The 71,432-nt window shown below is 43.3% G+C and overlaps 5 protein-coding genes, 1 non-coding gene and 1 pseudogene across 9 annotated transcripts in view; 5 read left to right on the top strand and 2 right to left on the bottom strand.

Moving 5' to 3' along the window:
* The window catches only part of LOC111981202 (galactosylceramide sulfotransferase), a 5,207-nt gene extending 4,996 nt beyond the window's left edge, over window positions 1-211 (bottom strand). Inside the window, 1 exon segment of the mRNA XM_070433741.1 lies at window positions 1-211. This exon segment is cut by the window's left edge and continues 4,287 nt beyond it. The gene's annotated coding sequence lies outside the window, so the exon portion shown is untranslated.
* A 15,863-nt stretch (window positions 212-16,074) lies between these two features.
* smarca4a (SWI/SNF related BAF chromatin remodeling complex subunit ATPase 4a) lies at window positions 16,075-34,686 on the top strand. Of its 4 annotated transcripts, none has more exons than XM_024013083.3 (31): window positions 16,075-16,273; window positions 19,519-19,776; window positions 19,958-20,093; window positions 20,824-21,249; window positions 21,495-21,593; window positions 21,876-22,432; window positions 22,981-23,154; window positions 23,270-23,452; window positions 23,614-23,661; window positions 24,018-24,148; window positions 24,379-24,433; window positions 24,909-25,172; window positions 25,311-25,474; window positions 25,717-25,783; window positions 25,927-26,037; window positions 26,169-26,411; window positions 26,501-26,614; window positions 26,797-26,904; window positions 27,033-27,119; window positions 27,240-27,286; window positions 27,404-27,570; window positions 27,845-28,008; window positions 28,197-28,463; window positions 28,881-28,958; window positions 29,179-29,397; window positions 29,522-29,793; window positions 29,951-30,056; window positions 32,648-32,749; window positions 33,003-33,141; window positions 33,624-33,760; window positions 34,006-34,686. In XM_024013083.3, exons 2-31 carry the CDS (start codon window positions 19,561-19,563, stop codon window positions 34,036-34,038), a joined length of 4,914 nt encoding a protein of 1,637 aa, XP_023868851.1. In that variant the 5' UTR covers window positions 16,075-16,273; window positions 19,519-19,560; the 3' UTR covers window positions 34,039-34,686. The 4 variants fall into 4 exon arrangements, with proteins under 4 accessions (XP_023868851.1, XP_023868848.1, XP_023868849.1 ...); XM_024013080.3 differs by having other exon boundaries at window positions 29,948-30,056; XM_024013081.3 differs by having other exon boundaries at window positions 23,611-23,661.
* Window positions 34,687-40,061: 5,375 nt separating this feature from the next.
* Window positions 40,062-50,846, top strand: ldlra (low density lipoprotein receptor a). Its single transcript, XM_070433714.1, has 20 exons — window positions 40,062-40,151; window positions 40,252-40,312; window positions 45,148-45,273; window positions 45,398-45,520; window positions 45,698-46,075; window positions 46,211-46,333; window positions 46,442-46,564; window positions 46,749-46,868; window positions 47,236-47,361; window positions 47,488-47,659; window positions 47,810-48,037; window positions 48,151-48,269; window positions 48,388-48,527; window positions 48,663-48,804; window positions 49,084-49,227; window positions 49,342-49,406; window positions 49,524-49,590; window positions 49,731-49,805; window positions 49,931-50,094; window positions 50,244-50,846. The coding sequence occupies exons 2-20, from the start codon at window positions 40,255-40,257 to the stop codon at window positions 50,274-50,276; spliced, it is 2,526 nt and encodes an 841-aa protein (XP_070289815.1). The 5' UTR covers window positions 40,062-40,151; window positions 40,252-40,254; the 3' UTR covers window positions 50,277-50,846.
* Window positions 50,847-56,577: 5,731 nt separating this feature from the next.
* Window positions 56,578-61,941, top strand: kri1 (KRI1 homolog). Its single transcript, XM_024011535.2, has 19 exons — window positions 56,578-56,799; window positions 57,144-57,220; window positions 57,386-57,491; window positions 57,608-57,713; window positions 57,803-57,863; window positions 57,955-58,004; window positions 58,144-58,234; window positions 58,336-58,413; window positions 58,505-58,611; window positions 58,744-58,876; window positions 58,972-59,067; window positions 59,176-59,346; window positions 59,439-59,514; window positions 59,609-59,727; window positions 59,888-60,041; window positions 60,167-60,297; window positions 60,786-60,850; window positions 60,960-61,055; window positions 61,147-61,941. Exons 1-19 carry the CDS (start codon window positions 56,715-56,717, stop codon window positions 61,631-61,633), a joined length of 2,289 nt encoding a protein of 762 aa, XP_023867303.1. The 5' UTR covers window positions 56,578-56,714; the 3' UTR covers window positions 61,634-61,941.
* On the top strand, window positions 60,509-60,606 carry LOC111982209 (Z30 small nucleolar RNA). The gene has a single exon (XR_002879720.1). It is a non-coding gene; the product is annotated as a Z30 small nucleolar RNA (small nucleolar RNA).
* A 580-nt stretch (window positions 61,942-62,521) lies between the features above and the next one.
* Window positions 62,522-64,604, top strand: spc24 (SPC24 component of NDC80 kinetochore complex). Its single transcript, XM_024011536.2, has 6 exons — window positions 62,522-62,597; window positions 62,858-63,026; window positions 63,129-63,273; window positions 63,870-63,974; window positions 64,114-64,190; window positions 64,325-64,604. The coding sequence occupies exons 2-6, from the start codon at window positions 62,873-62,875 to the stop codon at window positions 64,429-64,431; spliced, it is 588 nt and encodes a 195-aa protein (XP_023867304.1). The 5' UTR covers window positions 62,522-62,597; window positions 62,858-62,872; the 3' UTR covers window positions 64,432-64,604.
* A 4,618-nt stretch (window positions 64,605-69,222) lies between these two features.
* On the bottom strand, window positions 69,223-70,384 carry LOC139022693 (sphingosine 1-phosphate receptor 5-like; annotated as a pseudogene).
* Window positions 70,385-71,432: the final 1,048 nt, after the last annotated feature.

Raw genomic sequence — 71,432 nt, 5'->3', positions numbered from 1 at the left:
CTTGAAAAGTGTGTGCAGGATGCGGAGGGCTGGAGCGAACGAGGAATGGCGTCCTAGATTTATCAGGAGACATACTTGGATTACGGAGGATGAATGGAAGGAAACAGAGAAAGGTGATCTTGAATTGGTCAAAAGGGAGATGGTTTGTTGAAGAATGGTAGAAAGTGTGATCTGTACACCGGATRGAAGACAGGAGAAATGAAAGTGAATAAGGGCGAAGTATCAGGTGGTAGGTGTGGTGAAGTTCTCGGAGCCCGAGGATTACACGGAGGGTCAGGATAAAGATGAGTATGTGACCGTAGGAGTGAAATTAGGGAAAAAGTGGACCCTTGCCTTTTGGCTGATCCATTTGTGGTTTCAGGGTGGGTGAAAATTGAGTTGGGTGGTGTGTAATCGGTGAAGGTAACCCGAAGTGGTCTTGTGATTGTTTGCGTTTCTGTTGGTCAGATGAAACAGGCGCTCCGCGTCAAACGTCTGAGGACAGGATATGTTAATTGTTTTGCTCTCAAGTATAGGGCGCCATTAAAAGGAGTGATTACTGGGGTAGCGGTAAATGTGAAAGTGGACAATCTGAAGCCAGGGGAAGATTCCCGGTGTTTGTGATGCTCTTCGTTTGGTGCGACGCAAACTGTGTGGCTTGAGTGGAGAAACAGAGGAGTCGTTGTTCTTTTGATGTTGAGTCTTTGCCCGGCAAAGTGATGTTATATCAGTTATCCCTGTCTGAGCTTTTGTAACGAATACATTACGATGTTAACGTTACAGGTGTGTCAAGCTAATGGGCATGTGGCAGCAGTGTAGGAGGGAGGTTCCTAGGTGTGCAGAAGGGCATGAGACAAAGGTATGTGTTGCGTTGGTGAATTTTGGTTGAGAGAATGCCAAGAGTGTGCAAAGCTGTCAAGGCAAAGGGTGGCTACTTAGAAGAATCTCAAATATAAAATATATTTTATATTTGTTTAACACTTTTTTTTGGTTATTACATGATTCCATGTGTGTTAATTCATAGTTTTGATGTCTTCACTATTATTCTACAATGTAGAAAATAGTACAAAATAAAGGAAAACTCTTGAATGAGTAGGTGTGTCTAGAGTTGCACATTATGGGGAATATTCAGAGGTGGATACTTTCCTTGGGAATTAATGGGAATATGCAAATTAATATTAATACCATTTAAATGGAGATGTTTTTTGCTTTGGAAATATTTACCATATATGGAGACAAACATAAACCTTTTACCTTTTTATAAGTAGACATAATTGCAAATTATTAAATCCTTCCAATATAAATAATAATAAAAATTGTTACGAATTGAACTTTAATTAAATGAGTTGACTCTTCACATGGGATGAACAACAAAAGAAAGGGAATATTGAATGATCCCCAATGATCCATCGCATCTCCCAAAAACGTTTTCAACATACATCTTTAAAATGAAACTAAAGCTTTGGTTGTCTTCCTCTCAGGCTTCCATGTCTTCTCCCTGGACCTCCTCAATGTCCACCTCTTGAACATCAGACTCTGAGGCCTCATCTTCACTGTCACTTTCCAACCTTGTTGAGGATGGCTCATTGTCAGACTCAAAAAGCCTCAAATTTGCCTGTTTCAACCCATGTATTGGTCAGCCTGTTGCGTGCTTTGTTGTGTGTGTTTCCAAACAAGGACCAGTTGCGCTCCGAGGCMGCGGCTGTTTGTGGGATTTGGAGGATAATGTAGGCAACAGGGGAAAGAGCCTCAGATCCACAAAGTCCCTTCCACCAGGTGGCTAATGAGATATGTTGYCACGAATGTCATATTGCATCTGCATCCCAAAGCCCTTGCTTGGAAGTGTACTTCGCCAGACTGCCAAGAACCTTGCCCTCATCCAGGCCAAGGTGGCGAGACACGGTAGTGAAGACACCATAGGCCTTGTTGATCTCTGCACCAGACAGGATGCTCTTGGCAGCATACATGTACGCTGCGGCGTGTATGGGCTTCAGGCAGAAGTCTTCATGCTTTTTCATGTATTTCAGAACTGCAGTGTCCTCTGCTTGGAGCAACAGTGAAGTGGGCAGGGCAGTACGGATTTCTTCTCTTACATCTGCAAGCAGAGTCTGAACATCAGACAGGATGGCATTGTCTCCCTCAATCCTGCTATATGTTTCAGACTGCTTACCACTCTCTCCCAAAATACATCATCCAGGAGGATCCTCTTGATGGGGCTGTCCATATCGGCAGACTATGATATGGCCCTTTCTTGGAGAGACTCCTTCCCCTTCAGGAGACTGTCAAACATGATGACAACACCACCCAAACGGGTGTTGCTGGGCAGCTTCAATGTGGTGCTCTTATTCTTCTCACTTTGCTTGGTGAGATAGATTGCTGCTATAACTTGATGACCCTTCACATATCTAACCATTTCCTTGGCTCTCTTGTAGAGTGTATCCATTGTTTTCAGTGCCATGATGTCCTTGAGGAGCAGATTCAATGCATGAGCAGCACAGCCAATGGGTGTGATGTGAGGGTAGGACTCCTACACTTTAGACCAAGTAGCCTTCATGTTTGCAGCATTGTATGTCACCAGTGCAAATACCTTCTGTTGTCCAAGGTCATTGATGACCGCTCATCTGCAATGTAGAGACTGGTGTGTCTGTTGTCTCTTGTGTCTGTGCTCTTGTAGAATACTGATTGAGGGGTGGAGATGATGTAGTTAATTATTCCTTGGCCACGAACATTCAACCACCCATCAGAGATTATTGCAATACAGTCTGCTTTCTCTATGCTTTGATTGATCTTGACTTGAACTCTGTTGAACTCTACATCCAGCAAATGAGTAGATAAAGCATGTCTGGTTGGAGGGGTGTATGCTGGGCGAAGAACATTCAGAAATCTCTTCCAATACACATTGCCTGTGAGCATCAGAGGTGAACCAGTTGGCCGAATGCACTTGGCCAGATGATTCTGCATCTTTGTTGCATTCTTCACATATGATTTGGCCAAGTATTTGCAAATGTACACAACTTTTCCTTCTACGTTAGCTGCAGTGAAATGTCTCCACACATCAGATGGTGCCCGTGGCATTTTCCTGTAAAGATTAGGGAAAAAATGGTTTAAAAAATCAAATACAATTCCATGTACAGATAAATAGTTAAGCAGTTAGATTAAATAACTCATTTTGTAAGATAAATGTTTTAAAATGAAACATGTATGGAAACAGGTGAATTAACACTCCTCAGTTAGCAGGCTCAAGCAAGCTAAATCCCACATGGTAGCAAAAACTAACTAGCAGAAATTGTTAACAAGTTAGAAATGATTTAAACACACTTTTCTGTAGGCTACAATTTACTAGTTAACAAACAAAAAAAATCACCCCACCCAATATTGTATTCAAAACTTACCAGAAAACATGTAGTCCTTAGCTCAGACAGTGTAGTAGTGTGGGCTGAATAGCATCTCATTAGTGTGCAAGATCTTGAGAATCAGCTGTACATGTGATGGAAGAATGCACTGTGCATGCAGAGGGTTGCAATTCCATTGAATTGGGGATAGGTTAACCAAAATATGCCACAAGACCTAGAATTGCCATGTATCCCACAAAAAAGGTTCACTGTTTTAAGCAAACTTTTTTGATGAATTTAAGCAAAATTCCCCAAATTCCAGGGCTTAAAAATTCTGGAAATTTACCAGAAAGTTTGCAACCCTAGGTACAGCCAACTATATTGCAATATTGTCAAAACGATACAATATATCGTCAACAGTATCCCGATATGTAACGGTATCAATCCCCCCCATCACTAGTACACATACCATTTTAGTCCCCACTGCTGGGTTGGTTTGTTGTAAATAGTGGTCAGTATCTCATCTGTCGTTTGTCCTCTGCAGAGTGGAGCTTGGCGCTGTCACATTCTCGGGCTCACCTGAGAAATGTCCACCCCGGACCCCCCCATGGGAGGGACGCCTAGGCTGGGCCCGTCTCCAAGACCGGGGCCTTCTCCAGGAGCCATGGGCCCCAGCCCTTCCCCAGGCTCTGCTCATAGCATGATGGGACCCAGCCCAGGTCCCCCAGCCTCTGGACACTCCCACCCACAACAGGGGCCCTCAGGATATCCTCAGGAGAAGAGGAGAAGAGATGCCAAGATAGAGCTGCTGTAAACTGTCATCAAGGCAGAAGGTGCCCGTTTGTACTCATGAAAAATTATTACATAATTTTTATTTTGTTTAACCACTTTTTGGTTTACTACCATGGATTTCATGTGTTATTTCATAGTTTTTGATGTTTCACTATTATTCTAAATGAATAGTAAAATAAAGAAAAACCCTTGAATTTTGTTATATTAACTTATGTCCATTATTATTTTCCATAAACCGCCTACACCCTCCCCTAATTGGGATTAAAACTAATGGACAACAACACTTTAGCTTTTTACTTACAGGCTTAACATCTATATCCTTGTTACATTGTTACGGACACAATACATTTTACTTTAGTTTACTTGTTTTTTTGCTCTATTTTTTCATCCCACCCTTCAGCTCCTCTCAACCCCTCCCATCCATCTCTGAACACCATCCAGTTGTGATGTTATTTGCCCATATATTTTCAACTGTTACTGTGATGTTTCACAAAGTCGGACCTTTCTATTCTCAAGTGTTTCAACAGATTGAAATTAAATATAAATTTTTTGCTAAGATATTATTGATTGATGATTAAACTGATTTTCAAAATTAGCCAGCAGTGCTACTGCAGAGGAGATCCAGGGTAAATGTCGCGCAGTTTTTTCTATGGGAGCCCCAGATAGGCTGCCCAACCCAAAAGAACATAACGTATCGTTAGGATCGTAAGAAAATCCATACCATAATTGTTAGGATGGTAAGAAAAGCCATGTCGTAAAACGTTAAACTGTGAAATTTAATCTCGTGAACATAGTAAACACCATGTTTATTACGATACGGACTAACATTAGCTGAACAAATCTTGTGTTGGCAATTTTGACATCAAATGAATACCTTTCAGAGTTAGGGCAGTTTTCATCTCACCGTCAAAAAAAAAACGATACACCAAACAGCCTGTGAGGAGTCTTACACCGAACAAGCAAACACAGTTGTTACAAAAATAAATAAATTGAAAGCACGGACGAAACCGAAGAGATTTCCTGCATGTTTCAAGTTAAGTCTCCATTCTCTTACTCAGTTCTTGAGTTTACTTCACATTTCAGTAGCCTAATGTTCATGCGATTGATTTTGCCAGCGCGGTCTAGATAACACTAGCCGTATTATGCCTACAACAGTGAAGTTTTCAGTCAGCTAGGGAATTCCTACAGCTTGGGCAATCCTCTGGGTGATCGTGGACATCCCATGCACGCACCTTATCAACAATTGCACTAATAGTACTGCACCCATCCCATTCTCTGTCTGCCATTCATAACCAGTAGAATACAGGAATAATGAAATATAGATGTTTGGATCTATTCCCACACTTTTACAAATAACTCTGTGCAGTGGTCTTAAGTAGTCTCCGTTGTAGCTATTCGCTCCCATTGTGAAAAACTGCTGCCCCCAGTTGAAGAGCTTGTGATCTCCATGCAAAATCACCACAGCACTATGCCGCCTTGCGAAAACGCACCCCTTCAGCCTCAGAGATGCCTTCTGCGAGCATTGCCACCACTACTCATATACCCTAATCTAGGCCCTATTTGCCCTACTAGCCAAATTAAAGTAGCAGAGCATGCCGCACGATGGCTGCAACTCATTCAACATATTTCAACATTAATCATCCTTCATTCAGTTCAGGCCCCATGTCAGTCAGATATGGTCATCCATTCTTATGATCTGAGTTTGCAATAGGAACTAAATCAGAAGAGAATTAGAACAGCTCTTATCTGTTTGTTTATTGAAATCCATGGTGTGTATGTCAAAAGTATCTAAATTCCAAGTTGCCTATATTTTTAAATCGATTCAATGTTTAATTTAGGCCTATCCAAAATAAAACAATGGGCCATCGAACTTGTAGCATTGCAAGTAGGCCTATAATTTCTTGGTACTGTGTCTTGCCGGATAATCCATTGTAGGATTCTATTTGTGTTTTATTTATGTTTTTATATAGCCTCCTTTAAAAAGAGACCCTAGCTCACCCAGGCTCTAAATAAGCCTCTAATACATTGTAAACAAAATAGTTGAAGTAAGCCAAATGAAGTGGCTACTAGAGAAAACAGATTCTCGGCAGTAAAATGAGGCTATAGATAGTCTTGACCATTTGGGACCCCTTGGCTTTGCGCTCAAGACAAACACTTAATAGCCAACACTTAATATTTTGTTTGTCTCGTACTTGATATGGATAGAGCCTTGCCTGTGATGGGGCTTGTGCAATGCCAAAATGGCTATAACAGACCTACATACAGGTTGGAATTCACAAATCACAACAGTCAAAAATTAGGCCAATATAAGCGGCCTACAGTCCGTGCTCCCAAATACTGAAAAGGTTGTGATTCATTAGGTTACATTGATCACCTAACAGGTAGCCCCATGTGGCTTAAAAAATAAATTATGCAACCATTATATGTTCCGTTAACAATAACACACATAGTTTAGATCAGCTTGGGAATAAAGCCTAAGCCCTAAGATTCATGTTTACTTTCTAGTTTGCAGCTCTGGGGTTATTCTAGACAATGCTCTTCTGTGTCTTTATAGTATCCATTCTCGCACAAGTTCATTTGACTGAAGGACCAGGCCATATACTTACCCATCTACTGAGGTGCGAGCCGAGTTGCGCAGCGGTCTAAGGCACTACATCTCAGTGCTAGAGGCCGTCACTACAGACACCCTTGTTCAAATCCAGGCTGCTATCACAACTGGCTGTGATTGGGAGTCCCATACGGCTGGCACAATAGGCCCCAGTTGTCGTCCGGTGTTCGGCCGTCATTGTAAAAAGAAATTTGTTCTAAACTGACTTGCCTAGCTTAAATAAAAAAAAGCTAGTGTGGATATCCGGCAAATAGCTTTTTAGACATTGCACATTTTATTCAGGGGAAAATGTGATGTAAACGGAGCTCAATGTGATTTATTTATTGTCAATGACTACTATCAACAAGATCCTCATATCTTATTTTACATGTAATAAATTTGTACACCCATCCCCCACTCGACATACTTCGTCGCGCAAATTTTTTGTTTCTGTTCTCTGCAATGGGGCTAGACTGGGCATGCGTTGATTTTCCAGTCGTTCATGTGGGATGAACGTTAGGGGGGGGCCTCTTGTAATTACGGTTGCTGTAGTTGAGTCCGTTCCGCTTGGCGATACAATCAGACGAGAATTGGGGGTGGTGAGAGAAAAAAATGCTAAACAGGCTAGGTCGCCTCTTTGTTATCTGGCTTAGCGTTGGGAAATCGAAGACCTATTCGGCGAAGGGTGATTTCAATGTAATAACAGATTCAAGTTTAATTTGTATTTTAATACTTCGTCGATGTAATCCTTACAGATTATGATACTAATTAATCGTCTAATTCTTTTGCTTTAGTCGGTTGGAAAGGTAACGTTAGGCCTCAGACTGAAACATTTATCAGTCTGTGTCTCTGCTGCAGAACGTGGCGGCAGAGTGAAATAATGAAGGTTGTTGTAAACTTCTAGTAACTAGTAGAGCGGGTACGGGATGCAGTTGGAATCAATCAACTGATAAGAAATTATATAATTTTACTCTCTTGCGTGATCTCTCAAAGTCAGCAAAACATAACGCATGTCTCACCATACATTTTGTTACGACAGCTATGTCGGCTAGCGTAGAGACCGTATACTACTAACGTTGAGCCAAACTGTCTGCGTGTTTCTTAGTTTTTTTAGTTTTCATTTATACACATTTATTGTTAGCTAGAAAATAATATTTGTTAGCCACTCACATGAGTGAATTGTTTCTAACCTGTGTTTGTAAACGGAACTGAGTTACTATACATAGCTTAGCTTTCTAGCAGGTCAAGCTTATTCTAACTACACCGTACACCCACATTAGGTTAGCATCCGTTAACTGTTTTTTTATAACGTTGCGTTTAGTTAGCTTTCTATAACTAAATATTTTAGCAAGTAGTTAACGAAGTCTTTAATTAATTAGGCTAGCTACCGTAATTCAATTGTTACGATACCAACTGCAACCGGCAACTATGTCCCACTAGTTTAGCTAAATATCCGTGTTTTACTAAAAGCGCTAGCTAGCTTAACGTCAGTCGCCGGTAGCAGGGTTTTTACAGTTATCAAAGCTATACTGTCTCACCAAAGAGAATGCATCACTCCTTGGCATAACTGTTAACATAACAATATCTAGTGAGGAGGAACGACAATATATTCCACTCTCAATCGTTTAAATAGCCTAGACTTATAACGTTTATCGTCTCATAACATGAATGTCATATGTCGACAAACTTTACCCACACAAATCATGGTTGCTGTTACCCTTTTATGTTGTTTATTCTGCGGGAGTGTATGGGGTCTCTTATGCATGCAGCTGCCTGCTGGGCCGCATCATCCGAATCACCTCGTCTGAGTGTAAAGGTTTCAAGCAAGAACTCCCTCATTCTGTCTCATCCCACACACTGGAAGACATTTTTTTGTCATTGGAGCATATTTCGTCCAACAATCTATGGGCAATTATTATATTCCTAGTAAAGCAATTATTAATAAAAGATACCATTTTATAATTTATTATGATATAGGTGTATTATCAAAGGCGGGCACTCCTTGTAATCATTTTCAAGAGTCTTTAGGTAGTGTCTTTCAACAAATCAAGTGCTCATAACGGAACAGGTTAGACAACTTCCCAACAATGTGGAGGAAAAATATAAAAAAATAATATGACGAATAAGCCAAATATACACAAGAGTAACGATTACTGGCTATTACACGAGGTACCCTACCGAGTCAATTGCAGGGTACGGGAATTGAGGTAGACTAGCTATTGTTAAAATAAGTAGGGGTAAAGTGACTAGGCAACAGGATAAATATGAAGTAGCAGCAGTGTATATGATGAGTCGGAGTTAGTGCTGAAAGGGCGGTCAATGCAGACAGTCTGTGTTAGCTATGGTAACTATTTAGCAGTCTTATGGCTTGGGGTAGAACCTGTTAAGGGTCCTGGTTGGTTCCAAACTTGGCTGTTGGTACCACTTCCCATGCAGTAGCCAGAAAAGAACAGTCTATGACTTGGGTAGCTGGAGTCTGACCATTTCTAGGCTTCCTCTACCCTGCCTGGCATAGAAGGTCATGGATTCCAGGGATGTCGGCCCCTGTGATGTACTGTGCCTTACACACTACCCTATTTAGTGCCTTGCATTTGGATGCCAAGCGATGAGCAGCCAGTCCAAGATGCTTCTCAATGGATGCAGCAGTATAACTTTTTGAGGATCTGAGAGGCCCTTTGCCAAATCTTTTCAGCGTTCCTGTGGGGAAGAGGCATTGCGTGCCTTCGGGACTGTGTTGGGTGTGTGGAGTGGGACCATATTCTTTAATGGAGTGTTTTCGGCCATGCAGTCGTGGCTGAACAAGGGAGTACAGGAGGGGACTAAGCACGAACCCCTGGGGGGGCCCATGTTGAGAGTCAAGTGTGGCGGATGTGTTGTTGCCTACACGCACACTTTTGTCTTAAGTTGAGGAATGCTTGGCTATTATCTTGACAAAAATGAGCCACCTTGGACTGAAGCAGGAAAATAAATAAACTTAACTCAGGAGAATGGTGAACTTGTGCTTTCAGGTTCTATCCAGTGCTGGGTCTTATTTTCTTACTTTTTTCCCCTAACCTACTTGTGTATATTTGTGCCAGGTGTGCATATTAACACAAAACATCACTCAAATGGGACTACAAAAAAGGCTATCCTTGAGAATTGGATCTTAGTTATTCAGACCAACTGGGTATTTTGGGTCATTTGGCCCACACCGAGAACCCAAAAGCTCAGAGAACACCCAAAGTCCATTTGTCGGATGATGGCTACATAGAGATTCATCTTGGTACGCACCAGGCTGGAATTGCCAGGACTCCACGATACAATATTACGATACTTAGGTGCCGATAGATATTTATTTGTGATTCTTCATGATCTATATACCCTTTTTACATACATGAAGCACTTAGCGTTACACACAGTAATGCGCGTTGATCTTGGCTGCAGTAAGAATCTGTTGCCATCTGCGCCATTCAACAGCCAGATTACGTTTCAATACGCTTACATGATTTTTTGATTCTGCTTGAAAGTCGCTGAGGATTATAATTTCGTTGTCTTGCAAAATAACTATTTTGGATGCATCACATTGTTAGCTAGAATCCAAACGCTCATTATAAATGCTGTAGCAAAGCTAGCCAAAGAGGCCATTTACCGTTGACGTTGAAAGTATTTAAGTATAATGCAGTTGATTTGTTTGATATTACACAAATATTATATTACACAGGATATTCATACGTTGCCTTAAAAATCCAATTATAATACCATATGTCTGCTTGCAGAGGGACAGGGAGTCACGAGAAAACATGTTTTTTGATCCATCATGGAAATAAAATTGCAAAACAAAAAGCCTCCCTTTTAAAAAGATAATGGAAAAACAAGCTTATGAAGGAAAACCACTGGAGATTTGGTGCAGGTTACAGCCAAAACTAACGCAAACAATATGCGAAATTGTCAACAACAATGTTGCTCGAAACAGAACCGCATCACGCCCATCCAGAAGCCCCGTGGTCTGGACCCAGTGGAGATCCTCCAGGAGAGAGAGTACAGGCTGCAGGCTCGAGTGCTGAGGCGCGTAGCGAGTAAAAATCATCTGTCCTCCGTTCCAACACTCACTACCGAGTTTCAAACTGCCTCTGGAAGCAACGTCAGCACAAGAACTGTTCGTCGGGAGCTTCATGAAATGGGTTTCCATGGCCGAGCAGCCGCACACAAGCCTAAGATCACCATGCGCAATGCCAAGCGTCGGCTGGAGTGGTGTAAAGCTCGCCGCCATTGGACTCTGGAGCAGTGGAAACGCGTTCTCTGGAGTGATGAATCACGCTTCACCATCTGGCAGTCTGACGGACGAATCTGGCTTTGGCGGATGCCAGGAGAAAGCTACCTGACCGAATGCATAGTGCCAACTGTAAAGTTTGGTGGAGGAGGAATAATGGTCTGGGGATGTTTTTCATGGTTCGGGTTAGGCACCTTAGTTCCAGTGAAGGGAAATCTTAACGCTACAGCATACAATGACATTCTAGACGATTCTGTGCTTCCAACTTTGTGGCAACAGTTTGGGGAAGGCCCTTTCCTGTTTCAGCATGACAATGGCCCCATGCACAAAGCGAGGTCCATACAGAAATGGTTTACCGAGATTGGTGTGGAAGAACTTGACTGGCCTGCACAGAGCCCTGACCTCAACCCCATCGAACACCTTTGGGATGAATTGGAACGCAGACTGCGAGCCAGGCCTAATCGCCCAACATCAGTGCCCGATCTCACTAATGCTCTTATGGCTGAATGGAAGCAAGTCCCCGCAGCAATGTTCCAACATCTAGTGGAAAGCCTTCCCAGAAGAGTTGAGGCTGTTATAGCAGCAAATGGGGGACCAACTCCATATTAATGCCCATGATTTTTGGAATTATATGTTCAAAGAGCAGGTGTCCACATACTTTTGGTCATGTAGTCTACACAATTTCTTTTTGTCAGGGGGGTTAGATCAGCTCAAATGTTGCAGATAGATTGTGGCTTCTATCAGTGTAAATATCTGCATCATTTCCAATCCCACACATATTTTTTGGCTGTATATATATATATATATACAGTACCAGTCAAAAGTTTAGACACACCTACTTGTTTGATTTTATTTTTATTTTTTTTACAATTTTCTACATTGTAGAATAATAGTATAGACTTAAACTATGAAATAACACTTATGGAATCATGTAGTAACCAAAAAAGTGTTAAACAAATCAAAATATATTTTATATTTGAGATTCTTCAAAGTAGCCACCCTTTTCCTTGATGACAGCTTTTCACATTCTTGGCATTCTCTCAACCAGCTTCATGAGGTAGTCACCTGAAATGCATTTCAATTAACAGGTGTGCCTTGATAAAGTTAGTTTGTGGAATTTATTTCCTTAATGCGCTTGAGCCAATCAGTTGTGTTGTGACAAGGTCAGGGTGGTATAGAGAAGACAGCCCTATTTGGTAAAATACCAAGTCCATATTAGGGTAAGAACAGCTCAAATAAGCAAAGAGAAACGATAGACCATATTTACTTTAAGACATGAAGGTCAGTCAATCTGGAAAATGTCAAGAACTTTGAACGTTTCTTTAAGTGCAGTTGCAAAAACCATCAAGTGCTATGATGAAACTGGCTCTCATGAGGACCGCCACAGGAAAGGAAGACCCAGAGTTACCTCTGACGCAGAGGATACGTTCATTACAGTTACCAGTCAGCAATTAACTGTACCTCAGATTGCAGCCCATATAAATGTTTCACAGAGTTCAAGTAACAGACATCTCAACATCAACTGTTCAGAGGAGACGGCGTGAATCAGGCCCTCATGGTCAAACTGCTGCAAAGAAACCACTACTAAAAGACACCAATAAGAAGAAGCGACTTGCTTGGGCCAAGAAACACGAGCAATGGATATTAGACCTTGGAAATCTGTCCTTTGGTCTGATGAGTCCAAATTTTAGATTTGTGGTTCCAACCGCCGTGTCTTTGGGAGATGCAGAGTAGGTGAACGGATGATCTCTGCATGTGTGGTTCCCACTGTGAAGCATGGAGGAGGTGGTGTGATGATGTGGGGGTGCTTTGCTGGTGACACTGTGATTTATTTAGAATTCAAGGCACACTTAATCAGCATGGCTACGACAGCATTCTTCAGCGATACGCCATTCCATCTGGTTTGCGCTTAGTGGGACTATCATTTGTTTTTCAACAGGACAATGAACCAACACACCTTCAGGCTGTGTAAGGTCTAGTTGACCAAGAAGGAGAGTGATGGAGTGCTGCATCAGATGACCTGGCCTCCACAATCACCCAACCTCAAACCAATTGAGATGGTTTGGGATGAGTTGGACCGCAGAGTGAAGAAAAGCAGCCAACAAGTGCTCAGCATATGTGGGAACTCCTTCAAGACTGTTGGAAAAGCATTCCAGGTGACTACCTCATGAAGCTGGTTGAGAGAATGCCAAGAGTGTGTAAAGCTGTCATCAAGGCAAAGGGTGGCTACTCTGAAAAATATTACATATTTTGATTTGTTTAACACTTTTTTGGTTACTACATGATTTCATGTGTTATTTCATAGTTTTGATGTCTTCACTATTATTCTAAAATGAATAGTAAAAATAAAGAAAAACCCTTGAATTTTTGTTATATATATTGTCCATTTATTATTTTCCCATAACCCTACCACCCCTCCCCTAATTGGATTAAACTAATGGACAACAACACTTAGGCTTTTACTTACAGCTTATACATACTATATCCTGTACATTTTACGGACACAATACATTTTACTTTAGTTATCTTGTTTTTTTGTTATTTTTAGTCCCACCCTTCAGCTCCTCTCAACCCCTCCCATCCATCTCTGAACACCATCCAGTTTTGATGTCTATTTGCCATATATTTTTCAACTGTACTGTGATGTTTCACAAAAGTTCGGAACCTTTCTATTCTCATAGTTTCAACAGATTGTAAATTAAATATAAAATTTTTTGCTAAGAGTATTATTGATTGATTGATTAACTGATTTTTCAAATTAGCCAGCAGTGCTACTTGCAGAGTGAGATCCAGGTAAATGTCGCAGTTTTTCTATGGAGCCAGATAGCTGCCAAAAGGTTGAACATACGTATCGTTAGGATCGTAAGAAAATCCATACATAAATTGTTAGGATGGTAAGAAAAGCCATGCGTAAAACGTAAACGTGAAATTTAATCTGTGAACATAGAAACACCATGTTACGATTACGGACTAACATTTTAGGCTTGAACAAATCTTGTGTTGCAATTCTGACATACAATAATACCTTTCAGAGTTAGGGCAGTTTCATCTCACCGTCAAAAAAAAACGTACACCAAACGGCCTGTGAGGAGTGCTACACGAACAAGCATAACACAGTGTACAAAAATAAATAAATTGAAGCCGGAGAAACCGGAAAGAGTTATCCTGCATGTTTTCAAGTTAAGTCTCCATTCTCTTACTCAGTTGAGTTTACTTCACATTTCAGTAGCTAATGTCATGGATTTGTTTGCCAGCGCGAGTCTAGATAACACTAGCTGTATTATGCCTACAACAGTGAAGTTTCAGTCAGCTAGGTGAATCTCTACAGCTTGGGCATATCTCTGGGTGACGTGGACATCCCCATGCACGCACCTTATCAACATATGACTAATTAGTACTGCACCATCCCATTCTCTGTCTGCAATCATAACCAGTAGTATATACCAGGAATAATGAAATATAGATGTTTGATCTTATTCCCACACTTTACAATAACTCTGTTGCAGTGGTCTTAAGTAGTCTCCGTGTAGGCTATTCCCTCCATTGTGAAACRGCTGCCCAGTTGAAGAGCTTGTGATCTCCATGCAATACCACAGCACTATGCGCCTTTGGAAAAGCACCCCTCAGCCTCAGAAGATGCCCTTCTGGAGGCATGCAGCCATAGTCATTATACCCTAATCTAGGCCTATTTGCCTACTAGCCAAATAAAGTACAGAGCATGCACGATGTGTGCAACTCATTCCAACATATTTCAACATTTAATTCATCCTTCATTCAGTTCAGCCAGTCAGTCAGTATGTCATCCATTCTATGATCTGAGTTGCAATAGGAACTAAATCAAAGAGAATAGAACAGTCTTATCTGTTTGTTTATTGAAATCCATGTGTGTATTCAAAAGTATCTAAATTCTCAAGTTGCCTATCATTTTAATAATTCAATGTTTAATTTAGGCCTATCCAAATAAAACAATGGGCCATCAACTTGTAGGCATTGCAATGTAGGCTATAATTTTGGTACTGGTGTCTTGCGGAATAATTGTAGGATTCTATTTGTGTTTTATTACTGTTTTTATTATAGGCCTCCTTTAAAAAGAGACCCTAGCTCACAGGCCTCTAAATATAGCCTCTGAATACATTTTAAACAAAATAGTTGAAGAAGCAAATGCAGTGGCTGATAGAGAAAACAGATCTGGCAGTAAGAATAGGCTATAGATAGTCTTGACCATTTGGGACCCCTTGGCTATTCCGCTCAAGACAACACTTAATAGCCAACACTTAATATTTTGTTTTGTCTCGTTACTTGATATGGATATAGCCTCTGTGTGATGGGGTTGTGCAATGCAAATGGCTATAACAAGCCTACATACAGGTTGGAATTCACAAATACAACAGTCAAAATGCCTAATATAAGGCCTACAGTCCGTGCTCCCAAATACTGGAAAAGGTGTGATTCATTAGGTTACATGATCACTACAGTAGCCCCATGTGGCTATAAAAATAAATTATGCAATTATATGTCCGTTAAATAACACACATATTTAGATAGTGGAATAAGCCTAGCCTAAATCATGTTTACTTTCTATTTTGCAGCTCTGGGGTTATTCTAGACAAGGCTCTTCTGTGTCTTTATAGTATCATTCTCGCACAAGTCATTTGCTGAAGGACCAGGCCTATACTACGCCATCTACTGAGTGGCGAGCCCGAGTGGCGCAGCGGTCTAAGGCACTACATCTCAGTGCTAGAGGCGTCACTACAGACACCCTTGTTCAAATCCAGGCTGTATCACAACTGGCTGTGATTGGGAGTCCCATAGGGTGGCACAATAGGCCCAGTGTCGTCCGGGTTTGGCCGTCATTGTAAATAAGAATTTGTTCTAACTGACTTGCCTAGTTAAATAAAAAAAGCTAGTGTGGATATCGGCAAATGCTTTTTAGACATTGCACATTTTATTCAGGCAGAAAAATGTATGTAAACGGAGCTCAATTGATTTCATTGTTACTGTCAATGACTACTATCAACAAGGATCCCTCATTATCTTATTTTACATGTAAAAACTTGTACACCCATCCCCCACGTCGACATACTTCGTCCGCATTCTTCTCTGCAATGGGGCCTAGACTGGGCATGCGTTGATTTTCCAGTCGTTCATGGGGATGAACGTGTAGGGGGGGGGCGCTCTTGTATCACGGTTGCTGTAGTGAAGGCCGTTCCTTGGCGATACAATCAGACGAGAATTGGGGGTGGTGAGAGAAAAAATGCTAACAGGCTAGGTCGCTCTTTGTTTCTGGCTAGCGTTGGAAATCGAAGGGACCTATCGGCGAAGGGTGATTTCAATGTAAGTCAGATTCAAAAGTTGTATTTTTAAGACTTCGTCGATGGTATCCTTAAACAGATTATTGATACGTAATTTCAGTTTCTTTCTTTTGTTTATCGTTGGAAGGAACGTTAGCCTCTAGACGAACATTTATTAGTCTTGTCTGCAATGCAGACTGGCGGCAGAGTGAAATTAATGAATTGTGTTTTTTGTAAATGTAACAGTCTAGCTAGAGCGGGGGTACGGGCTGCAGGTTGGATCAATCAACTGAAATTATTATTTAACTTTTACTCTCTTGCTGTATCTCCAAAGTCAGCAAAATAACCCAATTCTCACCATACATTTTGTTACGACAGCATGTTCGGCTAGTAGAGACTATACCAGCTAACGTTAGCCAACTGTCTGGCAGTGTTTCTTAGTTTTTTTTAGTTTTCATTTTATACACATTTATTGTGTAGCTAGAAAATAATATTTGTTAGCACATCACATGAGTGAATTGTTTCTAACCTGTGTTGTAAACGGAACTGAGTTACTATACATAGCTAGCTTTCTAGCCAAGTCAAGCTATGCTAACTACACCGTACACCACATTAGCTTAGCATCCGTTAACTGTTTTTTTATAACGTTGGTTAGTTAGCTTCTATAACTAAATATTTAGCAAGTAGTTAACGAAGTCTTTAATTAATTAGCTAGCTACCGTAATTCAATTGTTACGATTACCAACTGCAACCGGCAACTATGTCCCACTAGTTAGCTAAATATCCGTGTTTTACTAAAGCTAGCTAGCTTAAGTCAAGTCGCCGGTAGCAGGGTTTACAGTATCAAGCTACTACTGTCTCACCAAAGAGAATGCATCACTCCTTGGACATAACTGTTAACATAACAATATCTAGTGAGGAGGAACGACAATAGATTCCACTCTCAATCGTTTAAATAGCTAGCTATAACGTTATTCGTCTCACTAACATGAATGTCATGATGTCGACAACTTTACCCACACATCATGGTTGCTGTTTACCTTTTATGTTGTTTATTCTGTCGGGAGTGTATGGGGGTTCTTCTTATGCATGCAGCTGCTGCTGGGCAGCATCATCCGAATCACCTCGTCTGAGTGTAAGGTTTCCAAGCAAGAACTCCCCTCATTCTGTCTATCGCCACACACTGGAAGAACATTTTTTTGTCATTGGAGCATATTTCTGTCCAACAATCTATGTGCAATTATTATATTCCAGTAAAGCAATTATTAATAAAAGTATACCATTTATAATTTATTTATGATATAGGTTGTATTATCAAAGGCGGGGCACTTCCTGTAATCATCAAGAGGTCTTTAGGTAGGTGTCTTTCAACAAATCAAGTGCTTCATAACGAACAGGTGTAGACTAACTTCCCAACAATGTGGAGGAAAAATATAAAAAATAATATGACGAATAGCCAAAATACACAATGAGTAACGATAACATGGCTATATACACGAGGTACCCCTACCGAGTCAATGTGCAGGGGTACGGGGGAATTGAGGTAGATAGCTATGTACAAATAAGTAGGGGTAAAGTGACTAGGCAACAGGATAAATAATAAGTAGCAGCAGTGTATATGATGAGTCGGAGTTAGTGCTGAAGGGGGTCAATGCAGACAGTCTGTGTAGCTATTTGGTTAACTATTTAGCAGTCTTATGGCTTGGGGGTAGAACCTGTTAAGGGTCCTGTTGGTTCCAAACTTGGCATGTTGGTACCACTTCCCATGCAGTAGCAGAAAGAACAGTCTATGACTTGGGTAGCTGGAGTCTGACCATTTCTAGGGCCTTCCTCTGACCCTGCCTGGCATAGAGGTCATGGAATTCAGGGATGTCGGCCCCTGTGATGTACTGTGCCTTACACACTACCCTATTTAGTGCCTTGCATTTGGATGCCAAGCGATGATGCAGCCAGTCAAGATGCTCTCAATGGTGCAGCAGTATAACTTTTTGAGGATCTGAGGGCCCTTGCCAAATCTTTTCAGCGTCCTGTGGGGGAAGAGGCATTGTCGTGCCTTCGGGACTGTGTTGGTGTGTGGAGTGGACCATATTCTTTAATGGAGTTGTGTTCGGCCATGCAGTCGTGGCTGAACAGGGAGTACAGGAGGGGACTAAGCACGCACCCCTGGGGGGGGCCCATGTTGAGAGTCAGTGTGGCGGATGTGTTGTTGCCTACACGCACACTTTTGTCTTAAGTTGAGAATGCTTGGGCTAATTATCTTGACAAAATGAGCCACCTTGTGACTGAAGCAGAAAATAAATAAACTAACTCAGGAGATGTGTGAACTGTGCTTTCAGGTTCTATCAGTCTGGTGTCTTATTTTCTACTTTTTTCCCCTAATCCTACTTGTGTATATTTGTGCCAGGTGTGCATATTAACACAAAACATACTCAAATGACTACAAAAAGGCTATCTTGGGAATTGGATCTTGTTATTCAGACCAACTGGTGTATTTTGGGTCATTTGGGCACACCCGAGAACCCAAAGCTCAGAGAACACAAAGTCCATTTGTGGATGATGGCTACATAGAGATCATCTGGTACGCACCAGGGCTGGGAATTGCCAGGGACCTCACGATACAATATTACGATACTTAGGTGCCGATAGAATATTTATTGTGATTCTCATGATTCTATAGACCRTTTTACAGTACATGAAGCACTAGCGTTACACACAGATGCGCGTGACTCTTGGCTGCAGTAAGAATCTGTTGCCATCTGCGCCCATTCAACAGCCAAGATTTACGTTTTCATACGCTTACAATGATGTTTTGATTCTTGCTTGAAAAGTCGCTGAGATTATATTTCGTTGTCTTTGCAAAATAACTATTTTGGATGCATCAATTGTTAGCTAGAATCCTAACGCTCATTGATAAATGCTGTAGCAAAAGCTAGCCAAAGAGCCATTTTACTCGTTGACGTTGAAGTATTTAAGTATAATGCAGTTGATTTGTGATAATGACACAAATATTATATTACYCAGGATATTCATACGTGCCTTAAAATCCAATTATAATACCATATGTCTGCTGCAGAGGGACAGGAGTCACGAGAAAACATGTTTTTTGATCCATCATGGAAATAAAATTGCAACAAAAAAGCCTCCCTATTTAAAAAGATAATGGAAAACAAGCTATGAAGGAAAACCACTGGAGATTTGGTGCAGGTACAGCCAACTAACGCAAACAAATATTGCGAAATTGTCAACAACAATTTGCTCAGTATCATTTGTAATTTGTCCTCTCTGCAGAGTGGAGCTTGGTGCTGTCAAATTCTCAGACTCGGCTGAGAGATGTCCACCCCAGACCCCCCCATGGGAGGGACGCCTCGGCCGGGCCCCTCCCCAGGACCGGGGCCTTCTCCAGGAGCAATGATGGGCCCCAGCCCTTCCCCGGGCTCTGCTCATAGCATGATGGGACCCAGCCCAGGTCCCCCAGCCTCTGGACACTCCCACCCACAACAGGGGCCCTCAGGATATCCTCAGGAGAATATGCATCAGATGCACAAAGTAAGACAGAAAATGGGCATAACTGTAATGTATGTAAAATGTCTGCTATGGTCTGCAGTACCATTTCATTATACTCTTTTTGCATGAATCTATTCTTCCATTACTGTACCTAAGAAATGTATGTGCTATCTAAGTAGGACATMCTTATGTCAATGTATTAATGTGTATTGTCTTCTCCCAGCCTATGGAAGGCATGCAMGAGAAGGGCATGTCTGATGACCCTCGCTATGGACCAATGAAGAGCATGGGCATGAGACCAGGTGGAGGCCACATTGGAATGGGACCCCCTCCTAGCCCCATGGATCAACATTCCCAAGGTACCATACCATGGGGTAATGATTAGATTGGATAGAGGAAACATTGACTCTGTTATTGAAGGAGCTTTACACAAAAGGTTAACTTATTAGCTTTCCATATGATCTAAATATGGTGCTTATGATTTTAGAGTTAAGCACAATTGTTTTTAAAGCTGATTAGCTGAAAAGAGAATGCTAACTCGTGTAGACTTGTGTGCACTTGTACTGTGAACTCAYCCAGCTAGTTTCTCCTCTTTCACTTCTGTCGTTTTGTTGGGTAGCGTGAGCAGCAGACGCTCAGTGGAGGGGCGGGGCATGAGGCTTCCCCTTTCAGACYATGACYGTGGRAGCTGTCTGCTACAAAACTACTCAGTCACCAAGGAGAGAGGGACAGGGAGACCGAGGGGCTGTTGAAATACTGTAACACAGGAGAGGGTGTTTTTCTGTTCACTCTTCTATCCTGTATTGACTGGTGTGACAGAGGGCGAGGCTCAGCTGTAATGTGTGCATGTCTGTTAGAGACTGATTTGTAAAGTGTTTGTTTAGACAGTCCAGCTCATAATCATAATACCAGTCTGGATATGGTTAACATTTCTTCTGGTCTGTTAGCATCCATTTCGCCACCATTTTCAATGTATCTAGCCATTTTAATGGTCATTCAAATCAGTTTCTTACTGTTAAAGGGACAGTCATGCCCTACCATTCCCAGGGAAGATGACTTTTCTCACCTGTGCTGTTGTCTCCTCCCCAGGCTACCCCTCTCCACTGGGGGGTTCTGAGCACTCTCCCAGCCCTGTGCCAGCCAACGGCCCTCCCCCCGGCCCCATGATGCCCTCTGGCCCAGGTGTCCCCATGGAGAGCGGTGACCCCCAGTCCATGGGCCAGCAGAACCGCGTTGGGGTCCCAGGTCCGAGTGGTAGTTCTGGGCCAGGCGGGGTTGGGCCGGGTGGACCCACCCCCTTCAACCAAAACCAGCTGCACCAGCTCAGGGCCCAGATCATGGCCTACAAGATGCTGGCTCGCAGCCAGCCCCTGCCAGACCACCTGCAGATGGCTGTGCAGGGCAAGAGGCCCATGCCAGGGATGCAGCAGCAGCCAGGGATGCCCAACATGCCGCCTTCCTCTGGGCCTGGGGCGGGGCCTGGACATCCACCAGCAAACTACAACAGACAACTTGGTGAGGGGGGAATGTACAAGTTTATGCTACACAGTCTGTCAATGAGTTCTGCAACCTTATGAATGACACACAAATGCTGTCTGTCTCAAACAAATAAAATAAATACTTTGAATGCTGAACAGGGACACCTGGTGGTGAAACTTAAACACGTGCTCTCGGCTCAGGCACCATTTTCTACGTTAACTAGACTTCAGTAGGCATGAATGCCCAGGTAGTGTCTGATCATAMSRAATGTCATCTTGCAGGAATGGTAGGCCCAAACATGCCTCCTCCAGGACCCTCAGGTGTTCCCCCTGGTATGCAGGGACAGCCCACCAATGGACCCCCTAAACAATGGCCCGAAGGTGAGCCTCAGCTTGACCCCTGGGCAGTGATTCACCTGTGTGTGAGAGGGCACTAGTCTGTAGTGTTTTTAGTCCATGTTCTTCTCTTTCCTGTGRTGATAATTTCACCAGACCTATCACAAGGGTAGGCCGTCATTGTAAATAAGAATTTGTTCTTAACTGACTTGCCTAGTTAAATAAAAATTAAACAAGTAATACACACATATTGAACACATAATCATTGCACCAAAACACTCTGTGGGATGGTAGAACTAATAACTCTTTCAATGCCGTATGTTCTAGGGCCCATGGTGAATGCTGCTACTCCATCCAGTGCCCCCCAGAAGCTGATTCCCCCTCAGCCCACTGGCAGACCCTCCCCTGCTCCACCCTCCGTGCCCCCTGCTGCTTCCCCGGTCATGCCCCCCCAGACCCAGTCCCCTGGGCAGCCCCCCCAGCCCCCACCTATGGTGCTGCACCAGAAACAGAACCGCATCACGCCCATCCAGAAGCCCCGTGGTCTGGACCCAGTGGAGATCCTCCAGGAGAGAGAGTACAGGCTGCAGGCTCGTATCACCCACCGTATCCAGGAGCTGGAGCATCTACCAGGGTCTCTGGCCGGAGACCTGCGCACCAAAGCCAACATCGAGCTCAAGGCCCTGAGGCTGCTAAATTTCCAGAGACAGCTGCGTCAGGAGGTAGTGGTSTGTATGCGTCGTGACACGGCCCTGGAGACGGCCCTCAACGCTAAGGCCTACAAGCGCAGCAAYCGCCAGTCCCTCCGCGAGGCCCGCATCACAGAGAAACTGGAGAAGCAACAAAAGATTGAACAGGAGCGTAAACGACGCCAGAAACACCAGGTACACAGAGGGGTCGGGACAGAACCGGCAGGTACACAGAGGGGTCGGGACAGAACCGGCAGTACACAGAGGGGTCGGGACAGAACCGGCAGGTACACAGATGGTCGGGGCAGAACGGCAGGTACACAGAGGGGTCGGGCAGAACCGGCAGGTACACAGAGGGGTCGGGCAGAACCGGCAGGTACACAGAGGGGTCGGGGCAGAACCGGCGGTACACAGAGGGGTCGGGAGAACCGGCGGGTACACAGAGGGTCGGGGCAGAACCGGCGGGTACACAGAGGGGTCGGGGCAGACACGGCGGGTACACAGAGGGTCGGGGCAGAACCGGCGGGTACACAGAGGGGTCGGGCAGAACCGCGCGGGTACACAGAGGGGTCGGGGCAGAACCGGCGGGTACACAGAGGGTCGGGGCAGAACCGGCGCGGTACACAGAGGGGTCGGGACTGAAGTTCACAATCTAGATGTCAGGTGATCCTCACATTCTTGTAAGACCTCCAGTGCTTTGCGTTGTATTGTATAGACACTAATATTCTGAGGTTTTTGTATAGGAATACCTTAACAGCATCCTGCAGCATGCTAAAGACTTCAAGGAGTACCACCGCTCCATCACAGCCAAGCTCCAGAAGGCCACCAAAGCTGTGGCCACSTACCACGCCAACACTGAGCGCGAGCAGAAGAAGGAGAACGAGCGCATTGAGAAGGAGAGAATGAGTAGGCTGATGGTGAGTGACCACACAGCTGCGTGCTCGTTTACACACTCACTATTAAATAGCCATAGATCTACTCTCACACCCAATGCCTCTAACACCTTTCGTCAATGTGTGTGTCCTTCCCTAGGCTGAAGATGAGGAGGGCTACCGTAAGCTCATTGACCAGAAGAAAGACAAGCGTCTGGCCTACCTGCTGCAGCAGACAGACGAGTACGTGGCCAACCTCACCGATCTGGTCAGAGCCCACAAGGCTGATCAGGCCCTCAAGGACAAGAAGAAGAAGAAGAAAAAGAAGAAGAAGAAGAAGAAGGTGAAGAATGAGGCCAAGGACAAATGTTGAAAGTGCATCTTTCTGAAGTTCCATTTGTTGTATTGTGTTACCTTGTTTTACTGCGATATGCAGCCCCCCGTGTTTCCGTTGTTGAGCCTGTCATTGCAATATGAGAAATTGATGTTCATGTTCCCTAGAAGCCAGAGAGTGGGGAGGGCCAGCCTCCTGCCCTGGGACCCGACGGAGAGGTGAGTTTCAGATCCCAGTGAAAGATTTGGTCTGATAAAATCCAGACAATAATTCCCCCCCAAGATTTTTTACAAAGTCYTCTTCTCTGCCATCAGTTCATGAAGAACAATATAATGAACGAATGTAAGCCCCGTCACTCAACATTTTAACTAATAGGACCTTTTCATGTCTGGTAATAGGRCATTTGCCTCATGAGGTGTTGATAAGAAACTGAAAAGTAGCATTGTTTCCAGGCTCCCTGTTTTTCACAAGGCCACAGGAATACTTGTTTAATTTACCATGAAATTATCATATTGACAAGTAATATCACACAGTTTCCAGTCAATTTCTCACTCACTCCCTCTTCCACTCTCAGCCTCTGGATGAGACCAGTCAGATGAGTGACCTGCCTGTGAAGGTGATCCATGTAGACAGTGGGAAGATCCTGACGGGGCTAGACGCGCCCCGGGCTGGCCAGCTGGACACCTGGCTGGAGATGAACCCTGGGTCAGTTAAACAGAGCTTGCTAGGAGACACGCATGTTTACCCGACTGTGAGAATAATGACGACACGAGAGCCTGAGGAATGTGAAATACCATTTTCKTTTGGAAAGYATGAACATTGTACAATTCTAAATGCCTTTCACACTGTTGCTTAGCCATAAGTACATAAACACTGTCATCTCAAAACAATGACATCAGGCATCACAACTAATCATTTTAACTTTTCTCCTGCAGGTATGAAGTGGCTCCTCGTTCAGACAGCGAGGACAGTGGCTCAGAGGAAGAGGAGGTATGTACCTTACAGAGACCGCAATGCTCTCTCCTTACCCCCCACTTTCCCCTCTAATAAATGTATATCGTAAACCTCAAGTCACCTTTAAATAAATGTACGCAGACCGCCGTGGATGAGACCTTGCGTGTGGAGTCTGTTCAGAGGCGTACCACTCTCGCCTTGGGCTATCAGAAACTGGGCCATTGCCAAGCCCAAACTAATGTAACCTTTTCTCTGCATTGTGTACTATAAAGCTTATATTAATGTAAATCAAAACATATTGTGCTGTAAATATCTTTACTGGAACAGAGATCTTTTCCAGATTAATCTTAATCCTGACCAGTTCATGGGACAAGCCGTGTTCTAGTTTCCATAAAGAATATTTTATTCCGATTCGATAACATGTCTTTCGACTTGACCTTGGCTGAGACAATTTGAGCCAGGCTGTGTGGCATCTGTATCTGAGTCCATCCTCTTGCTCCGCACCCCTCAGGAGGAAGAGGAGGAGCCCCAGCCCTCCCAGGCTCCCACTGAGGAGAAAAAGAAGATCCCAGACCCCGACACAGAGGACGTGTCTGAGGTCGACGTCCGCTACATCATCGAGGGAGCCAAGCAGGATGTGGATGATGAGTATAACAGTGCCGAGGCGGCGTTCGCCCGAGGTCTGCAGTCTTACTACGCTGTGGCCCACGCCGTCACTGAGACGGTGGACAAACAGTCCACACTGCTGGTCAACGGGCAGCTCAAACATTACCAGGTGCACAGTCTACCCATGTGTTTCATTACCTTTCACAATGCTTACAAGAAGTAACGTGTCAAAAAAGAAGAGATGACGCACACCTGATGACCTTGTGAGACAGTAGAATGACTGGTTTGTGTCCCCCTCACATCTAAGATCAAGGGCTTGGAGTGGCTGGTGTCTCTGTACAACAACAACCTGAATGGGATCCTGGCTGATGAGATGGGTCTGGGCAAGACCATCCAGACCATCGGCCTCATCACCTACCTCATGGAGCACAAGCGCATCAACGGCCCCTTCCTRATCATCGTGCCCCTCTCGTGAGTCCCTCTGCCTCTCCTTTCCTCTAGTTGGTACTCAGCTCCTTCATGGACCGGAACTGATGCACTATTTCTGTTTCAATCGAGATGTTCTCCTGTAATTATACAGATACAAGCCCAGAAGGGCTGTTATGGGTATTTTCCACGGTCATAGATATTTTTACCTTGTGTTATGTCAGTGCTACTTGAGGTGGACAGAGCAAGTGTAAGTTTATCAATTTATCTCCCGTCTTTGTTTTCAGAACTCTGTCCAACTGGGTGTATGAGTTTGATAAGTGGGCTCCATCTGTGGTGAAAGTCTCTTACAAAGTGAGTAGCCCCTTTCAACGCTTCTTCCAGGGTGAAGTTTGACAATTGCGTAGTAGGTGGTCCGCATGTACATGTGAATATCCTTTGATTATAGTGTTCTGTAGATGTAAAYTTGATGTGTGTTCTACTATGTCTKTGTCCAGGGCTCKCCACAAGCTCGCCGGGCATTCCTCCCCATCCTGCGCAGCGGCAAGTTCAACGTACTGCTCACCACCTACGAGTACATCATCAAAGACAAGCAAGTGCTGGCTAAGGTAGGGACCCACCTCTTCAAATCACCCTGTGCAAATATTACACCGCCTTAGAAATGTCCCTAGTCAGACAGGTAAAACCTATGGAAACTTCCATTTCAACTTCTCACGCCACTGTACTCTTTCCCTCTCAGCTGCGATGGAAGTACATGATAGTGGACGAGGGCCACCGTATGAAAAACCACCACTGTAAGCTGACTGTGGTTCTGAACACCCACTACCTGGCCCCGCGGCGTCTGCTGCTGACCGGCACCCCGCTGCAGAACAAGCTGCCGGAGCTTTGGGCCCTGCTCAACTTCCTGCTGCCGACCATCTTCAAGTCCTGCACAACCTTCGAGCAGTGGTTCAACGCCCCCTTCGCCATGACCGGAGAGAAGGTGAGTTAGTCAGGGCTGTGGAGYGGGGTGTTTTGGAGACATTGGGGTCATCATGGCTGGACTCATACCCCGCTCTCTCTCGAKCCTAGGTGGATCTGAACGAGGAAGAGACCATCCTGATTATCCGTCGTTTGCACAAAGTGCTKCGCCCCTTCCTGCTGCGCAGACTGAAAAAGGAAGTGGAGTCCCAGCTGCCTGAGAAGGTCTGACTCCTGTCAATCACTTGGCTTTCAGTCTCCAAGGACAATAAAGATCAATCAATTGATTTTTTTCAGTACTTTAAACTCATATCTGTCCAATCAATGCAATGTTTTAACCTGTTCTCTCCGTGTGTGTGTGTGTGTGTGTGTGTGTGTGTGTGTGTGTGTGTGTGTGTGTGCCCCAGGTGGAGTATGTGATCAAGTGTGACATGTCGGCCCTGCAGAGAGTGCTGTACAGACACATGCAGGCTAAGGGTGTGCTGCTCACCGACGGCTCTGAGAAAGACAAGAAGGTAAGGAGGAGTAGAGAACCCGCTCACTGCTCTCCATACACCCCCTAACAACTGACTGGGGGTCAGTTATACTGGGCTGTTTAGATGGGTACTACAGGATGACTAAGTGGCAGAGTGTTGTGTTTCAGGGTAAAGGAGGCACCAAGACCCTGATGAACACCATCATGCAGCTGAGGAAGATCTGTAACCATCCCTACATGTTCCAGCAGATCGAGGTACAGTGCAAGGGCCTACCTCAACTCTTCCATGAATTGAGAAGAGATGTTGACTGAAGTGTAAGATTGTGGTTAAAGCTTCTCATTTTAACCGAATAGTTGTGACTCGTCTGTTCACAGGAGTCCTTCTCTGAGCATTTGGGATTCACTGGAGGTGTAGTGTCTGGGTAAGCAAATCTTCTGCTGACGTTGCATGTTGACGCTTCATGGTCTTGTGGTTGATCTTACTATGTGTGGTGCGTTCCCTCATCCACCCCTCTGTTCTCGTCCCCTGCTCCCTCCAGACCTGACCTGTACCGCGCAGCTGGGAAGTTTGAGCTGCTAGACCGTATCCTGCCCAAGCTGATGGTCACCAACCACAAGGTCCTGCTCTTCTGTCAGATGACTTCCACCATGACCATCATGGAGGACTACTTTGGCTGGCGCAACTTTAAGTACCTGCGTCTGGACGGTGAGAGGCGGGATAGGAACGTTATTTAGTCTGGTGCTGGGAAAATTAATTCAAGACAAATTCCAGAACTATTTTGTACTATGAGAAATACAGTACTATGTGTAGGATTTGTTTTGTACTTACAGTATGCAGTTTACTGGAACACAATGGCTCAACATTGTGYTGTGGGGAGGCTGATGTACGATCACAAGCTGAGCTCATGTTATTTGCATATCCCTCCTGCTGTTGTCCTGTGGAAACTGGTAACTAACACCATTGGTCTTTGTCTCCATAGGAACCACTAAGGCTGAGGATCGTGGGATGCTTTTGAAGACCTTCAATGACCCCGCCTCTCAGTACTTTGTGTTCCTGCTCAGCACCAGGGCCGGCGGGCTGGGCCTCAACCTTCAGTCTGCTGACACTGTGGTCATCTTTGACTCCGACTGGAACCCACATCAGGTTCAGCTCATTACCCTCTACTGTAGTGTTATGATCTAGGAATCTCACTGGAGTTATTGATATATATTTAGAAAACAGCTGGGATTAGTGGCTATTGAGGTGATTTTGTGAGGTAACATAGCCAACTCCGACCCTTCCCCTAACTCTGATCACTCACCACTCTCTTTCTCTCTCCCTCCCCTGTACAGGACCTGCAGGCCCAGGACAGAGCCCACCGTATCGGGCAGCGGAACGAGGTGCGTGTGTTGCGTCTCTGCACCGTTCAAAGTGTGGAGGAGAAGATCCTGGCGGCGGCCAAGTACAAGCTGAATGTGGACCAGAAGGTCATCCAGGCCGGCATGTTCGACCAGAAGTCGTCGAGTCATGAGCGCCGTGCCTTCCTGCAGGCCATCCTGGAGCATGAGGAACAGGACGAGGTCGGGGCCCCAGGGGGCTGGCGCGCTGGGGGGGCGTTGGTGGGTGTGATCACGTCCACCCACACGCCTCCCTACCATTTAACCTTTCTTTACTTTTTTTTCTCTACCTTCTGAATTTAGGGGCTGTTCCTTTTTTTAGGTTTGGTTTCCTCTTCTCCTCTTCCTGCTTTCTTAAATTTTTTATTTTATTTATTTATTTAATGAAGCTCTTTTTCAATAACATAGAACAGACTTCCAGCTAGGACGGCTACTATCTATACAGTTAGTAGGAGCAGTGGTTTTCTGGTAGACGTATGCATCACACGTATTGTAGGATATTCACTCCAATACATCACGCGCTACATGTTACAATGCACTTTATATGATACTAACATAACTGATAAGCATTCAAGAATTCTAGTTCAGAGACTGAGGCACCACTAACAGCCCTGTGCTCACCCTTTCTATTGTCTACAGGAGGAGGACGAGGTGCCTGATGATGAGACTGTCAACCAGATGATTGCCAGGAGCGAGGAGGAGTTTGACCAGTTCATGGTCAGTCCCATAATTCTTCAAGATTTACAGTAATGTAGTCTGAGTCTTGCTTGAGGCAACTGGAGGCTTCACTGTCAGTCTCTAGACTGAAGACTGCCCTGTTGGAGGCTTTGACACAACCTCAAGTCTGATAAAATGACCGATACATAGACTTACGATGGAAATCTACCATTCTTCAACTGTTTTTTTCCTCTTTTCTTACACTGTACCTCCCCTCCAGCGTATGGACCTGGACCGGCGCCGTGAGGACGCCCGCAACCCCAAGAGAAAGCCCCGTCTGATGGAGGATGACGAGCTGCCCACCTGGATCKTAAAGGATGATGCCGAGGTGGAGAGGCTCACCTGTGAYGAGGAGGAGGAGAAGATATTTGGTCGCGGCTCTCGCCAGCGCAAGGAGGTGGACTACAGCGACTCACTCACAGAGAAGCAGTGGCTCAAGGTCAGCTATCCAACTGTTGTAGTTGAAAAAGATTTTAGCTAATAATTGAAAGTCCTATAACTGAGATTACCGTCCTCTATCGTCTATGCCCTGCAATGCTGATGTGTGGTTCCCCCTCCAACAGGCCATAGAGGACGGTAATCTGGAGGACCTCGAGGAGGAGGTGCGTCACAAGAAGACGACCCGGAAGCGCAAGCGAGACCGTGACGACATGCCCGGCCCYGCCACYCCCAGCTCCAGCGGTGGTGGRGGTGGTCGCAGCCGTGACAAGGARGAGGAGGTCAAGAAGGCCAAGAAACGCGGGCGRCCTCCGGCTGAAAAACTGTCCCCTAACCCCCCATCCCTCACCAAGAAGATGAAAAAGGTGGTGGACACTGTCATCAAGTACAAGGACGGGTGAGTTGGTGAGCTCCTATGTCTGGATGACAACTCAGTGAAGATCAGCACATGACAACATATACAAACACAACCTACTTTGTCATGTAATGGTCAGAGCAGAGCATGTTGAGGTGGACTAATCCCGGAGTTTCCCTGTTCTCCTATTTCACAGCAGCAATGGGCGCCAGCTGAGTGAAGTCTTCATCCAGCTGCCATCCCGCAAGGAGCTGCCTGAGTACTACGAGCTCATCCGCAAGCCTGTCGACTTCAGGAAGATTAAGGTATGGCGCTAACCCTTTAATGTATCGGTTATAAGACTAAATCAAATCAAACTTTATTTGTCACATGCGCCGAATATAACAAGTGTAGACCTTACCGTGAAATGCTTGCTTACAAGCCCTTAACCAACAGTGCAGTTCAAGAAGAGTTAAGAAAATAATTACCAAATAAACTAAAGTAATAAAAATAACAATAAAATAATGAGGCTATATACAGGGGGRYCRYGTACCGAGTCAGTGTGCGTGGTACAGGTTAGTTGAGGTAATTTGTACATGTAGGTAGAGGTGAAGTAACTATACATAGATAATAAATAGTGAGTAGCAGCAGTGTACAAAACAAATGGAGGGGAAGGGGGGGGTGTTAATGTAAATAGTCCGGTGGCCATTTGATTAATTGTTCAGCAGTCTTATGGCTTGGGGGTAGAAGCTGTTAAGGAGCCTTTTGACCCTAGACTTGTCGCTCCGGTACCGCTTGCCGTGTGGTAGCAGAGAAAACAGTCTATGACTTGGGTGACTGTTGTCTCTGACAATTTTATGGGCTTTCCTCTGACACCGCCTATTATATAGGTCCTGTATGGCAGGAAGCTTGGCCCACTGATGTACTGGGCCGTACACACTACCCTCTGTAGCGCCTTAGGGTCAGATGCCAAGCAGTAGCCATACCAGGCGGTGATGCAACCGGTCAGGATGCTCTCGATGGTGCAGCTGTATAACTTTTTGAGGATCTGGGGACCTATGCCAAATCTTTTCAGTCTCCTGAGGGGGAATAGGTTTTGTCGTGCCCTCTTCATGACTGTCTTGGTGTGTTTGGACCATGATAGTTCGTTGGTGACGTGGACACCAAGGAACTTGAAACTCTCGACCCGCTCCACTACAGCCCGATGTTAATGAGGGCCTGTTCGGCCCGCCTTTTCCTGTAGTCCACGATCAGCTCCTTTCTCTTGCTCACGTTGAGGGAGAGGTTGTTGTCCTGGCACCACACTGCCAGTTCTCTGACCTATCTTCCCTATAGACTGTCTCATCGTTGTTGATCAGGCCTACCACTGTTGTCGTCAGCCAACTTAATTATGGTGTTGGAGTCGTGGGTGAACAGGGAGTACAGGAGGGAACTAAGTACACACCCCTGAGGGGCCCCAGAGTTGAGGATCAGCGTGGCAGACAAATTGTTGCCTACCTTTACCACCTGGAGGCGGCCCGTCAGGAAGTCCAGGYTCCAGTTGCAGAGGGAGGTGTTTAGTCCCAGGGTCTTTAGCTTAGTGATGAGCTTCGTGGGCACTAAGGTGTTGAACACTGAGCCGTAGTCAATGAACAGCATTCTCACATAGGTGTTCCTTTTTTTCAGGTGGGTAGCACTTCATGGCTACCGACGTGAGTGCTACGGGGCTGTAATCATTTAGGCAGGTTACCTTCGCTTCCTTGGGCACAGGGACTATGGTGGTCTGCTTGAAACATGTATGTATTACAGACTCGGTCAGGGAGAGGTTGAAAATGTCAGTGAAGTCACTTGACAGATGGTCCGTGCATGCTTTGAGTACACATCCTGGTAATCCGTCTGGCCCCGRGGCTTTGTGAATGTTGACCTGTTTAAAGTTGTAGTCCGTAATAGTTTTCAAGCCCTGCCACATCCGACGAGCGTCAGAGCCGGTGTAGTAGGATTCAATCTTAATGCTGTATTGACACTTTGCTTGTTTGATGGTTCGTCTGAGGGCATAGCGGGATTTCTTATAAGTGTCCGGATAAGTGTCCCGCTCCTTGAAAGCGGCAGCTCTAGCCTTTAGCTCGATGCGGATGTTGCCTGTAATCCATTGCTTCTGGTTGGGATCGGTACGTACGGTCACTGTTGGGGGGACGTCGTCGATGCACTTATTGATGAAGCCGAAGAATGAGGTTGTATACTCCTTAATGCCATTGGATGAATCCCGGGAACATATTCCACTCTGTGCTAGCAAACAGTCCTGTAGCGTAGCATCCGCGTCATCTGACCACTTCCGTATTGAGCGAGTCCCTGGTACTTCCTGCTTTAGTTTTAACTTGTAAGCAGGAATCAGGAAGATAGAATTATGGTCAGATTTGCCAAATGGAAGGCAGGGGAGAGCTTTGTATGAATCTCTGTATGTGGAGTAAAGGTGGTCTAGAATTATTTATTTTTTTGGTTGCAGATGTGACATGCTGGTAAAACTGATTTAAGTTTGCCTGCATTTAAGTCTCTGCCACTAGAAGCGACGCTTTTGGATGAGCATTTTCTTGTTTGCTTATGGCCTTAGAGTTTGTTGATTGCGTTCTTAGTGCCGGCATCGGTCTGTGGTGGTAAATAGACGGCTACGATTAATATAGATGAGAACTCTCTTGGTAGATAGTGTGGTCTACAGCTTATCATAAGGTACTCTACCTCAGGCGAGCAATACCTCGAGACTTCTTTAATATTAGACATCGCGGGAATCGACTAGGGAATCGCATTCAGTAAAATAGTCCTTCTGGGAGGTTAGGGGACTGACAAGTCACATCTAGCTGTCTCGTCCTGATCTTCTCAGTCCTGTGTTGTGCTCTACTGGTCTGATGACTATTCTGATGTCCTCTCCTCTTTTCCCCTCCAGGAGAGGATCCGCGGCCATAAGTACCGCAGCCTGAATGACCTGGAGAAGGATGTGATGCTGCTGTGTAGTAACGCTCAGACCTTCAACCTGGAGGGCTCTCTGGTGAGTGTCTGGCAACAGGGAGGGAATGAGGGGAGGGCAGACCGTTGTTGGGCATGATAAGACAACGTTGTGGGGGTGCTGGGATATGGAGGGCCTGTTTCAGCCCAATGTATTACAGATCCGAGGTGACTTGTCACAACCTTTTTATGGTGAATTGAATGGAACCTCTCATACTCTGAAGAAATGTCACAGTAGCCTGTTACCCTGCTGCTGACATCTTCTATATTTCTCTGTGGCGTCTCTCACCCCCTAGATCTATGAGGACTCCATCGTACTGCAGTCAGTCTTCACCAGTGTCAGGCAGAAGATTGAAAAGGAGAAGGAGGAGGAGAGTGAGGGAGAGGACAGTGAGGAAGAAGAGGAGGAGGTGGACGAAGGCTCTGAGTCTGAATGTGAGTGTTACAGTATTTACATATGCACTTAGTATCATAGTCCACTGTTAAAAGGGCAATCTGCCGTTCAAACAACAACGCATCCCACCCTCCCCCCACCAGTGTTTGGTAAATAGCTGACTGATGGGGCTGTTGAAACCACTCTCAAATTCATAGACTGAGCTATGAATGCATAATTATAGTTTTAACCATGTTTTGAGGCTGTACAGTGTTTGTTTACAATTACATTGTTTACAAAGGAGTAAAACAAGATTATATTGTGGGTTCTGGTGGAATGTGACAATTTAACTCAGCTCATGAGGCATTTATAACTTATGTTCTTCAAGAATCAATGGGTGTAAATCATTAATTGAAAAGTCCAAAAATAGATGTTGCAATCGGGGATTGCCCCTTTAAACTATTTAATAATTTGTTGTACTTTTGAGGAATTGTATACTCATGGATTTGTGTCCATGCTTCTTCTTTCTTTCTCCCTCTTTCAGCTCGTTCAGTGAAGGTGAAGATTAAGCTGGGGAGGAAGGAGAAGGAGGGCAGAGGGAAGGGCCAGCGCCGGAGGGGCCGTGGCTCCCGGGCCAAACCTGTAGTGAGCGACGACGACAGCGAGGAGGAACAGGAGGAGGTAAGACACGCACAAATACATTGAGACACTACTTAACTGTCAATTTAAGCTTCCTTTCGAAGCCAGCAACACTGGCAACACTGATTAACTTATGTAACTCAGAGCAGCAGTATTTTGGGGGGATTGTCTTTAACACTTTCAGAATTGTTTTCTTAAACGTCTACAGTAGACTAGGCTGGTGATCAACAAGCTATGTTGTATTGGGTTGAAGGATTAAGTGTTTTTTCTTCGGCCTTCTGTTCCAGGCGGGTTCGGCCAGCGGCAGTGAGGAGGACTGAACTGAACCACTCCTGTTCTGTGAGGACCAACGGCCCACTGACACCCTCGACTGGAACTTATATATTTTACCTAGATTCTATAGCAGGGAGACAAGCCAGTGGAGAGGGGCCTAGTTTTACCTAGATGAGCTGATTTTTAGTGAGAGAAATGTATTCCATAATTAAAATACACCATCAATAAATAAAAAAACACATAACAAAACAAAAAAAAAACTTACATATTTAAGCAGGCAATCCTGGTATGAATAGCTGGACTGTATGTCTTTTTGCCTTGTTGTTTTCTCCTGGAAGTGATTTAAGGTGGACAGGGTTTGATTAGCAGACTGATCGTGGACCATAGGGAGACTTTGCTGACTTTTTAAGTGAGTTTGTTTTGTCGTTTTGTTTCCTTTGAGATGGAGCTGTGTGACCGGAGTCGCTGTGGTTTCTAAGTCCCTTGAATGCATGTCGTTTGGTCTGTGGAAATGCACCTGGGTGTGTCGTTCTATTATATCTCTGTTTAATTTAAGAATACAAGTGAGATAACGGTACGTTCCCCCTTAGGCCTTCCTCCGGCTACGAGTGAGAAGGGAAGGGCGGGACTCTGTCTCACGTCTGTGTCACTGGATTCCAAAAAGTACAATAAAGGCGTCTCGTAATTAAACTTTCCTCACTGCTGTTGTCTTTATTCACTTTATGCACTACACATGATTGATTGCTGTATCCTAAATGTGRTGAATGGAATGAACTGTTAAGCCATCTTTGACTAACTGTAGTTATCTTGTATGTATACTAGATGGCCCTCTCACCTTGACCAGATAACAGTACTGAATGCTTCTGGATGAAAAGCCATGGGTTGAAAATGTAGGTGTTTTGTTGATGTTTAGGTTGAAGATTTTCTCCTTGAGTCTGAACTGTAAACATGCTGACCACTAAATGAATGCTAGTTTGCTATGATAAACTGAATTATATGAATTATGTATTTTAGGCCACAGTGCTTTTATAGGCTTGTAGCACTCACACAGTTGTATTTCAAACAGTGTTACTCTGGGCATGTGTGAGATCCTGCCAGGGCTTCCATGCCTCTGATCTCAGATATACACCAGTTTTTTCTTCCTCAGGTCACTCATTGACCCTGCTGTTTTTTCCCGCACTGCTTTGTTCCAGCATTGGGCTCATGTCATAACACCTGGACAAATACTTTTTCTCTGTGTGTGGAAATTCGTTTTTCAGTAGAATGTTTTTGAATGGATCTGCAGTAGAGTCCGTTCTCTCCTCAAATGGTTTGTTAACTCATTTTAAGTGACTCTAAAGAGCTACCGTCACCGCATTAACCATGATGGCAGAGTTTCTGACTGCGCTGAGACCAACCTCTGACTAGCCTTATTATCCTACGTGTATATGGGTTAACATGGCCAGTTTATTTTGTGATTTTTTTTTTACTTTGTCATTGATCAGAAATACATTCCAATAAGAAAGCTTATTTGCTAGGAGGGATGATGGTCAGTTGGGGTGAAATCTGAAGAGAGATGGAAAAGAATGTGATGGTTGAAACCAGGAGAACAGATCAGTGTACAGGATTTACAGCTGGTGACCCACAGGGGTGGAAGAACCAAGTAACCAATGGAACAGTTCCTCTCACTGCACTGTAGGCAGGCAGGAAGAGGAGATGGTCTGTTATGAACAAGGGGTGTGTCATGGATGTGAGCTGTCTTGAGGGGTTGAGTGGAGGGCAAGGCGGAGGGGCTGGAACCAGTGGTTATATGTTTCAACATGTATCTGCACAAGTTGTCTCACATTGTCATATCTCCAAGACTCGTGACATACGAGAGAAAGCTGGATAGCAAGGTTCCAACAGAAGTGACCTTGAGCGTTGGACACAAACTCTCATTTGAGGACAATGTAGTCATTTTACTATATATTATTCAGTATCCACCCAACGTATCGCTTATCTCTGCCTTATCCAATTGTCCAAGGGCAGAACATTCTAAAACAATTCTTAAAGCATACCGCTTCCCTCCCATTAGAAATAAAACCATGTTTTTGTATTGAGATATTAGAGCCATGTGTTTTCTGGTGTTTGATAGTTAAGTCTTGGCAAATAAATAATGGCAGTCCTTCCAGCTGGTTGGTGATGGATTGCCCTGTTGTCTACAGACTGATGTTTTGCTAGGTGAAGGCCTCCACATGAAACATCAGACTAGTTAGTCTACATGCCAAGAACCTAGTGCTTTCCTAATTTTAACTTTATAATGCATCTAGTGCAAGGCACCCAATGTCTACGCAGCATATGCTTCCCAGGTCTGTCAAGATGATTCACTGGGCCAACAGGCTCTACTGCAGCTGGAGGATCCTAATCTGACTCTCATGTCTCCTCTTTTGTGAGGGAGAAAGGACTCTCATTCCCAGCCAACCCACTGGACACAAACTGGTTGAATCAAAGTTGTTCCAATGTAATTTGTCAATGTGTTGTGATGTGGAATCTACATGGAAAATACATTGGATTTGAAAAAAGTKATCAATGTAAACTGTTGTTTTGAGGGTGAAATTTCAACCACAGGATTTTGTTATCATGGTAACCAAATTCCAACATAGATAAAACTTMTATAAAATATGTAGAACACCTTTAAAAAAATGTCAGATCTTCAAAGTTATATCCACTATCAGAAGAAAAAAAATAACAGGCTGGGCAGAACCCCTTCCGTCTACAGTTACCCTTTGGTCTCCCATCCAGGGCTTTAACCAAGCCCAGCCCTGCTTCGCTATGTTAGTTGTCCCTGACTACTATCAATGTGCTATTGTGGCAATGATTGTTGATGGATTTTCACCTGAAAAATTAAATACACTGAACAGGAATAAAAACGCAACATGCAAAAATGTCAAAGATTTTACTGCGTTACAGTTCATATACAGTGGGGAGAACAAGTATTTGATACACTGCCGATTTTGCGGGTTTTCCTACTTACAAAGCATGTAGAGGTCTGTAATTTTTTATTATAGGTACACTTCAACTGTGAGAGACGGAATCTCAAACAAAAATCCAGAAAATCACATTGTATGATTTTTAAGTAATTAATTTGCATTTTATTGCATGACATAAGTATTTGATCACCTACCAACCAGTAAGAATTCCGTCTCTCACAGACCTGTTAGTTTTTCTTTAAGAAGCCCTCCTGTTCTCCACTCATTACCTGTATTAACTGCACCTGTTTGAACTCGTTACCTGTATAAAAGAKACCTGTCCACACACTCAATCAAACAGACTCCAACCTCTCCACAATGGCCAAGACCAGAGYGCTGTGTAAAGACATCAGGGATAAATTTGTAGACTGGGGATGCTTGCAAGCCGAAGAACACCATCCCAACCGTGAAGCACAGGGGTGGCAGCATCATGTTGTGGAGTGCTTTGCTGCAGGAGGTACTGGTGCACTTCACAAAATAAATGGCATCATGAGGATGGAAAATGATGTGGATATATTGAAGCAACATCTCAAGACATCAGCCAGGAAGTTAAAGCTTGGTTGCAAATGAGTCTTCCAAATGGACAATGACCTCAAGCATACTTCCAAAGTTGTGGCAAAATGGCTTAAGAACAACAAAGTCAAGGTATCGGAGTGGCCATCACAAAGCCCTGACCTCAATCCTATAGAAAATTTGTGGGCAGAACTGAAAAAGCGTGTGCGAGCAAGGAGGCCTACAAACCTGACTCAGTTACACCAGCTCTGTCAGGAGGAATGGGCCAAATTTCACCCAACTTATTGTGGGAAGCTTGTGGAAGGCTACCCGAAACGTTTGACACAAGTTAAACAATTTAAAGGCAATGCTACCAAATACTAATTGAGTGTATGTAAACTTTTGACCCACTGGGAATGTGATGAAAGAAATAAAAGCTGAAATAAATCATTCTCTCCACTATTATTCTGATATTTCACATTCTTAAAATAAAGTGTTGATCCTAACTGACTTAAGACAGGGAATATTTACTACGTTTAAATGTCAGGAATTGTGAAAAACTGATTTTAAATGTATTTGGCTAAGGTGTATGTAAACTTCCGACTTCAACTGTATATCATCGTTAATGCTATTTAGGCCTATATAGCATTTGCAATGTTATCAATACTCAAATATCAACATTTGAAGGAGATATATAGTTGAAGTTGGAAGTTTACATACACCATAGCCAAATACATTTAAACTAAATTTTTCACAATTCCTGACATTTAATCCTCGTAAAAATTCCCTGTCTTAGATCAGTTAGGACCACCACTTTATTTTAAGAATGTGAAATGTCACTGTATCTGCTCCATCAGCATTCCAATAGCGGGAGCAGGGAGGGCAGCACAATTAATGACAATTAATGTCACACAATTAATGTCTCATTAGGCACTTCTGTGGTTCTCCTTTGCACAGTTTTAGAAGCTTTCATGCCCCATGGTGGGCTATTCAAGGGCCGGTCACTGAGAGGACCCACTCTCACCAGAGGGAAGAGAGTTGTGTGACTGTCAACTCCTATTATTGGTCTCAAATGTAGGTTAGCTTTCTCAGAATCCATGTGAAGGAAATACATCTCAATCCTGGAGTAAAAACCAATTAGCAATGATTCTTTTGTAAGGTATTGTAACATGAAATTGAACTGTTAATCTTTCATCTTGATGTAGTGTAGTATGATCCAAATCTGCCTGACATAATCTTGATTACATCTGTGTTACCACTCCCTGTTACTAAATAAAACACCATTGCTTCAGAAGGAGAGGGTAATAGCTATATAATTAGCTGTCATCATCAAAGCCTTGGCTTCTCCTGCCATCTTATTTCCAGCTACTGTGTGTAGCTAGATCCTCAACTCTGATGTGAAGCCACTATTAGATTACAGTTTTTAGCTTGTTCTATTAGATCCGAAATAATATAGGGAGCTGTAGTCAGTTACTGGTTGACAGAGGCATAGCAGGATGTCATACTAATACTGGTCGGGTCAGCAGACCCATGAGAACTAGAGCAGTTTGACTACACTTGTTTTGCTATTATTTATGTTGTCACGCGTTGCCTCTCTGACCATGAGGGAAAAACAGTCGTTTGGCTGTGGCGTTTTTGTCTTTTGTTTAAGAGATGGTGCGTCATTGCACACTGATGGACATTGGATAGATCAATATTAAAAATAGATAGAGCAAGTACAAACTAGATGAGAATTAGTCCTCAAGGCCATCATGATAGACCTGATCACATGTTCTGTGCTTATTGTTTGGTTCACTAACATCCTATTTATTTTTCTTCTCTCCCCCCACTCAGTTCTGTTGTATTTCATAGGGACAACCTCGAGGAACCCCAACAGCCTATGTCATTTTCTGTTTGTGTCTGGATTGAGCTGAGTCATGAAAATGTACAATTTTATCAAAATGTCACAAGATAGGTTCTACATATCTCAGTAAAACTATCACTAATAAGAATCACCTTTATAGTTACCAGTTTTACCAACTCCACGGAAAAGCAAGCAAATATGTTTTGACCAAAACTTCAAACAATCTTTATCTATTGTTTTGACCAGGGAGATCCTGCTTTTGAATACTTAGAAGCGCCTGTCAGAATGAGCTTATAGACAAATATTTGTATGTCTTGGCCCGCCTCTGTGTGTGTGTGTGTGTGTGTGTGTGTGTGTGTGTGTGTGTGTGTGTGTGTGTGTGTGTGTGGGTGATTTGTGTGTCTGTGTGTGGTGCGTGCGTCGTGCGTGCGTGCGTGCGTGCGTGCGTGCGTGCGTGTGTGTGTTGTGTGTGTTCGTGCGTGGAGCTTTAAGAATGAACTCTAAGGGTTAAACATAGTAAATAGAGCGTCTGAAGACACCGCCTTTCGATAAAGAGGCTCTGTAATTCCAGAGATCACACCACTCCAAAACCCNGAGGCTCTGTATTCCAGAGATCACACCACTCCAAACCCCGCCCTATGCTTCTTGGGCTCCTCCCGTTCCAACCCACTCCTGGACCACATTGAAATTGCTCTGATGTTGCCAAACATGATTACACTGTCAGGAGCATCCTTGYCTAACCTCTCGTCCCAAGCGCATCTGAATCCAGAACATAAGAGCAGAGGAACTGAATAGCTTGGAAGCAGTGACTTTAAAATAAAACAATCGTTTTAACTTGGTAAAGGAATAATCATATAATATACATTGTTATAGCTGTATCATTGTACCTTATTGACAGTCAGAGTAAAGTGTAAATAATTTTAACAATTTGGCTGCAGACTATGGGGCGGCTGCTGTGCGTGCTGTTGGTATTCCTGGCTTGCTGTGTTGTCCAAACAAGTAAGTATCTTTATTGTAACATAGGTCTACTCTAGTGTATCGTAAACTTCGGGAATAATTCCCCAATTCATTTGGCTTATTTGTTATTTGTTCCATTAATGCATAGTGGCAAAGTAAGTATATTTTTAAACATAGCCTACCTTCTTGTTAAATATTATGTCTATCGTAAATGGCAGTTATCAATCGATTTGAAATGTTTAAATAGCCCACTCTTGGACATCGCCTGACGCATCACGACGGGGGAGGGGGCTAGTTATTTGTAGAATGTAGGTCAAATTTGTGCTGCATCTTGAAGAAGCTGCGATAGTGTGCAACACAAATGGTTTCTTATTATTATCAGAACACAATGCGTAGGCGAGTATTTATTTTGTCATTGTACTCGCATTTACCTTTAGATACATTTACATGATCTATTTTTACCGGCATTTGTTTGAATGAACTACGTTCACTGCCTCTGATTTGTTGTTGGCCATGAGATTCCGTGGCCAATCAGATTTGAGAATGTGCAACAAGACCTTTCCGAAAGCTTGTTGTGGAATAGGAGCCGGGTCGAGGCTAAATTATGTTTGCATTATAGTGCATGCTGAGAAGAGCAGGAGTTTACATTTTTGCGCTATTGTGCAATACTTTTTTGTGTAAGACAATTATTTTGTTAGTAGGCTATTGTTATTTTAAAGCTTCATTGCTACATCCATTTTAGGATTTATAAATTAAAGGGATACTACGGGATTTTGCCAATGAGGCTATTTACTGGCAAGTAAAACGTCAGAGTCAGATGAACTCGTGGATACCATTGGCCAGTATGAAGAAAGTTTGAGGTAGTTTAGCGAGCCAATGCTAACTAGCATTAGCACAATGACTAGAAGTTTATGGGTATCTACCTAATTATATATACACCCATTGATTATATTTTTTATTTAACTAGACAAGTAAGTTAAGAACAGATTCTTATTTACAATGACGGCCTATCCTGGCCAAACCCGGAAGATGCTCGGCCAATTATGGGACTCCTAATCACGGCCAGCTGTGATGCAGCCTGGAATCGAACCAGGGACTGTAGTGATGCCTCTAGCACCCAGATGCAGTGCCTTAGACCGCTATGCCACTTATACATACCTAATGAGCTTAGTCCAGCTGTTGTACACCATCAGAACCCAAAATATAAGCTTTTTTCCCTCCAATGTTAGTAAACAATATAGGCTAAATGTAAACAAACCCTGCATAGTCTCAAAACATGGTTCAAATTATAATGTTGATATCATGGATGGTCAGTCCTTGCATCCATAGTCTGGCTGTGTCTATGAATTTGAGAGAGGTTACATTTCTTCAGGCCCATCCCTCAGCTTTTTACCAAAACAGAGGCGGGGTGWTGCTTTTTTGTTTCAACTGCTCATTCTAGCTTTAAAGTGCAAAAATCTTCCAAATTCAGGTACAGCAGATTACAAGTGAGTTATTGTATAATTAGGCTACATAGCAAGGCTGCAATAGACTAAATGTGTTCTCAATTGATGCAATAACCAGTCACATTGCAATCTAGACTCTCTGGTGTTCACTCATGTTTTTGACTCTTTCATGATGTATTGATGGCCCTATGATGTCATTGTGGTGGGCCACCCTGAGAATGAAAGGAATCCCTCTTGCCCACCTCCACAAAGCATGACTTTTAAGTATTCCTCTTGAGGCAACATTCCAATGTATTGGTTCAACACCATCAGCCCTGTATGCAATAACTTCCAGTGTTAGTGTTGGGACCAGTATGGAAATGTTTGGGAAAAAGTGCCAGGAACGTGTTGGAACTGGCTCTCACACTCCTATCCATTGACACAACAGASTTGTGTTGTTGTGAGAGCATCAGCAGTCTGAAACAGTCTGTGCTCATTCTCACATTGTCCATTGTCTTATCAGGAGGAGCGGACATCCCTCATATTGCGCAATCTGTAACGTGCAGATATATCGAGAATGTGACATCGAATGGTGACATCGAATGGGAGACTCACACTGGGAACTTGATTCAAACTCTTTGCAAATAATCAGAAAGAATACAGTTTTTGCCATGACATTTTCTGAGGGCCTAAATGGAGAATGCTGAGCGATAAATAAAAGTAGTTGCAGAATGACATGCCCCATCTCAAAAAAGATCTGTTCCATCACCTATTTAGAAAGTGGTACTGATTAACTGTAAGCCTGTGCAAATCCCTTTATCATGCTATCTGTGAACCATGTCCATGCCTTCTAAGTGTCATATTAAGAGATTTTTACTTGATTAGCCAGCTTCAACAGCTCATCAAACAGTGGGCAGAGCTGTTTTACTCTCCTCCAGCTTGTCCTGATAGGGGACGGAAGATCAATTAAACACACCACACATCAGAGGACAGACAAACAAGTATGCCACGTTACATTTCTCCSCAAGGTTAATCAGTAAACCTTGTCATTCCGAGCCTTTGATGGACTGAACTTTAAGCCTAACCAAATGTTATTGAAGGCAGGGYATTCGCCTGCATCTGACCATCATTTCTCTCTGRGAATGAGGACAGGTGGAYATGATAAAGAGAGAGAGAGACTTTGATAGCCTTTAATTAGAGTTTGCAGGTATTAAGTCAATATACTCACCTGGCCCTAGAGGGTCATATTGTGTTCATTGTGTGAGTTACTAGAACCCAACTGTTTTCCAAGGGATGGCAGTGTGAAATGTGATCACATCTGGGTATTCTTTTATGTTCTCTCTCAGTTGTGTGGGTATTCATTCACGTGTTGTTCTGCTYTTATTTTGTGGCTWGTCTTGTTCACTCACGAGKGAACTYTATAGATAAGACAACCAGGTAAGATAAGATTAAAGTCACTAATGATAAAACCTTTAAAGAAAGGGAATGCACATGGAAGAGGGTCCCACCAATACAGCCGCCCATAGTACACTTTTACATGGGGACAGCTGGGTCCAGAACTGGAATAGCAGTAACCTGTTTAGCTGTGGAGACATGGTGAATGAGGACATTGACTTCTCATGTTCATAGTGTTTGTTCACAGAGTCATATCTGTACTAGATTTCCCCATTTAATTTCCATCCTCTTTCCCAGATCTGCTGTTGACATCTGTTGAATAGAATGGAAAGAAAAGCAACAGAACTGCTCTGTCACAGTTTATGACCAAAATATCTCAGTAAAGAAAATGTAGGCCAAACTATGAGCCTTCTCTTAAATGAGCATAAATTGTTAAATCTTTCCAAATTCCCTTATTTACATTCTTGAAATAACATGGTAGTGCAATTCAGTAGGTTTTATTGTTCCTGCACCTGAAACCGTTGGTCAGAAACTAAAGATTCACCTCACCCAGGAACTGTCCTGTTTTGAAAATCCATCCCCAGTGGTCAGTGAAAAGAGTATCTGGCCCACTATTGTCTCTACTGTTATTATCATGCAAACCTTGCGCTTGACCCAATCAGCTACCAGTGGTGTGATTCAAGCTCCTCCCTCTGGTCAAGCTCCTCCCTCTGGCTCCTATCAGAAACAGGTGTCCATCCAGTGTTTTGAGGCCTAAGTGCAGGATAAGGAATTCCCAGTGGCATCTGGACACTGCTGTGAGTCATCTCTGCGGCCAGGGGCACTGRTGTACAGTACAGTGTCTTAATTGGTTCTTCCAGTTCACTAACTAGGGTGATTTAGATAGGGGGTTGGGTGGAGAGCTGTAGGAGGTCTAGAATGTCTTTGTTTGATGGATGAAGAGCATTCAGAACTGCATGGAGGAAAATTAAGATGTTAAAGAGAACATAACAGCAGCCAGCACTGTATGTCTACGATCTCTTTTCATTTGTCTTCAGTCACCACCACCCAATTACTGACAAAAATCTACGTTCTCCACTACCAATGGCAGGTGTAAAATTAGTGTGTGTGTGTGTGTGTGTGTGTGTGTGTGTGTGAGTGCATGTGTGTGTGTGCATGTGTCAGTGTGTTTGAGTTGTAGATTCTCCACCTTCCTCCTCTATAGGCAGGTTGGAATTTGCATGTGTATGTATACATGTATACGTACAGTATGTATGTTGAGAGGGTCATAATGGGCCTCTCCCACCCATCCCCCTGCCTCTTTGTTGATGTGTTACTAGCATCCCAGCCATAGCCCACTGAACAGCCATCCCCTCCCCCACYCACTGTCACATATGACTGCAAGCTGGGAAATGAGACCCACCAGATGCAACCTGCTCTAGCACCTTTGATTTAACTCTATATATTCTGATTTATGGTCTGCTCAAGTATTTGCCTCAGATAACATCTACAGAGTTACAGAAAACAGACACTTTTTCCTTTTCCTGTGGTTTATTATGATGTCAGGATACAGGTGTTCAAATAATGTGTAGTGTTCTTGACTGACCTGACAGTATGTAGATGATAAAGCAGAGAAATACCACTGGTTGTCCTATCCTGCTAAGGCTTTGCATTGGCATGGGCTTGGCTTGCCACGCAACCCCTCTCGGGAAAGCGTCTGATTTGTGTACTTTGCCAGGAGTACCAGTACCAGATCAATGTGCAGCTATATACAGTGTCCTCTCGGGAAAGCGTCTGATTTGTGTACTTTGCCAGGAGTACCAGTACCAGATCAATGTGCAGCTATATACAGTGTCCTCTCAGGAAAGCGTCTGGTTTGTGTGCTTCCCAGAAATAAATAGAACAGCAATTGGTTTCATTCATGAGAGATTTATTGTCCCATTATACAATGTATCCGGGGTCGTAAATGTTAGTCAGTTAAATGCTCCTTAAAGCCCATTTTGATTTTGAGATTTTGTTGTTCACCAGAATGAATAGTCATGGACTGACCGTGTGGGTACGTGTGTTTTCCCCTTATAGACGCAGAGACAGTATGCAGGATCAGGCAGTTCCTGTGTGGGAATGGGAAGTGCATTACACTGAGATGGGTGTGTGACGAAACAGATGATTGTGGAGATGGAACTGACGAGCTCCCCGGAACCTGCTGTGAGTAACACATACCGCCGTAGCTAATAGGAATACAATAGAGGATTGAACCACACTTCTAGTTCAACATCTTTTTCAGTTTCAGTCAMTGATGGTTGTTCTCTCTTTTCGGTTGCACCTGTAGCGGCCAGAACATGCAGAACCACAGAGTTTAGCTGTGGTGGACGTCTGAACCAGTGTGTTCCCAGTACCTGGCTCTGTGACGGCAAAGCAGACTGTGAAAATGGAGCTGATGAGGAGAGCTGTGGTGAGTGGTCCTGTCTTCTCCACTCTCTATTGTACCCTTCTCCCCAACTTACCTCCCAACATTTCCCCTTCTTTCATCTACTCTCTCTTTTCCCTCTCAGTCCCATTCTTTCCTAACTGATATAAGCCTGACAAATGAGGCTCCSCTCTAACACACACRTCTCTGTTCCTCCCACAGCGCCCAAGCRCTGCACAGATAACAAATTCCGCTGCAGTAACGGCCAGTGTGTGTCRGCCTCYTTTGTGTGTGATGAGGAGTTGGACTGTGATGACGGGAGCGACGAGGCTTCCTGCCCACCCACCACCTGTAGCTCCACCTCCTTCCAGTGCAACAACTCTGTGTGTGTGCCGCGCCTRTGGGCCTGCGACGGAGACRYTGACTGCTCGGATGGCTCCGAYGAGTGGCCCCAGARCTGTGGGACGCGAGCCSCTGAGRGTGCCCCCAAGYCCTGCTCCCTTCGGGAGTTCCAATGTGGCAGCGGGGAGTGTATCCACRGCAGCTGGRAATGTGATGGAGGGTTCGACTGCCTGGATCGCTCTGACGAGACCAACTGTAGTGAGTACATTCCCTCTCTCATATTACCCTTTTATTACTTCTGTTAGCTATATTCGCTTTAATATTTTCTGTCTTTAATATTTAAGTTGCATATGGATTTTTAACTGACCTCTCAATCTCTCATTCTCTCCATAGGCCGCCTCACCTGCCGCCCCGATGAGTTCCAATGCGGTGATGGCACCTGTATCCACGGCAGCCGCCAATGTAACCGCCAGTACGACTGCAGAGACTTGAGTGATGAAATAGGCTGTGTCAATGGTAGGCTCTTGCCCCACATAAAGCTACTACCCCTGCTTCTACTACTGTGACCTACTGGAATGGTAATACTACCTTTGTGTTATAGTCACACTCTCCTCTCCTCCACAGTGAGCCATTGCAAGGGTCCCACCAGGTTTAAGTGCCGTAGTGGGGAGTGCATCAGCATGGAGAAGGTGTGTGACAAGCAGCGTGACTGCAGGGACTGGTCAGATGAGCCTCTCAGAGAGTGTGGTGAGTATGAAGATGGAACATGTACTTAGGGGGRAWATWGTTTTGYCTATGGTTAGCTTCTCACGTAAAATGAGTTGGATGGAAWCCRTGGGAATGCTATCTAGCTGTGGTTGCTGAAAGAAAGRAGGAGTTGTGGACTGGTGTGTTGAACTGTCACTTTTCTCTCCTCTAACCCTCCCTGCAGATTCCAACGAGTGCCTGTACAACAATGGCGGCTGCTCACACATCTGCAATGACCTGAAGTTCGGCTATGAGTGCCAATGCCCCACCGGCTACTACCTGACGGACAAGAAACGCTGTGAAGGTAAAACTCCTTTCCACTGTAGCTGCATGTGTGTCCACAGAGCCCAAAAAGTTGGCTCAATCAGCAGCCATATTKGATCTGATGTCCATTTCAATGTGGACTTCAGACTGTACATCCTTTAGGCCTAGTGCCAGGCRATGTGCCCATTGATACCTTTGCCTTAGTTCAATCCTGTATGGCAGTGTAAAGCTGGTGATAGTGGGGTGAGAAGGTMTCTGTCCTGACTGGACCACTTCCCTGTGGAGCCATGMTGACYCAGTGCTGTTACTGTCACACCCCCTTYGTCTGACYCTAYGCCACCRTTTACCTTCTCCAACACTGTGCCAGTTACACAGACGTCATATCTGTCCTGTACCTCTTCCCACAGATATCGATGAGTGTGCCAACCCAGACATCTGCAGCCAGATCTGTGTCAATCATATGGGCAGCTACAAGTGCGAGTGTGAGGAGGGCTACCAGGTCGACCCAGCCACWAAAGCCTGCAAGGCCATCGGTAAGTATTGGACCKAAGAAAGACTGAATGCTTACTTTGCTCATGTTTTGATCAAGTTTATTTTTAWAWTGTCATGGGTCATGCATTGCAGTTATTGGAACGATACTCTCTCGTCTGATCACACAGGCACTGTAGCCTATCTGTTCTTCACCAATCGCCATGAGGTGAGGAAGATGACACTGGACAAGAGTGAGTACACGCGTGTCATCCCCCGCCTGAAGAATGCAGTGGCTCTGGACATGAACATGGTTGCCAAGGAGATTTACTGGTCTGACCTCTCCCAGAAGAAGATCTACAGGTGAGCAAAGCTTCCATGTTATCTTTATCCATAGAGCCCTGTTGTATGCCTATTGCTCCCAGTGATATCTTGATGATGTTGATTAGAATGATGATGATGGTATAATAAATATATTTTMTCTCTATTGTTCACCCTTCTCCTACAATCCAGCACCTCAATAGACTTGGCTGCAGACACAGCGCAACACAAAGTTGTGATTGACAGCGACATCGAAGCTCCGGAGGGCATCGCCTTTGACTGGGTCCACGGCAACATCTACTGGACCGACAGTATCCGCAGCAGCATCTCCGTGTCAACCGCCAACGGGAGCCGCCGCAAGACTCTCTTCCAGAATGACCTGGCCAAGCCCCGCGCTATTGTGGTCGACCCCCACAGCAAGTAGGTCCCACACTGGCTTCAKRAATGAGCATAATGACTGAAACWTTGAGCCTACACAGGATATCTGTTGAATGATGACATGCTTCAATAAATGTGTTCTCCTGCCCTCSTAGYTTCATGTACTGGACTGACTGGGGAACTCCAGCCAAGATTGAGAAGGGAGGTCTGAACGGAGGAGACCGTGCTGCTCTGGTCACAGACAACATTGTGTGGCCCAATGGAATCACCCTTGGTGAGCACTTTCATAACTTCCTACCTTTGTGTGTGAGGGTGCGCATGCATAATTGTGTGTGTGTTTCTGCATGGTCACTCTGGTCTGACTAGTTTCTCTTGTCCTATCCCCTGGTCAGACCTGCTGAACCAGCGGCTGTACTGGGTGGACTCCAAGCTGCACACCCTCTCCAGTATCRACGTCCAGGGTGGTGGCCGAAGAACACTCATTATAGATGAACACAGGCTAGCCCATCCCCTAGGCATCACTGTGTTTGAGGTGAGTGCCAAAATTACAACTTTAACTTTTAAATGAGSCACTATGAAAATAAGTMTGAAAATAAYCATATATATTTMATATGTTTATGCAGMGATTAGAAATGTTTAAATGGAGTACTGTGTATTCTGTGTGTAGGAAAGAGTGTTTTGGACAGATGTCAGCAACAATGCCATTCTGAGTGCCAACCGTGTGACAGGCAGGGACATCAAGCCTGTGGCAGAGCACCTGGTATCCCCAGAGGACATTGTGTTGTACCACAACCTCAAACAGCCAACTGGTATGTATCAGGTCTCTCAGMTTTTTAATCTTCCCATAGTTAGTTAGATCAGTAGTTTGTTTATGCAAGAGTAGCCATGGAGTTAGGCACCAATGGGTTTTTGCATGACGGTTGCACCTCAGGGATGCATTTTATTCAAAGTGCTATTTTTTTGTCTGGAGCCTCAGACTATTACAATTAAGTTACAATGCTGCAGTAGCATAGCAATAGCAATGTGCTTTCTATTGAGACAAACCAGTACCCAGACTTAATCCYCTCCTCCCCTCTGCCCCACTCCAGGCAGGGACTGGTGCAAGGTGGCCAACGGAGGCTGTGAGTTCATGTGTCTRGCAGCCCCCCAGGTGGGCATACATTCCCCCAAGTACACCTGTGCATGCCCTGACAACATGCTGCTGGCCAAAGACATGAGRAAATGTGTACCAGGTATATATCTAGCTAGCACCCTCAGCCTCTCTATGTAGCATAACACAGRGGAAATATATGATCCMTTGCTTCCTGTATAATATCTAACCTAAGTGTYATCTGTATATTGAYYAGCTGCACCAACACCTGCARCTCCAGTCAAGCCCATTGTTCCCRCCYCCAACCCCCCACCGGCACCCGCSCMMMCMYMMSYYRCMYCYCCWGCMCSYSCMRCCMSYRMSRCCMCYAWSRYCSCYAYCAYMGYTACSMCWGYKMYKCCYSSSMCTMCCMRSMCTRYSMMRYSYRWSYCMCRMMMYSCYCAGCCAGATAGACCCAGGATCCCCCAGGCCCAGACTACCACAATGCCTCAAGTCACCACTCAGGGTAAGCATGACTTAAATGTGTGCACTCATTAAATGCAGGAGTTATCAGCAATGAATATTTTTAAAGATGAGACTTTCCTGGGACATCACACTTTGACATGGTGTATCATTGGTCTAAATCTGTCTTGTTTTTCCCTTCAGACATCCGCCATGAATTTGCTGCTATACCCACAGCCCCTTCAACCCCTGCAGCTTTATACATCGCGCTGCCTATAGGTAAGTTGCTTTAACATCACTGACTTAGACACACAGTTAGCATGATTATTACACACCAATGATGTTAAAACCCCAATTTAGCATCAACAAATCCCCTCTGACCTGTATGTCTCTGTGTCTCTCAGCCATTGTGTGTCTGGTGGCCTTTGGTGCAGTGCTGCTGTGGAGGAACTACAGGCTGAAGAACACTAACACCATTCACTTTGAAAACCCAGTCTACCAGAAGACCACTGAAGACCAGGTGCACATATGCAGGAGCCACAGTCCAGACGGCTACTCCTACCCACCGGTAAGAGGCCAATCTGTCATACACAGTCAATCTCAATGTCACTTGGAGTATGCTAGTGTTTTTGTATTAGCATATGTAGCCTATGGTATGTTGTACAGTAGCTGTAGTTCAGTGACCTAATGTATTACTCTTTGTTTCCTTCCCCTCAGAGACAGATTGTGAGTCTTGATGATGAGGCTTGACCGTAGTGCTGCCGTTCCCTGCCAACACAAACGCTTTAAGAGGAGAAAGCAGAGGAGTAAGTGAGACATTTTATATAAGCTACCTGGACAATCTTATTTTTTTACCTCACAACCTCAAAGACATGAGAAGGCAGAGAAAGTGTCATACCGCTGACCAAACCACTGTGTGCTCAAAGACAAATGGAATCTCTGGAAAGAAAAGCAGGAAAAGGAGGAAGATTTCTCATTCATGTGTCTTTCTTGCCCATTTGTGCACAATCCAGAGCCATAAGAGACCATCAACTCATCTCCACCAAGCTTGAGTTTTATTGGCCCATTCTACACCATAGTATTTTTCTCAGAGACKATTTGTCTGAACTGTGAAATGTCTTACAAATRSAAGACTRTTYAGAAGTTGAACCMCATTATGAAAGAACAGTAATGTAATTGTAATATTTGAGTGTTTTGTGTTTGTGAAGAAGTGCCCTTGATATATGAGGTGACTGCAACTTTATTTAACACCACTTAGAATTGAGAAAAATCTCTCTTTCTTGTTACTAGAATTCAGAAATTAGGTATTGTAAATAACGTAGGTATTTATTTACTTATGTCCGAGACTGACAAAAATGTTGAGAAAATAATGAGCGGGATCATATCTTTTACTATGTCTAGACTAATTTTTTGTTTCCTGAATTGTTTTAATATCAAAATCGGACTTAAACTAACACCTGAGCCACTTGTTGAAATGAAACCCTTTGATAGTGAATGTCGTGCTGAATTCTATACATGGAGCCAATTTTACCTCTATATCATCATCCAGACAGGGACAAAGTCAAATCATAGTTTTTTATATACCAATCGTCCACATTGCCTCACTAGTGGGACGCACTATCCAAATGGACGGTTAACACACTGACACGTATACTGTATGTCTATGTGCCTTGGATAACACTATTGCTGTGGACATCAATTTCCCTAATATGGTGTTTAATTGCAAGCCAAGACAGTAGATTTAGGACAGTCTGTCTGAGATGTAGCTTTCTCATTTTCTCCCTTGTCTTACTTTCTGTCATCCACTCCTTCTCATAGCTTCCCGTTCTTTCAGCCCAACTGTGTGAAAGCAGTACATAATTGTGTAATTCTTCTATGACAGAAAGCCTTAAACCATGTTCATTGTTCATGTGTCATGCAACAGTAGTACACAGACTTACACTTTTAGAAAAAAGGGTGCTATTTAGAACCTAAAAGGGTTATAGGGCTGTCCCCATAGCAGAACCATTTGAAGAACCCTTTTTGGTTCCAGATAGAACTTTTGGTTCCATGTAGAACCCTTTCCACGGAGGGTTATACATGGAATCCAAAAGGGTTCTACCAGGAACCAAAAGGTTCTACTATGGGACAGCTGAACCATTTTAAAACCCTTTTTTTAATAGTGTAGCATATCATGTCTTCATTCAGGTTCAGAAACACAGTTGCCTTTTAATGGTTTTCACAGCATTGTTTACTGGGGAGAGAGATTTATTTGACTAAGTAAAAACTGATTTTGACAGTTCTAGGTACTGGAGTAGAAGCCATCAAGTGCATTATATATCATGCTGCTAACCTTTTAACCAGATGATTTATTCAAATACTAATGATAGTGCTGAGGTGGCTTTAGGCCACAATGTTTGACACCTCTTTCTCTGAGATCAGAGTGAAATTAATGTGTCTAACTGTTTACAATTAAATGTGTTTGACCTTGAGGATGTCACAGTGTTATAGGTATTAGACAGACAGAGAGTTTGGGTAATTATATATGGCCTAAGCCTAACAAAGACATTATTGTTGAGTCAGTGAAAGTGTTTGTTTATGTTTCTGTTGTGTTTTTATGTGGGGTTGGGGCTAAACATATTGTTTAATTCAATAGCCATATGGAATAAATCCAGAAATTAGTGTTAACTAACATCAACAGTGCAGATCATGAATGTGTAAATATATGTTCATATTGTTTTGTAAATATTCATTAAAAAAAATTGGTCATGATGTCCCCGTGTAGAATTTGCACACCGTTAAACATTTTGATGTACATAATAAAATGCTTATATTTATTTTAGAATCATTACACTCTGATGGTTCTTTACGCATGCCTGAAGTTTTGTCTGACAAGCCTTTGTGTTACATACAGTATGTGTCATACATACACCAAATACATGTTACAAGTTGACTGTGTTAATTGTGTTTACTGCCTTTGGTTTTCCAGAATTAATCAATATTGAGATGCTTAATAGTTTCAAAATAGTCACCTTTCACATAGATCTATTATTCTTTATAATTCCATCAGATTTTTAGCACTAATTTGAGAATGAAATATTTCCAGAATTACATTTCTTTAACCTTTTAGATAATAAGGGCACTACCAATGGCCATTACATTAGCAGGATGACAGCCTGTTGAATAACACAAACGTTCTGTAATTCCTGACAGAAGCATGGAAGATATGATATATTTATTTATGAAATTGTATGATTGTAAATACACAAATCACACAGCTGTTTTATATTTCCGGACTATGTTGATTTATTGTGTTTAATTATATGGACTCAGACGACTGACCTTTAGTGTGAGCGTTTTAGTCTTAAATAAAGAAAAAGGAGCACTCTGTTTCTGCATAGATCTGATTATTTATTGACGGGACGTAGGCCTACTTTTTGTTCAAGCTGGGATGAAGTGTGTATGGGTACTTTCTTTCCATATGTAGAATGAAATATCTCATCTTCATGTCATATTGCCACAAGCTTTCTGGTCTACAAAGTCATAATGACACCAGTTTATGTCAAAGCTACTGCACAAGAACACTTCAAGAGAACACTTTCCACAGCAAATCTCCAACTAAAAAATTTTGCAGATTGTGTGGCAGCCTTAAAAAACAGTGTCCAGAATAACAGGAACAGCATCCAAAAAAAAGAATGAGGTTCAGGCTACATCGCTCAGATCAAACTGTCTATGTGTCCTGCAGCAGGCTCCCTAATATAGACAAAGTTCAAGGTGTGAAGGGAGGATAATGATAACATACCAAGCACACACATTCACACACACACACACACACACACACACACACACACACAACACACACACACACACCACACACAACACACACACACACACACACACACACACACACACACACACACACACACACACACCCACACACACACACACACACACACACACGCGTGTTTATGCATATACAGTAAATACATAAAAAACATACAAACACACATACATCTCCATTCGATTCAGGTTGTGACTCTGGCTGCCATTGTGAAAGATGGAAAATGAGGAGAATCCCCATCCTTATTAGACTGTCATGGGTGCTAACTGACATTGGACACTAGATTATCATGTTACAGTAGGACAATACTGCACACAATTAAAGATAAAGTAGATGCTGGGTTTGGATCACTGGCTGAACAATGTTAACCAGCTGTCAGTRACTAGGACACTTATTCAACTGGAGATTTGGCCTCCTTTTGTTTGATTACTTTACTTGTGACATTCATCCAAACAAATAACTGCTCCCCGGAATATGACTTCATTTCCTAACACAGTGTTCTGGACTGGTTGTTTTTGTTGGCATGAGGCATTTTTGAAGCAAAGAACCTTGGGTTGTCCTTAATCATTAACATAACAACATGAGTTCAGTACAGCTGAACTGGAGCTGGAGTTTATTAGAGGTACAGCAGAGTGTAAAACTGTAACAAACGATCAATATGAGCAGTATTCTTTATACTGGTATTCAAACAGATTGGTGTAATAAACAGTTTATATCATCAGTGTAGTTAATACGAAATACAACCTATCTATATGGAAACATATTAATCATACTCTCTCATTTTAAGTAAACATTACAGAAGAGATAAATGGTGAGGCCATCCTTATGTTTTTTTGTGTACATTGAATATTTGCCAATATTCTATGCAGAGGTTGGACGTATTCACTTTTCCCAGAAGGGGAAGCAGTGGGCGGGGGGTGAAAATAGGGCATGGAAGGACACTGCTTCCTTCTGAAACCTGTTGATGTTTTGTCCATTGTTTACCTATATATCACGACTCACATTTTTAGGAGAGCCCTCTCGCGTAATGATGACATGAGACTATGTCATTCTACACATCAGAAAGCTTTGATTTGTAGTTTTGCTTCCAGTTAAATTATTCATCCCATCTTGATCTATTTTATTCAGATGAAGACAATCTTCATCTAATTTTTAATTCCAATTTATACCAGGTCAGGTGAGAAAAACTCCTGAGCCACGGGGTAGGCTATTATAAAAGGATACATAAATTACACCAATTTGGTGCCTTATGAGATGTGTAAGTTGGTTAAAAAAWWWWTTGATTTCACTTCATTTTAACATTCTGCGATAAAGAGCACATGTTCAACTTAATAAAAAACTAGTTTTCACAACTCAAGAGGTTCAAAAACTAAATTACTACAGTAAGTGGCACTGACTCCCAAATAAAGTAACAGGGTTGAAGATTTAATCTTAAATTAGCCATACATCCCCTTGTGACAGGGGAAAAGGAAGCTTGTTGTGTGCCACAGGTAGGTGCAATTGAATGCAAGCCTAAAAAAAATGAAATTGTTAAAACATTTCTAGCTTTTTTCTATGGGTAACAGGGTTGACATGTTATGCTCGAACCACTCAGTTTTCACCACAAAACACCAGAAAATGGCCAAAAAGAGTAGAACCAACTCACTTTCTTGTATGCAATGATTTGATCATTAGATGTTAAGTAATAGTTTCACCATATTAAAACGAGAGTTCAGTTCACGTAATAGGGTTGACCTTAAAATGAGGGACAGTTCGTTTTTTTTTTAACCTTAAAACGAATCACTAATCACATTAAATATATATTGATCTTCAGAAATGACTTTGTCAAAGCAGCAAAATAACTGGGGCTTTACAATGATGGTGAAGGTCACAGAGGGTGCACTGAGGGACATGTCAAAATACTGAATTTTGTCTTCATTTATATAAAAATCAGATTGATTGAATTATCTATGTGGTCTATATTAAAGAGCACTTCAATAAATATAACAAGCTTTAACAATTAAACATTGGTGCACAATTTCTACTTAAAACAACAAAAGGCACTCATTTCGTGAAACGACCCAGTTATATTGCTGTCCCTTGACTATCACCTCCGACCTGAAACAAACACCTTCCTCCTCTCTGAATCCCACTGCAGCCTCACTCCCTAGAGCCCTCCAATACCTGGTCGACTATTCAAGACATGACACAGGGAACGAGGTGAATGAAGCTACTTAAAGTCATTAATTATTACAGAAACAGTCTCTTTATCTCAGGCACTATWATTTGCTTTAGGTGGGATGTGTTATTATTTGACAGACTTGTTTGACAGTGGTGATAAGCTACATAGATTGGCAAAGAATTGCAATGTAAACGTAACTGATGTTTTATTGTGGGGCCCAGGGAGATGAAGACATGACTCAGAGTAGCTGAGTACAAAGAGCAAAGAGAACATGAATGATAATTGATGCCATGTAAGACCATATACGAGGTTGTTGTTTGAAAGAATCTGAGTAAAGCCCAATTCAGAGAGGTCAGAGCCACAKGAATGTTGAGGTGACAAACAGAATATACTGAGAGAATTTGGGCATAGGCCTAAATCGTCCAACTAGACAAAAACAGAACATTATATTGATGAAGTATAAAAAAGGAATAGTTGTCTCGATAATTGCAATTGAAAACAGGGTGAGTAAACTGGTGTCTTTGACCTGTTCTTTCTGAGTCAGATAATTGGAATAATGAATTCCATTACTGTTTTTAAAATACATTCACAAGTCTTGTGTAAACTATCCTCCCAGTAGACATTATCTCCTGTACTTTCACTGTCTGGTCACCTTATGATCTTTAAAAAACCATAGGGATGGACCAATATTGACAATTTGTACTAGAGTGCCCCCAGCTGTGCTACCGAGTCTCATTCCAAAAACATTGTGATGGGCTACTACACCATACTACACACACAGACAACACAAAAACATTAGATAGCTACAGAGTAGATTAACATTGTATCCGACACACACATTGCTACTAGGTTGGAGATTATTACTCAACATAAATCATACGAATATTCTTACTAACGCAAAAGGCAAAGGCCATCAATGCTCTCAAACTAGGACCCTTAATTTGAATATTTCTAAGAAATATTTGCAAATCAATATGTATTTTGTGATTTTTTTATATATACAAAAAATCATTTAATATTGGCAACAAATATATTTGTTGATAAAACGTACATATTTTCTAAACCTATGATTGGTTGATCGTCGTTTGGAACTCTGACGCTCCTCTCAGGAAACCACGTGGTAGTTCTATACATGCTGCTGTGGATGTCATGAACAGATTTCACAGAATTATTTTTCCGATAAATATTATCCAGTTCACAAGTAATCATGTCAGGCAAATCGGATTTCAAGATTAATTCAAAGTTTGCAGAGAAATATGACAAATATAGACAAAAAGAAGAGTTACAAAGGCGTAAGTGTGACTTCCCAAGCTTGTTAGCTAGCTAGATGGCTAGCAAGCCAGCCCTTTAGCTCATGTTAGCTAAAGTTATCCTTTTCAACTAGCTTGCTAACTTTTGATCCCATTTGAAATTAATCTTATTCTGTAACTTATTTAACTTATATAATTATACGTTCAGAAGTTAACTTAGTCATCGTTACATTTTTGGTTATAACTAGGTAGCTAGCATGTCCAGCTAGCTAGCAATTTAGTTCTGACTTGTTTTCCTGGCGGAATGCTTGCACCACATTGAATGGCTTGTCATGTTCATCATTGATTTATTTCAGTGAAAGACAAATATCATTGATTTATTTCAGTGAAAGACAAATATGGTGACCAAGCTGACGAGAGTGAGTCTGGTTCAGAGTCAGAGTCAGATGGTGATAGCGAGGTGGTAAGTACTATTACTGTATCTAATTTGGCTAGCTATATAGTTTCAAGGTCACAATGCCAACACTGCCATGGTGTTCAGTTTATGGTTTGTCAGTGTTTTTGGCCCTACCTTTTTGTCCTTGACCTGTATATTTGTAATTTCAATGCAGACTAATGTGTGTCTTAGGAACTTGACCCCAAAGTTGAAAGGGACTTCTACAGAACATTGTCTCTGCTGAAGAAGAAAGATCCTAAGATCTATCAGACTGATGCAACGTTCTACACAGTGGAAGGTATGTCATCAGTTCGCGTGTCTTGTTGCTGCAACTGATTACAGTATGACACTTTGATTCTGTGTTTGTTTGTTTAAGAGGTGTCTTTCACCACCCAAYTTTTCATTCTTAATCAGATGCATTCATTGGGGATGATGCCCAGCCTTCAACTTCAAAGAAAACCACAGAGAAGCCAATGTATCTGAAAGACTATGAGCGAAAAGTTATCTTGGAAAGGGGAGGGTGAGTGAGCTGCAGATGTCCTACTGTGCATATCTTTATATCTCATTTTGGGCAAATGGTTTGACAATAACAATTTGTCTCGTTCCCAGTAAATATGAGGATGATGATGACGAGGAGAGTGATGATGAAGAGGCTGCAAAGAGGAGAGAGGCATGTTATGATACATTGTATGTAATGACACATTTACATGGAGGTATGTCATGAGAAGTCATGTATTGTTTACCTTTGCTTTCTTTGACAGAGAGCTGCATCTCCAAGTTACATCCAGGAGCAGAGAGAATTGAAAGAGAGGTAAAGGGTTAAATTCTCTCATAATCACTGTGTCCTTTGCCCTAAAGAACATGGTGTATTTACACTTATAAATAAACTCTTGTTTTCTGTCTTTTATAACTGTCTCTGGAACATAAACACTGTGTCATGCTTCCACCAGCTTCCGTAAATTCATACAGGACAGTGATGAGGAAGGCAGTGAAGAGGACTTTCAGCTGCTGAAGAGGAGGAGCAAAACACAGGAAGAGAAGGTCAGTGGGAACTGGTGCCTGACTTTGTCTTATCTTGCAGTATAAAGCACTGAAGAGAGAAACATTCTATTCCTCTAACCTGTTATATTTCTACCCAACAGGATAAAGAGGAAGAGGATTATGTGGACTGGCTGAAAGGCCAGGCAGAGCTGGGGGGCCTAAAAGAGGTGCAGGACATGGTGAGTGATGGAGAAACTGTTGGAATAGAGGGCAAGAGAGCGATATGTAATGACCTGCTGTGACTGAAATATGTGCTGTGTGTTGAGACAGAAATACCTGAGGGACTATTGGAAYGACCCAGAGCTGGATGAGGAGGAGTGTTTCCTTAGGGATTTTGTCCTGAATAAGGGCTACATGGAGAAAGATGACGTGGACAGGTAACAGTTATTTACACAAGTTATTTTATGTGTCTACACATATGTTTTGTCCATGTATGCTTTCAATTGTAATCGTAGAGCAGTGCTCAGCACCACTCTGACTGTGTACTAATCTGCCATGGCTGTGTTCAGGATCCCCAGCTATGACGAAGTGGTGAATGATGACGTGGAGGACTCAGAAGAGGATGGGGAGACATTCTTGGAGCGCCAGGAGGACTTTGAAAGACACTACAACTTCCGCTTTGAGGAGCCTGATGCCCAGAAGGTGGACTTWCCCGTCTGTCTCTACATGCACATGTCTGTTTGTATGGTGTAGTGTATGTATATTGGTCTCATATAGTTTCCTATTGTTCCTTACAGATCAAGACTTACCCCCGTACCATTGCCACCTCTGTCCGCTCCAAAGACGAGCGCAGGAAGCTCAAAAGGGAGGAAGTGAAGGATAGGAAGAAAAAGGTCAGTAGACTCTCTCTTTTAGTTAATCTTATACATCATCCCTTCCTCATTTCTCTCACCCTCCCACTCTCCCAACGAACTGACCTGTCACTCTTCTGGCCCMTGCAGGAGAAGGAGCAGAAGCATGAGCAGCTGAAGCAGCTGAAGAACCTGAAGCGTAATGAGATCATGCAGAAGCTGCGGCGGCTGCAGGAGCTGACAGGCAACGAGCAGCTGGCCTTCAGTCAGGTGGACCTGGAGGGAGACTTTGACCCCCAGCARCATGACCAGCTCATGCAGGTGACCACTCACACACCTCAAGAAGAGAAACRGATTGTAAATAAAAAGACACTCCTCTTATTGTCTCTCMCTGTATTTTTTTATTYTTCCAGAAATTCTTTGGTGATGAATATTATGGAGAGGAAGGGGGGGAGAAGCCCCAGTTTGAAGTTGAAGAGCTAGAGGGTGGTAAGTCMCTCGTTGCTGATTTTATTATCTCAAGTAGAATTKAATACTTTAGAATYGGTGGCATTGTAATAAGGTAGCTTTCTCTGTCCTGCAGAACACTGGAACTGGGACACATGGACAGGAGAGGGTGGAGAMAAGGAATATGGTGGTGARGAAGAGGAGCATGAAGGAGAAGAGTAYGACCAGCCAAACTGTGAAGATCCAGATTTTATTGTGAGTTCCTCTCATAYGATCATCACTTCAGCATTGCCTGCAGACCTTCAGAAACACGTTTAGTGGAGGCTAGTCAGAAATAAAGGTCTCGTTGATGTTGGAGATAGTCAGGCCTTTGAGATTGTATGTGACTCACTCATCTGAACTCTCACTTGACYAGATGGATGCAGACTATGATCCCAGTCAGCCAAGCACCTCCAAGAAGCAGAAGAAAAAGGAGAAGATGAAGGTGGATGCCCCRCTGATGGGAAAGAAGAGAAAGAAGTCTCATTTTGCTGAGGTCATTACCCAAAACAAGCCTGTGTTTGACCCCCGTAAGTCTCAGGAGGTTCAGCACCATGAATCTTGGGTTATTTTCCATAACCTTATCAATTCTGTTTGATGTACTATAGATATTGAGACTGAATGCTCTTTCATGCATCCATCCTTTGTGTTTCAGAGGAGAAGTCCTTTGAGCAGTACCTGGACGAGTACTATAAGCTGGACTATGAGGACATCATAGACGATATCCCCTGCAGGTTTCGCTACAGGCAGGTCCTGGCCAATGACTTTGGCCTGTCCACTGATGAGGTGAGACTGGGAGCTCTAGTTCCTACTAGGTTGTCTCAGGGTTGGGTTCAAGTCAATTCAGGAAGTACACTAAAATTAAAACTTTTTCCCATGCTTTTCAATTAGAAAAAAATTGAGTTTGGTTAACTTTTTTAGTTGTTTGGAATTTAAATATAATTGACCCCCGAACCCTGGGTTGTGCTATAGTGTTGCACTGTACAGACCCTGAGTCCTGCACTGATGAGCTGAGATGTGACTGACCTGGTATTGCCACCCTCCRGGGACGGCTCTGACCAGGGCATGACTTCAGTCAATCTTCTCTCTGAGCAGACGAGGATGAGGAGAGAATGATAGAAAGGGAAATGCTTGTATGCACTGAGTTATCAACTTGTTTGGAGCCTTATCTGCACAAATTAGGTTTAAAGTCATTTCTGTGGATTTAGCGTCTTTGTTTAAAGTGGCTGTATGAATATGTTACTATTACAGAAAGTAACTTGTTCTTCCCTCAGATCCTGGGAGCAGATGAGAAAGAGCTGAACCGCTGGGCCTCGCTAAAGAAGACCTGCATGTTCAGGTACTGAACCTGGTCTCAAAACAGTAGGCATTTACTAATCAGCTACCTATGGGGAAAATGGCCTTCCAGATTTTTCCTTTTCTATTTTTTTCTTCAATCTCTTTTTCAGGTCTGACAAGGAAGAGATGAGTGATTTGCAGAACTACAAAATCAAAGGACAAAATGTGAAGAAAAAGATAGAAGTCTTGAACTCTTTCTATGCTGAGTGAGTATTCTACCATATGCAGAATATTTTCTCTAAGAAATCTGAACTGAATTATCATCATTGACCAATTTGTGCACATATTTCCTTGCAGGGAGGACAAAGCAGAGGGCAAGACCAAAGTGGGTAAGAAGAGAAGAGACAGRATGAAGAATGCAGAGAAGGATGACAAGGATCTGGAGGATGATGATGAGGCTGGACCCAGTCAGGAAAGCTCTGCATTGGACTCTGGTGAGGGGATGGTAGTCCAGGCACTGAGAGAGGCAGGAGACCAGGAAGAGGAGTTCCTGGTACCCAAATCCAAGAAGYTGAAACTGGAGCAGGAAACAGTTGCTACCACTCAGGAGACTGCCAACACAAGGACTGAAAGGCCAAAATTGCCMAAGAAGAAAAACAGGCACCCAGGAAGCCGCCTCATGTCRGGGAAGGGGCCCTTCAGGGTGAAAATGGGTGGGCGAGAGTTCAGCGGACAGAGACTGAAGGCCTATGGACTGAATCCCAAGAGACTGCACTTCAGGCAGCTTGGCAGGCAGAAACGAAAGGCTCAAGMGAAGACTGAGAAGCAASGGATCAAGGAGTGAGGGAGAGAACRGCAYCATYATGATTTATKTCCCCTTATATTTTTGTGGTTTGCGGWGAATGGTTGGTAAAGTGACAAACTGCACAATATAAATGGACCAGAGAACAGTATGGTTCCTAATAAATCAAAGTTGAATGAGCTTACAATAGCATTGGCACTGATAGTTGCCATTCCTGCTATTTTTCAGAGTGCCGCTTAGAATTGTATATTTTATTACTGAAAACTATCAGATCAACTTGAACAACTCTTGGAACAATTGTGATTTACTTGACTGTATTTTGCAAACTGCAAAACAATTGTAGGACATTTTGTGTACTCCAACTGTTCTTGAGAAGAAAATGGTTCCCTAAAATGTACAAATGTTGTCCAGAAATAACCTCTGGAGGTACAGTGAACCTACCTATCTCACAACACAACCACAGTTCCATCAAAGAGAGTATGTATTCTATAAATCATTGGTTCTCAACCAGGGGTACGTGGCCTATCCACGGGGTACTTGAGAAGAATAGACCATAGGCCTACTGGTAAAATGCACATGAGGTGGTCCTCTGGGCAGTGCAAAATTCAGTTGGTGGTACAGTAATCGAAAAAGGTTGGGAACCACTGCTGTACGTTCGTCTAATGAAAATTCAACTCCGTCGGTCCATCAGGTTCCATTGTGTAAAATAAATCTTGCAATCTCTTGACATTGGCGCCCCCATGTGGATCTACCCAATCAGAACGCTGGATATTTTTGGCGCTTTCTATTAATTGTATATTTTCAATTGTAGGCATCTACTTATTGTTATATTGTGTATGTGAATAAATATTTTACATTTCTCCTGTAATTTATTTTTTTGAAACCAAAATTCTGTCAGGCACTTTCTCTGGCACCTCATGTAAGCGCGCGCGTTCGCAGGACAACTTTGAATTACGGAAACGAGTGAAGCGAAACTCGGTGAACTGTTTACATTCGGCAAAACACGGTAAGTCAATGCTTGTTATTGTATACCTTTCTAAACGTATCTAATTAAGATGTTAGTAACAGTAGCTGTCGTCAGAGGGTCTGGGCATTAAAGTTGACTGCTGTTTTCAAGCAAGAGCCTCTGCAGCTAACGTTAGTTAGACATAGCATTGGATTTTGTTGACGTAGGCAGCAAACCATTTTAGTGGTGTTGATGCACCAGCTAGTCTGCTCTAGAACAGGCCGTCATTTATTATCTATTTCTACAAAAATATTCCACAGAAAAGACKTGTCACCATGCTTCAGGACGTTATGGACACGGGAGAGTCGATGGTCAAAATACTGAAAAGCAGCAARGCTGACGATGAATTAAGAAAAGTGAGAGAAAAACAGCAGTGTTTCTTTGAGCGACACTTGGACACGAAGAAAACCATCACACTGGTGTTAAACGGTAAGGAAAAATAATCAACTTGTAGATCCTGTCATATGATAACTTACTTTCTTTCCATTCCGTCAAGATATATAGCCTAATCTTGCTCGCCATTGTCTTCAGGTGTAGTTCAGTGTGAGGATGAGGCGAGCCAGAAGCTGCTGGACATGGAGGGGCAGAAGAGCCAGGCAGAGCGGGAACTGAACAGCCTGGAGCAGGAGCTGCAGCAGTGTACAGCAAGGAGCCAGAACATGGACTCAGAACTACAGTATCCTTCACCCAGTCATGTTCTGTCTCTACACAGAACAAGTTCTTCATGTACTGCAATTGGTGCTCTCAAAAGTGCACATGAATGCTGTGTTGCCCAGATAATACATATAGGGAGCAGTCACATTCTACCTTGAACTTGTCCATTGCTGCAGGCTGACCAGGCTGCCATCCATTGATGAAAGTATTTTGAGATTTCAGTTTATATGCCATACAGTGAGCATGCAGAGGATCCTCCCAGTGACTAGCGTGGAAGTGTGTTAAAATCTGCTACAACCCCTTTGAATCAGCTGTTTTCTCGAAAGAGAAATGCATGCAGACATTTTTTAAAGTCTATGCAAATTTTACCTACTAGCTAAATGTTTTTTATCACGTTAAACTTATTTTGGGACTCCACCCCTGTAAATGTAATTTGCCTGATGACATACTAGTGGACAAGGATTCTTATTTAATACAAGCGCATTTGTTACCTCGCCTCCACTCCTCGATTCCCTTTGAACTTTTTCAAAATCAGGCAAGGAGAGGATGGAGTTGAGGAAGCGTGAACAGCACCAATTGAGATTCTCCCCGTGTTGGTTTCCTTGACCTGTTCCTCAGGTTCCTGCAGAGGGAGCTGGAGAGTCTGCGTGACTCGGATCAGGAGCTGCAGACCCTGCAGCAGGAGGTTGATGATGACACTACAGAGGTCATCCCATCAGCCATGTGAGTAGGACTAACAGCATACTGAAATAATCACTCCCAACACCACACGAGCCCACCACACTAAACCATGATAGTCGGTGAGCATTGATCTCACATCATGAACAGCATGGTGCAACTTGACAAACTGTTCAWTCTGCAGATACGTGGCCCAGTTGTACCACAAGGTGACCAAGATCAAGTGGGAGTATGACACGGAGCCACACATTCTGAGAGGAGGTATTTGTCACTGCATAACTGTTTTTCCATCACCCTTTGACAAGTCACAAATGTGGAACTCTTGTTTAATGGCTGGTTGATGTGGGTTTTGGTTGCGTTTAACTAACGTTTGAGTGTACTTTAATCCCTTGCAGTGCACTATGGAGCTGACCTGGCCACGCCAATCAACATAGACACCTCTGTGCGGTCTCGGTGTTCAGTCAGTGATGAGCTGTGGAACTTTGTCAGCACTGAATGGTAGAAGAGATCAAAGTAAAGTTGCCATATCTGTCCAGTAGTTGTTTGTCCTGTAGTTGGATTGTCTGTTGTGTTGTGTGTTGTAATACATTTGTTTTATACTAAGATTGTATTCCTATTGTTGGTATTGACTTGCATGACATTTTGTTATATTGAATAAAGCAGTTTTCCTAAGCATCACATTTCCTAGAATACTTATTTGGGTAGTAACCTATAACCCTAGCTTTTATTTGTATATACTTTCAACAAAGACATTGGTTTTTTATAAAGACCATTTTCTGTCAATAGATGTCATTGCAAACCCACTGCTTTCTGATATGGTACTGAAATTACTGTATTGAAGTTGGGTGCTGATCACCTTTTTAATGCAATAAATGTCCAATGTGAAGGTGTGCTTATGCAACAGACAGTATTCTGGACTGCATTGCAGCAATAAAAAAAAAAATTAAACATTTTTTTTGCAAACTTTGTGAGATTTTCTGGGATGGTAACTGTTATTCATGGCAAATGCTATTCCTCCATGGGCTTTCCAAGCAAGGAGGCTGCACAATTGACTAGTGTTTCTGAGGTTTTGGTTGAATAAAAAGATCATTGTAACTGCTGCAGTAATAATGTGTTGCTGTTATTAGTTGTCTACCCATTGAATTTTCCTAATGAACATCTTTGAGTCGAAAAGCCCAAGGGATAAAATAATTGGCAGTGCAGAAAGCCTGACATGAGTTATTGTGGAGATTATCTCATTTTAGAGCAACTCTATTTATTAAATTTGTGGCCAGCTGAAACTTGACCCACTTTTGCAAAAGTCCATTTTGACAAAGTGAGTTCAACCATTTATGGTTGAGAGGACTTGTTTCTAGTCTTGAATGGAAAAGGGCAGTTTTTTTGTTCACACACAATTTATGCAAATCTTACCATTACTCTTCATTGCACGTCCCACACGTTTTGTAAATGAGTCATATTTTATTGTCAATGCTTATGTAGGTTTCTGCCAGTGTAGCATGTGGTGAGTAGTTGGTTTGATACAGGGCGGGGGACAGGTTTCGTTTGGATCTCAACTCGTGTAACCTCGTCAGCTGGGGGTTTCATGTTTATAATATTACTGGAAATGGGGCATCAAGTATATTGTCCCCAATGACTGCTGCCTTCTCTATGTGTTACCACAAGCGCATGTCTTCTTGGGTGGTTGCTTCTGGTATGGAATTGGTGCACTGTGGGTTAAGTGGGGGGGTTTGTCGTGTGTGCTTGTGTGTTTACTTTAATAACTTCAGCATCGATCAGACATTTACATTTTATTGTGATATACAGTACATTGTTTCTTTGGCATCTGTCTCTGCTCTATCGTTTGGAAAGTACACCTTTGTGTATACAGTGGGGAGAACAAGTATTTGATACACTGCCGATTTTGCAGGTTTTCCTACTTACAAAGCATGTAGAGGTCTGTAATTCTTATCATAGGTACACTTCAACTGTGAGAGATGGAATCTAAAACAAAAATCCAGAAAATCACATTGTATGATTTTTAAGTAATTCATTTGCATTTTATTGCATGACATAAGTATTTGATCACCTACCAAACGCAGTAAGAGATTCCGGCTCTCACAGACCTGTTAGTTTTTCTTAAGAAGCCCTCCTGTTCTCCACTCATTACCTGTATTAACTGCACCTGTTTGAACTCGTTACCTGTATAAAACACCTGTCCACACACTCAATCAAACAGACTCCAACCTCTCCACAATGGCCAAGACCAGAGAGCTGTGTAAGGACATCAAGGGTAAAATTGTAGACCTGCACAAGGCTGGGATGGGCTACAGGACAATAGGCAAGCAGCTTGGTGAGAAGGCAACAACTGTTGGCGCAATTATTAGAAAATGGAAGAAGTTCAAGATGACGGTCAATCACCCTCGGTCTGGGGCTCCATGCAAGATCTCACCTCGTGGGGCATCAATGATCATGAGGAAGGTGAGGGTTCACCCCAGAACTACACGGCAGGACCTGGTAATGACCTGAAGAGAGCTGGGACCACAGTCTCAAAGAAAACCATTAGTAACACACTACGCCGTCATGGATAAAAATCTGCAGCGCACGCAAGGTCACCCTGCACAAGCCGCGCATGTCCAGGCCGTCTGAAGTTTGCCAATGACCATCTAATGATCCAGAGGAGGAACGGGAGAAGGTCATGTGGTCTGATGAGACAAAATAGAGCTTTTTGGTCTAAACTCCACTCGCTGTGTTTGGAGGAAGAAGAAGGTGAGTACAACCCAAGAACACCATCCCAACCGTGAAGCATGGAGGTGGAAACATCATTCTTTGGGGATACTTTTCTGCAAAGGGGACAGGACGACTGCACCGTATTGGAGGGGAGGATGGATGGGGCCATGTATCACGAGATCTTGGCCAACAACCTCCTTCCCTCAGTAAGAGCATTGAAGATGGTCGTGGCTGGGTCTTCCAGCATGACAACGACCCGAAACACACAGCCAGGGCAACTAAGGAGTGGCTCCGTAAGAAGCATCTCAAGGTCCTGGAGTGGCCTAGCCAGTCTCCAGACCTGAACCCAATAGAAAATCTTTGGAGGGAGCTGAAAGTCCGTATTGCCCAGCGACAGCCCCGAAACCTGAAGGATCTGGAGAAGGTCTGTATGGAGGAGTGGGCCAAAATCCCTGCTGCAGTGTGTGCAAACCTCTTCAAGAACTACAGGAAACGTATGATCTCTTTAATTGCAAACAAAGGTTTCTGTACCAAATATTAAGTTCTGCTTTTCTGATGTATCAAATACTTATGTCATGCAATAAAATGCAATTTAATTACTTAAAAATCATACAATGTGATTTTCTGGATTTTTTAGATTCCGTCTCTCACAGTTGAAGTGTACCTATGATAAAAAATTACAGACCTCTACATGCTTTGTAAGTAGGAAAACCTGCAAAATCGGCAGTGTATCAAATACTTGTTCTCCCACTGTATGTATATTTGTAGACTGTTCCATGTTTCTCAAATGAATTAAGTTGACATTTGCTTATCAGTGTTTATGCACTTTTCGTGTTGAAGTATATGGTATGTGATGACTATATAGGTCAAAGCCTTTTATAACTGTGGATGATGGACCATCAAAAGGCTTTGACCTATATAGTCATCACATACCATATACTTCAACACTGAAAAGTATGTTTCCTGTGAAAGATCTGAAACATCGCTCTCACCACATTGACACTAGCACTTTCATATTCTCACACATGAGGCCTCTGGCTTCACAAAGATTTGGTGAGAGGAAATAACTAGATTTAATGTTATTTGTATGGATGTTTATTCTGCAAAACAATGACCAAAAATACTGTTTTTGTAGATATTGTTCACATTTATTTATTGTTTGAATGTACATAAAACATTGGCAGTGGCCTCATAATAATAAGTTTAGTTCAGAATAAACAAAATACAGAAACTATAGTTCATTTTATTTACCCAATATACTGTATAGTACAATAAGACAGAATATAAATATTTTCATTTGTACATTTATATACAATGTGAAAACAGATTTTGAATTGCTTGCTTTTGAAACATCACTGCTGTCACAATGGAACTTTATACATGGAACCCAAGCATTTGTGGTTTGTCTTTGACAAATTTCAGTTAACCACTGTTTACAGAAGATAGACATAACACTTCATTGCATGAGAGGGATATTCTCCAGCTTGTTCAGGAAAGTTCTGAAGGCTATTGTTTTTGTGAACAGGTTGTGTTCAATATGATTCCATACTTTGAGTCCACAAAACTAAGCCTAATCTGTCCTTTTTATTGCTCACAATCATGTCTGCTGCTACGTGTGTTTTAGAGACCTCCAAAGATGTGCAAACCAGAAAGAGGCATCAATGTGAAATTCTCTGTGTGTCTAGCCACAAGCCTCTAATGTTGGTCTGGGGACCTCTACCCAGAATTCCAGCTGACCTGAGATCAGATTACAAAAATGCCATGGTTCTGGCAGCAGTTTTGGGTGTGGATGCTTCATGTTTTAATTACATGTCATTATGCTTGTATTATGTATTTTCTGGAGAGAGGATAAGGATGAGCCTTAGCATGACTCAATGTATACTTTATGTGTATGACTCAAAATAAAATGTACTAAATGTGTTTCAATGTTTGTTATAAAAAAACATGAATAACATTAATTTCACAGTTCTGGTTGAGTGGTTCTCTTTAAATACCGGTAAATGGTGAATTCAAAATGCTGCTACAAACATGAATCCATTCCTTCAGGAGGGTTTTTCTTTTCGGCAGTTTGATTTATGGAAGATTGTTAACGTATGAAGAATATATTGTATCTCAGCACACGAGAAAAGATTTTCACAGTATGAGAAAGACATATTAATCTGTTAAATGCTTTGGCGCGAAGACTAAAAACCAACAAGGTATTTCTTTCTCTAACTGTGACGGAGGTTGACTCCTAACAATAGACTGACCAGTCTTTAAGTGGAAACCTCCAGCTTACTGTCCTAGGAAGAAAATGCCAGACCAGGGGAGGAAGGCAAAACATAGGACAATGTGCGGTTCCGCTGACGTTCTCTACCATTGAGGTGAGAGGAAGAGTATTCATTCCTCCTTGCTTGTAGTTCCATTTACAACCCATACGTAACATGTAGTAGTCTCACAGCTGTAAGATGTGCCGAAGAGTGGTCCAGCAAGGGGGTATCCAGAACTCTGCTCTTACTGTAATTGGACAAATTATCCATTATTACTGCTTGAGTCACATTGGGCCGTCATGGACAAGTCATGTCTTTGACATCCTGGGGTAGATGGTTTAATAGTGGAAGGGTGAAGTTGGCAGAGGAGACGGTGATCTCAGGCCCTCCAGCCTATGGGAGGCGCCTCAGTCTTACTGGTACTGCACTCCAGGAAGGACATCCCATCTTCTTACACTGGCCATCCTTGGTGAGGAGGCACGCGTCGACACGCAGCCTCAGATGGCCCTCCTCATGTCCTTACTGGTCAGGGTTATAGATTGATGGCTTGTAGGAGAGAAGTTGATCCTGGCGATCCCAGGAGTAGTCTTCGCTTGAATAGAGCACCTGCAAGCTCCGTGCGGGCAGCAGAAGTCAGCAAGAGGAAGGATGAAGAGAGGCGCCAGCAGACGATGAAGACACCCAGTACGATGTGACCGTTCTCAAGCAAGGGCCCTGTACTTCTGGGACTTGCGGGTCCAGGCTTTGCGGCTGCGGGCCAGAGCCCAGGTGCTTTGTGTTGGACTGGACAGTGTGGAAGATGCGCAATAAAGCACCACGATGGCAGCAGCACAGCGGTGAACACGGTGCTAGCAGAAGAGGATGTAGCTTTTGGCGAAGAGCGGCAGGAGGTGGAGCATGCGTCCAGGCGGCCATAACAGTTCCAAGCCGCAGGACGGGCCACCCCAGGAAGCACTGACAGAACCCAGCTGGCCCTGCGTCAGGGCAAACATCCGGCTCGCTTGTGCCACCCTGGTAGGGCTTCATCCTCACATGGTGAATGGCGCTCAATGGCATGGCCAGGAGGCTGATGCCGGAGGCCCGGCCAGCGTTAAGAAGACCCGCCCTCTCCTCAGGACAGCACAGCAGGGGTCATCTTTAACTGTTGGCCCCTGAAGTCGCAAATGTTCACCATGTAGGTGAAGCCTGCTAGCAGGGGTCTGAGAGTGTTAGTTGCCTAACAGATAGTACATGGGCAGATGTGCGACAATTTCCTTATCCTCGATAGCCAACAGCACCACAGCATTCTCCAGCCCATGAGCAAGCAGATTCAGCAGGAAGGCTATGGCCTCTGCTTTAGTCCATCTTTGTACTTGTTCTTCCTTTCAGTTTGCCTGTGTCGTTGTAGTGTTCTCTGTAAGCATGGCTCGGGTACTCGTGGAACATCACGGCACGGCTCCACCTGAACCGAGGGGACATGGGAACCACAGTGGGGGCAGCAACCAGCAGCGTAAGCGGCATGCGAATGGCTTCCTTGGTATTCTGGGAAATGTTCTTTCTTTTTAGCTGACAAGAATGCTTTCCCACTCTGCGACTCACATAGTTCTTAGCAGTCCCATCAATTCAATATGTTGGAGTGGGGGAATGTACATTCCTTAGGAAAATCTATCTTTGAAATGTCGTTTCTGACCAGATAGATCCAGTTCCAGTTTTTTGTATTTAATATAAGAATGGATGGTAATAAGCATGTTCTGCTGATAGCGTTATCCAACACTGTGCATGCCTGGACAATCCACATGGATGGCCTAGTACAAGCAGAACCTGGAAACAAAAAATAACAGGATTGAATACACGTATAATAGCCTATTGTTATCTGTACCACACACACTGAAAATAAAGGGAGGGGGATGTACATTCTTTCATTTAATCTTGTATTACAGTAACCTGTCTTCATTCAAATTCTAATAGAATGTTTTTGAGTATGAAACTAGCAAATGACCTTACTCCAACAGGGCCTTACAAATGAGAGAATTAACCCCAGCTAAGGCGCCCATTAATATAGACATAATAAAGAATTCCCAATATTAGTGTTTTTGTCCTGGAGAAACTTGGCCATTTATGTCACTAATTCATATTGAATCTTTAGCATATTTATCTTCATCTTCCAGCTCAGTTTTATTTTTGGGGGGCAAAACTGTTCATTCTGCCTGTCAACCACACACAGCACACACACACACAACACACAAATCGATCACACACACACACCACACACACACACAACACCACACACCCACTACCCACACAACACATCACACACAACACACACTACACACACACACACACACACACACCCACACGACACACACACCCACACAAACACACACCACACACACACACACACCACTCACCACATACGCTTCTGCTACTGCCTATTTACTGTCAGTTGTCTATCCTGTTGTCCAGTCACTTTACCCATACCTATATATACACAGCTACGTCAATTACCTCGTACCCTTGCACATCGACTCAGGTACAGGTACTCCCTGAATAGCCATTTTATTTTTTACTC

This window comes from Salvelinus sp. IW2-2015, linkage group LG20 (genome assembly GCF_002910315.2).
Source record: "Salvelinus sp. IW2-2015 linkage group LG20, ASM291031v2, whole genome shotgun sequence".
NCBI lineage: Eukaryota > Metazoa > Chordata > Actinopteri > Salmoniformes > Salmonidae > Salvelinus > Salvelinus sp. IW2-2015.
This window is presented reverse-complemented; position numbering and strand designations above follow the sequence as displayed.